This window comes from Ixodes scapularis, unplaced genomic scaffold, assembly GCF_016920785.2.
Source record: "Ixodes scapularis isolate PalLabHiFi unplaced genomic scaffold, ASM1692078v2 PGA_scaffold8__174_contigs__length_109621045, whole genome shotgun sequence".
Classification (NCBI taxonomy): Eukaryota; Metazoa; Arthropoda; class Arachnida; order Ixodida; family Ixodidae; genus Ixodes; species Ixodes scapularis.
Genome location: NW_024609883.1, coordinates 82,073,873 through 82,145,357, shown reverse-complemented (window position 1 = coordinate 82,145,357; position 71,485 = coordinate 82,073,873). Strand labels below are relative to the sequence as shown.

Below are 71,485 nucleotides of genomic sequence, written 5' to 3'. Positions count from 1 at the left end.
GGCCTCTGCTGCCAGCGAATCTGCTCTTTCATTTCCGGGTATACCTACATGTGACGGGATCCATTGAAACCAGATGGTTGTTTCCTGTTTTGCAGCGCGCCTGGTCAAATTTGCGATGGATCTGGCTAGTGGGCACGCTTTTTCCAGACATGTTAGTTGTTGTAAGGCGCCTCGAGAGTCCGAAAAGATGGCGATGTTGGATAGGTTGGTGTGTCGTAGAGTTTGGGTAATTGCTAACCAAATGGCAGCAAGCTCTGCAGTGGTGGAATCAACGCAGATATCAATTCGTCCTTTACCGTGGTGTCCATCTTCAGGCGATACATAGGCTGCAGTGCACGATCTGTCTTTTATACTTCCATCGGTATAAATGTGCGTCATGCCGGAGTAGGTATTTTCTATTGTCTCAACGGCGATGCTCCGCGCTACCACCTCAGAAACGTGCTTGCGTCGGGGGAGGTCGACTATCTCTGTTGAGACGTGGAGTTGACAGTCATCCCGATAAGGGGGAGGTATCGGGCATACATCTGTTGGGTAGCCGATAGTATCGCGGAATGTTTTTACAGCCTTTCCAACCTGAGAGTGGTGTCGTGTCATGAGGCGTTGAAGAAGTTGGTCCGAGGATGGAGCATCTGATAGACGGCTGACATATCTTAATGCTTTCTCCTGTGCTTGGAGCTGCAGTGGAGAATCTCCCGCCTCGGTCAAAGTTGGAGTGTTCTGTGCGGATTTAGGTAGCCCAAGGCAGAAACGGAGGGCCTTCCTGTGAAAGGTTTCTAAATATTTCCATTGCGTTTGATTTATATTTAAGAACGGCAAGGCGTAGAGTATACGACTTGTTATTAGTCCTCGGTAGAGTGTCGTCATTGTCATCTGTCTGGCACCCCAGTTTTTTCCAGATATTCGATGGAGAGCGCCGAGGAGCTTATGGGACTCATTGAGGATACCTTTTACCGCGGGGCGCCAAGTGACGCGGTCGTCAATGATTACGCCTAAGTATCGAACTTGTGGTTCACGTCGAATGACCTTGCCTCCAATTTTAAGTGCAGAGTAGTTTCCTTTCATTCTGCCTTTAGGGCGATAGGTGAGAGCTTGTGTCTTAGATGTAGAGAGTGTCAGACCGGCATGGTGGAGGAAGGAGGCCGTGCGATCTAGAGCTCTTTGTAGCACTGCACGGACGGTAGTGGACAGTCGGGTAGGCCCAGCGCACCATAGCGCTACGTCATCCGCGTATATGGCACAGTGTATGGGATAAGGTCCACCCACAGGAAGAGCAGTCGGTAGTCCAGCCATTACGATGTTAAAAAGCAGAGGACTCAAAACGCTGCCCTGTGGTACCCCCTGGGTGCTGCTTCGTATCGTGCTCAGGCGGCCAGCCAGTCGGACAGCGAATGTTCTGTTGTAAAGAAAAGAAGTAATGAAGCGAAGGGCGCGCCCTTCTATTCCTATGTTCTGTAGCCGTTCTAGTATTACAGAATGTGGCAGAGCATCAAATGCTCGATGGATGTCGAGGAAAACGGTGTGGATGACCTTTCCTTCTGCCTTTGCTTGTTCTAACGACGATACGATGTCGCCGATGGCATCTGTTGTTGACCGGCTTCTTCGGAATCCTGACAGCTGAGAAGGAAAGGCTTGCGCTCGTTCCAGTCGCCAATTTAAACGGCGGTGGACCAGGCGCTCAGTCAGTTTGCATAAGCACGAAGTCAAAGAAATCGGACGGTACGAAGATATGTCAGCTGCAGGCTTGTTAGTTTTTTTGATTGGTACTATTACTGAGTGTCGCCAGGTGTCAGGGACATCCCCAGATTGCCAAATATTGTTTATAAGTTGTAACATTTCGGGTAGGAATGACTCGTCTAGGTTTTTTAGAGCCTGGTTTGTGATGCGGTCATGGCCCGGAGCTCCACGTCGAGGGCATCGGGAGAGGGCATATCGGAGCTCGGACAGGGTAAAGTCATCGTCTATGTTGATTGTTGAATAGGTTGGAAGGGGGGGCCTTTTGGAAGGCGGATTTCCTCGAGGAGGACTTATGGGGCGTGAGAACTCATCTGCAAAGTGTTCAGCCAGTTCTTGGAGTGATGTTTGATTTCCCATTGCAATTGCTGCATAGGGGCATTGGGGGGTCACTGGTTCTAAGAGGCATTGCACAGTGGTCCAAGGCCGCCTTGACCCAGTATCTGTCGATAGACTTTCACTGCGTTGGTCCCATTGTAGTCTTCCCAGCCTTATGGTATATCGACGAAGTGCTGCGTCGATGCGTCGAGATTTTATCCAGTCTTCATCTTTGTGTGTGCGTCGGGCGATTCGCTGTGCTTGTCTGGCATTGGCGCGTATTTGAAGATACGTAAGATCGGGTACGGGCTTGCTTATCGGGAGGGTGATTTTTGTTGTAGCTATATTTAAGGACGTTAGTATAGCTTCTTCTAAGCAAGGGGCCTTTGCGCTTTTCGTCAAATTTGAGAATACTTCTCTGTACCTGTCCCAGTTGGTAACGTTGTGAACCCTGGTTTTTGGTTGGGTGCCATAACGTGGGGTGAGTCGGATTGGTAGGTGGTCGCTCCCCCAGGTGTCTGGTTCGATGTCCCATAGGAAGCTTATTTCTTTTGATACAAAAGTGAGGTCAAGAACACTCGCCTTTTGTAGATTCGCGCGAACGAATGTTGGAGCTCCGGAGTTGAGACAACGCAGTCCAAGGTCTCTGGTGACTTCAAGCAGTGCGGTTCCTCGTTCTGTCGTTGTGTCACTTCCCCAGGCGTAATGATTGGCATTAAAATCTCCGCACCAGACTATAGGCCCTGGGCATCGGTCTCGTATTAATCTCAGCAGGTCTGGGTCCCACGATTGGGCTGGTCGGATGTAGGATGATATAATTACGATTGTTTGATCAGCAATCTGTAATTTGACGGCAACATGTTCGGCAACAGTGGTGTTCAGGTCAGACAGATCTATTTCTCCATGCAGGAAGTGTCGCTTGACTAAAAGGGAAGCCCTTGATTTTCCATCGGGGTGAGCAGTGACGCTGTGGTACTCCACGTAAGGGGAGATTCGCTGGGAACCCTTCTGGGTGTATGTCTCCTGCAGAGCAAGTACGTCTGTTTTAAGTTCAATGAGTCTGCGACGAAGCTCTGGCAGGCGACGGTGGAACGAATTGGTATTCCATTGGATGATAGATGGAAGTTTTTTAAGGCTTTTTGGGGTTTGTGATCGTTTTTTGGGAATCGTTCGAGTATCAAGCGTGGTGTTGGTATTAATATCTGTTAAGGCTCTGGCAGTTGCCTGAGTCTACTTGATCCAAGAGTGGATGAGAGGTAATACGAAGTCAATTAGGGTAATGCCTGCTCGTGCGAGCGGGTGCTCCAGTGTGGCCAGAAAGGTACGTAGTAGCGTCGCAAGGGTGTACACCGCGGATCCAAGTCCTTGAGACTCGGTATTATTGTCGGAGCTTTGGGTACGAGATCGGTTCGTTGTGTCGCTAGCCCTTTGAGCAGAAGTGTTTATCGCCCTGGCAAAGTTGTCCTGGCGTTGCCGCGGTGATGTTTCGGGTCCAACGCTAGTTGATGCGGATGTGGACGCAGCTGGCTGACGTGGAAGAGCAGGAAAGTGATCGTCGTCTAGTGGCGGCATCATAGCATCCTCCACTTTCTCGTTTTGGCTGTTCCTGGAAGATGGATTCAGAGTTCCAGCAGTTTTGTTCTTGTTGTCGGAGAGGACAGCGGACTTCGCTAGTGGGTAGCTGACCTTGTGGGTTTGACGATAGCTCGATACAGCTGCTTCCGTTTTATAAAAGGGACAGCTTCGAGAGGTCGCCTCATGCTTTCTTTTGCAGTTGACGCACCTAGGTTGGTCGGCTTGACAGTCGATGCGGTCGTGAGCGCCGCCACAGCGGCTGCAACGTTGCACATGGGGGCATGCGGTCTGAATGTGCCCGAACCGCCGACATTTGTGGCACTGTCGTGGTTTGTCGGTGTACTGCAGTACTCTGAAGCGTATATGCCCCACTACGACGTGTTCTGGCATGGTCTCGGTTGCAAAGACAAGTTTCACCGTTTCTGAAGCGCCTAGCCTTTTGACTAGGATGACTGGCGTAGTTGCGCTTATAGCCTTTTTGAGGTCGCTTTCTGTGATGTCCTTGTCTACGTCACGAATGATTCCTACGGCCGAGGATCGTGGGTGAGCTTCGTAGGTCTGGACTTTGATCCCTAATAGGATTGTTAAAGTAAGGATCGTTTGCATGGAGCTGTTGTCCCGCATGTCAATTGCAAGGAGGTTCAGTCTGTAGTTCGGTCGAATTTGAATCACTCCATGGGGTGTGATGGAATCTAGCTCTTGAGATAGGGTTAGAGGGTTAAGCTTCGCGATGAGCTTTGTCGGGTCTTGGGGTTTGACGATGACCGTCCGGTTCTCGCGATGGGCATCAATGATGGTGGCTTGACTTGAAGCAGAGCCCCCGGAGAGGTGGCGTCGCTTCCTACAGTTGAGGGTCCAGCCGGAACCCTCTTTTTCTGCGTCATCTATATCGTTGTCATCGAAGCTCTCAGAGCCGGGGGTGGATTCGCTCATGGTTGCGTCGCTCGGAGTACGGGCTTCGTTCAGGGTGACTGCCCAAGAGGTTTTGCGAACGCTCCCAGGGGGGTTGTAGTTTAAATTACCAAAATAATAGTAAAAAATTGGTTTACTTGCAGAGGTAGGGAATCAAGCATCCGTTTAGGTGCGTCGTCGTCGTCGTCTCCCTCCAAAACTTCAGTTTTGACCCGAATCGCGAAATATTGAATCCACGAAAAATAAGTCGTTTACAGTATATAATTCGCTTGGCTTACTCGTTTGTTTCATGGCATGGATGTCTTTTTGGATGAACATTTGAATAATAATAAACGTGACTCTCTACAAACTCAATTTTGCAATGCTGTGTATCCTTGTAGGGACTTTGAAATTGTCTGAAGCACTATGCATAAGCGTTTTCGCGATATTATATAGTTTTAGTGGATCGTACGTAAAGGCTTTGAGGATCGGAAGGTGCATGTGCAAAACGCAATATATTGCGTTCTACGCGTGTGCATTTTCGACCCGCAATCACGCAAGGCTCTTGCGTACGAGCCACCAAAACTCCCTACTGTTGCTTTAAAGCAGGAAGGAAAAGTGATTGCACATGCTTAGTAAGGGACTTCATGCAAATATTTTATTTTTTTAATAAACAATAAGTAAAAATAAAATAACAAATTCGGCTCCAGCCCTTCTCTCTTATAATAAAATATATAACAACAGAATGCTTGAGTTCAGCCCCCCCCCCCCCCCCCCCCCCCCTTAAAATCTACTTCCGGAGTCCCTGCTCACGAAACATCAATGGTCGAGAACCGCTGGACTAGACAGTACGCATTCTGTGAAAGGTGAAGGCTGTCGGTGCATCCTAATGAACTAAATACAGTTCGTTTCGTCAGGTTTGGGACATTCATTCTGTCACGCTTGCGTAAGTTGTTTAGAATATGCGATGTGGTTTTATATCTCGTCTCCTATGTATACCGAAGGCCAATGTTTCGACGGTGGACCGACGCATTAATCTAGCCAGGTTTCCCCAAGCTCAAATACACACACACACAAAAAAAAAAAACGAACAAAAGAATAGAAGATTTTGTTTTCATTCACACCAGATGGAAGAACAGAGAGCAGCGGGTCCACAAGAACGAATTACTTCTACCGAACAGCGGTCATTTGAGCGAATAGATGTTTTAGCGAATCACCGCGGCGCTTGTTAACCCACCCACCCCTTTGCGTTCACGCCGCTTCGCGGAGAAAACATGCAACGGCTCATTACGAATTTACATGTTAACCCACCTGGCCCACCCGTAAACGCCGCTTCGCGGTGACCGACCATTCGATGAAGTGTCTTTCGACAAAAAGTTGGCGCTTTTGCTCTTTCCACGTTAGCACAGAAAACACTGGAGAGGACGAAACAACCAACCATGGCAAGCAGAAAACTTTGTGGGCTTGTCCTGTTATTCCTAACCTGTAAAAGACTATATAGACGCAGACAGAGCAAAATACGACGCAGGGCGAGTATTTTGGATGCTCGTCCACCATGCCTCTCACTGTGCTTTAGCTGCACATGTGCGCTCCAGGTGCACAACACACTCAAGCTTTGTCGAAAATAGGAAGCTTGCGCTGGAGGCGGGACAACCGACACCCCTCAACGCTGTTCTCACCTTGTCGGCGACTATACAAGAAAACGTTTAGCATCCACAATTAGTTCTCCACACAGAACTATTTTGCCGTAAGGATCGAGGGCGACAGTTTATGAATAAGAGAGCAGTGGCAACACCCGCATATATCTCAAGTCGTCTACAGGGGCTTATCATTGACTTCAGTAAGCCTTTGTGCCTACTTTCACAGCTTCATGTTTTAATGTTATGAAGAATCACTAGTGATTGAGAATTCATTGCCCACATCCCTACCTGCTACGATCATCATTCCCCAATTATCCTACTAAAAGTTAACCAGCAACTTCCCTAGTAAAAAAAATCATTTGTATGAGAAATTTCCTGTGTCCAATAAACACATATGAATCATACAAGATATATAAGAACATATAAGAACCATATAAGAATTATATGAGAACTATATAAGAATTATATAAGATATATAAGAACCCATAAGAAACTTATAAGAAACTTCCCACTAGTTTCTTATATGGTGCTTGTATGTTCTCATATATCTTATATAGTTCTTATATGGTTCTTATACGTTTTTATATGTTCTTATATATCTTGTATGATTCATATGTGTTTATTGGACACAGAAATTTCTCATACAAATGAGAATTTTCAAAAGGGTTTGAATCGATGTTGGTCCAGCTGTGCAACAAACAGCATATCATTGCCGGTCGATGATGGTAATGGTCCAAATATGGCACAGTAGGCAAGGCAATAAATAAGAAAAGCTGAGTTTGGACACTTATTTATTATCTGCAACACTTTCAAGCAAATGAGAAAAGCCATGGATATAAATGAAAGTAACAAGGTCGCAGCTGAAAACAGGTTTTTCAAAATGATTTGCACAAGAACTCTAATAGAAAGCATAGGCAGCCAGTGCAAGCATATTCTAAACATATTTCAAGAGGGACTAGCTCATTTCCAGAGCTCACCAAGCTTTATTAAAATGACAGTGAAGGCTATTGGCCATTTGCCTTAATTCAGGACAAGGCAATTAGTTGCTCTAGATGCACCTCTGCTCCGCACACACATACGCTTCAAGTGTCTAGTAAGCAGCACCGTTAAGAAAGCTTGTGCGAACTATCAACACAGGTAAGATGTTGTCCAACCACAGTGGAAGTGTGACTGCTGACACCTGCGAAGCCTATTCCCTGGCTGCTTTTTTCTAAATCATATTTCTACAAATCTCATTACTCTGCTCGGGCCGGCTGACTTGGACAAGTATTGGAACATACCATTTCCACAGCGCCTTATGTATTCGAGTGTGCTGCCTCCGGTTTCCCTTCTCACTAAAGGCTTTGGGACATTGCTCGCACCTGTAAAGTTTCTCGCCCGTATGTGTTTGAATGTGGTGGGTCAAGTTATCCAAGAGTCTTTCGCACTTCCAATGATGCACCGCTGTTGACGCGCACTGTGGTGGCTGCATCCGAAACTACTTACTCTCCGAAGACAACGAATCCCTGCGCTAAAATCTAACACATTTCGGTGACTGCAGTGATTTCAAAATAATTTTTCGTGCAAATTTTTGTACAAATCTTCTTACTTTGCTTGAGTACGTTGACCCAAGCTAGTTATGGACATACCATTTTTACTGTGTCTCGCGTGCCTCGGCCAAAGGATTTGAGACATTGCTCACACTTGTAAGGTCGCTCGCCCGTGTGAATACGATAGTGGCGGGTCAAGTTCGCACGCACACTAAAGGCTTGGGGACATAGCTCGTATTTTTAAGGTTTTTCGCCCGTATGCGTTCAAATGTGCTGGGTCAGATTTCCATGCACCCTAAAGGCTTGGGGACATTTCTCGCATTTGTCAGGTCTCTTACCTGTATGAGTTCGAATGTGGCGGGTCGCGCACTTAAGTACACTAAACACTAAAAACTTGGAGACCGGACATAGCTCACATTTGTAAACCCTGTGTGTGTTCTAATCTGCTGTGTCAGCAATATCGCTCTGAATAAAGTTTTGGGGAGATGATCACATCTGTAAGGTCCCTTTCCCGTGTGCATTTGAATGTGTTAATTCTGCCTCTCACACTGACTAAAGACTTGGGGGCACTTCTGCGGCTTTGAATGTAGTATACTCAGATAACTACTTCGAGAAAACACTTTGGGACATTCTTGGCATCTGTAAGGTTTCTCACTGGTGTGAGTTCACATGAGGGCAGCCAAGGCACTACTACGAGCAAATGATTTGGGGCATTCCTGGAATTTGTAAGGTTTTTCACCTGTGTGGGCTTGGATATGATAGGATAGGCGGCTACTTTAAGAAAATGCTAGCGGACATTCCTTACATTTGAAGGGTTTTTCAACCGCATGGATTCGGATGTGATTTACTAGATGAGCATATTTCTGGTATGCTGCTGGACATCGTTTACACTCGAAAGTTATTTCCGACTTGGGAATTTCAGAATGGTGTCTCAAGCCCTCCACTCTATAAAAGGACTTTGGACAGTGCTGGCACTTGAGCTGTTCATCACCATGGACCGTCAGGTGACTGAGGATTTCACGCTGATCTCCGGTGACGTGGGTGCAGAAACAGCATTTGAAGAGGATGTCCGTCGTGGGTTCCGGTAGGCAGCTGATCCCTGTCAAGCGTGTACCTTTATCACCTACACAAAAAGACATATCCATGCATGTTATTAGACAAAGAAAAGCACTTTGCCCCTTTTCCACTATAGTGACAAAGTCGGTGGGAACACTAAACATGTTGACTGTTATTTTGAAGTGACGTTGCACAGATGAACTTGTCACGCAATTTATGTCTCAGTGTGAAAATTATGCCCCTGCCAAAGCTCATGCTCCAAGGGCAGTGGCATCTATAGTTTGCATCCTTTGTGGTTGCATGCCCCAGCTTAATTTGGACCTGTTCTAAGTCCTCATTTGCCCCGAAGAAGGTGCTTATATTCTTTTTCCTTTCATTTCTTGTAGACTCTCTTACTATCTGTACAAACACACACGCTCAACACTTTCTATAGAACAAGGTTGTAGTGCTAGATTCTCTATATAACGTATACTGGAGGCCAGCACGGGGGTTTAGACTAGACACCAGAGCTTCACCAGCTATAGACTGAGACTCGTATTATTAGGGACAAGAGTTCTAGCCTAACGCTCGTGCATAACTCGAGTACAATCAATTTCCCTGTGATATTTCAGATTATAGAAGTGTACAGAGAACTGTTGGAGCCAGAAATAGATCACATTATGTATTAGAAACCAACCATCATAACACAAATACAAGGCACACTTTGACACAGTAACCGGTAGTTTGGGCAAATTTCTGGGCATCGAACCACCTGACATGTTTTTTTGCCAAGATGTTCAATTTTAGTAACATTTGGAACCACGGCTTTCTTTTCTTTTTTTTGGCGGAAAACGAAAATGTGTTCAGGGAATGAATGCGTTATAGTTGTTCACAAAGTAATCATGAAAATTTCCTAGTATGCATGTAAATGGCCAATGCCATTATCCAAGGATAAAATAAGCTCCAATACATTGAATGGAATGTTGTGAAACACCCGCATCTGAACACAGCAACACTGCTCCAATACATTGAGTGGAATGCTGTGAAACACCTGCATCTGAACAGAGCAGCACTAATGAAAATAAACTCTGTCAAAAGCTTGTTATCCCAGGCACGTACATACACCAAGCAGCAGGACAGGTGTGTGATGGTCCAAAGGTAGCCATATCACATCATCGGCGATAGACTTATTGTTAAATTACCCAAGCATCAAAGAAAATGCAGGAATTGGTGTTCAATGTGCCAAACGTGCACGCCTTTCCCGTATAAAAGAATCCAAGTAAATAACCAAAATAAAGCGTTGACGAACGCGCGCGCAAGATGACATTTGTTTTAGGCATTTGCTTTAGAAACGTTACTACTGCTGAGGCCAGAACGCGCGGCGCTTGGAACACCAATCCCTGCATTCTCCTTGATGCTTTTGTAATTTAGCAATGGGGCTATTGGCTATATTAATGTAGATTTTGATTTATAATACTGCAGGCAGGATGCAACCCAAACGGAAGTAGATTTAATCACTACATAAAAATGAAAGCCGTTTACAACTCCCTGTAACGCCGAATTAGAGCGCAGCTCTTGAGGAGGGGGGGGGGGGAGGGAACTGAGGGTCAAGTGTTCTCGGGGGGAGGGGTCATGTGACCTCGGGGGGAAGTCATGTGACCTTGGGGGGCTACGTGACCTGGGGTGAGGGGTCACGTGACCCCCCTCCCCGCAGTCACCGAAGGTACCTGAGGTCCTCCCGAAGGAACCTGAGGTCCTCCGAGGTCCTCCCGAAGGAACCCGAGGTTCTTCCGAGGTCCTCCCGAGGGAACCCGAGGTCCTTTGGGAAGACCTCGGGTTCCTTCGGGAAAATTTACCCATAATGCACCGCGCGGTTACGCCGACGGCGACGCCACTCAAGCCGGAAACGGGCGCCTAAGAGCTGCGCTTAAAATAAAATACCAAAGAGCACAAAAAAATGAGGGCACGAAAAAAAGGAGGGGGGGAAGGGGAGAGGGGGAGAGAAAGGGGAGGGAGAAGGATTGTTGACTGTGTTCCGGATCAACACAACCAAGCAGTACAGAAATATTTTCTTCCGTGAAAATTAAATGGTTTATCTATTTCAAAGGCGTTTGAATTTGGGATTTTACAGTTTTCCCCTATTTTGATAAGATCGGCTCGGGGGGACTAATTTCCGGGGTTTATGGGCATTTGCGGAAAACCGGAAAGCCTGATATAACTGAGATAAAAAAAAAAATATAGTCAAACGTTTTTTTAACGAGAAGAACCCATGGATTCCAAGGTTGTGAGCCCGACACTCTACCACTGTACGCACGGGAGACAAAACTGAAAGATAATTACTTTGCTCGCCAAGGCCCGGAAGCGTGTGAGACTGTAGGCAGCTGTGTGACTATTCATAACCATAGTGCTTGATTTTACGACATGGAATAGATTAAAAAGATCTGTGGGGGAAATAATGTCATGAAAAAATATAAAAAATGCTTCATACCTTGGTCCTACAGATAAAGTTGGTATACCCAGAAGGTGTATCCGCAGCATCATTCGGGGTTTGTGACTGACTAGAGTCACTAAGTATGGACATTGCAGTACTTTTTTTTTTTTTTGGTCAGCATGTTATTTTATTCCAAACTTTGTCCTATTCTATGCGACGGTGGGCATGTCTTAGATTATAAACTGTTTGAACGCCGAACGCTAGCGTCCAACATTTGGCGCTCAAACATTTACACAAAGTCAGCTAGCTTCACATCTACCCACTGATTGGCGCAGTGGTAGGATGTCGAGCTCACTATAATGGGGTCGTAGGTTGAAGCGCGATGAGAATATATTTTTTTATTCGTCTCAATTTACCACTCTTTTGTGCAGGATTGTGCCCTGAAGTATGCGTGACACATTTCGTAACGATTGTCGTGGCACTCCGTCACACTCTCTTCAAGGATCCCAAGAAGAGGGAGAGAGAAAAAGAAAGACCCGAGTTTATAGTTAACCACAAACCCCGCAAAAATGACATGGCAGAGCACATTACGACATAATAAAAGCGCTCTACCATCCACAAGAGCACATTTCTTCCCGAGTTTATCTCTATGGCCAAGGAAAAGTTAACCACAAAAGTGGCAGTCAGCCGCAATGCACTTGTCCCTTTCTTAGCGGGTCAGGTGATTCTGGCGCGACCAGCTGCGCGCGGCGCTGTGGCGTGATCCAACGAAAGTGACTATTCTAGTTAGGACTTGTTCGCAGGTGGCACCACTCGCCCTCTGTTACCAGCCTTTTTGAGCAACAGTAATATGTCTAGTATGCTTTTTTTTGTTTGTTTGTGCGACGTCATTGTTTTGTATGTAAAAAAGAAACGTTGGTCCGGGCCAACGTTACTAGATTAAGATTGGGTGGTTCTCAATTGAACCCCTTCGCATTTCTACCTTCTCGTTTTCACCTTCTCATTTCAACCCAGCGCAAAAAAAGTTTCGCTTTTCTCCCTTTCTCACTTAAACCGTTCTCAAAACAAACCTCGGGGTTTGGTCCATTCTCAAAATGACTTTTCTCATTTTAACCCTTCTTCATCCAAACTTTCTCAAAACATACTTTCTGGTTTTGACCATTCTCAAAAAGACTTTTCTCATTTTAACCGTGTACATTATCAGGCTAGGCAAAAGCAATAATTTCAGCATACTCGCGGAAAACCGAAATTAAGGAAGCAATGACATTATGAAGTCCAGGCACCTGAAGCTTTATTACGCCTTGGAATGCTTCTTGGAGAATGACATCTAGAGAGTGCATGCCAATCCACTGCATGACGGACGACAAATAGGGAAGTATACAATGATCGTAGACGTACGACCACTCCGACACCGGTTGTAAATAATTCAATATCCTCACAGGGCATGCCAGATGAGCATAATTTGCATCCGATGATTCCCGACTGAAATGAAGAAAAAAAGTTGTGCCTGGTAACAAAGCCCTCAAGCCACGTGCGCGCAACATTGCACCCGCACATTAAAAAAACAAAACAAAAAAACGCAGGGCCAGTATGTTAATGGCAGGATCTTTCTTTGTGACTTTCTGAGGAGGGCGAGGGCATTTTTCGGTGTTTTGTTGCTGCGGTCATCTTAAATAGTTTAACCAATTATAGGTAATTTCCTGCGTTGATAATGCTCGTGGGAACAAAGCTTCACCGAGCATGTGATCGCATTCAGGAGCGATGACTGATTATGCGGCAGAAAAATGTTTTCTACTATACGTCTCGTGAGGAGCCGTTCAGCAGCCTAACGATTGGCCATACGGTTTCAATGACACAATGCTTTGCGAGTCGCTTCAAACGTGACGGTATGGACAAAAGATTTCTGTGACCATATTTCGAGCGCAATGGATCCTATGCAAAAGGGTGAAAACGATCCATGCGGTGGTGGGCACAGGACCGTTGGCCGCTCCCTGCTGGTGATGCTCTTGACTCTTGAGTGGTGGCGGCAACGCTTTGTCAGCGACGAGGTGCACAGTAGAGCGAGAGACACGCCGCAGCCGCTGCTTTGTGATGTTGCCTAAGCGATCGCCAGTTAGCCTTGGTGTGGAACATGACATTAAGTTTTCGCATCGGTGCACACGGGCACGGGTAGACCACGAAAATGGATTGACGAACATGTTTGAATTGTAATAATATATACAATGGCGACTCTGGCGGGATCTTTGTTTGTTTTTGAGCTTGTTTTGTTTCAGATCTGGTTAATTTTTTATCAAATAATAATTGCTATGGAGTAGCCGGCACTGTTATGAACAGTATCAACATCTCCATTATTTTTACTCATTTATTAACACAGAAAAAGAGACTGGTTGAAATTCCAAGAGCACTCTAAAAAGATGACACACACATTGTCAAACTATATGTTTAAACGATACGGGTTGAAACGCCAAGTACACATGTTTTGAGACGGGGTTTCATCAAACAATAAGGATTTAAAAGAGATCGGGTTCAACCGAGAAGGGCATAAATAAGGAAAGGTTAAAGCTCAAAGAGCGTTAGGCGACTGGTTTGAAATACGATGTTCAAATGAGAACTGGCTCAAATGAGGCGGGTCCTATTGAGAAAGGGTCGGGATCTCGGCCATGAGGGGGGGTACCCCCCTCATTCCCGTTACAGTGTTGAAGGGGAGTAATGACAAATGCTGCGCGCCCTCCGTGAAGCCTCCGAAGCGGATGCCGCTGTGTGCATGGCGCTGGTGTTTTCCCGAGCAACAGGATAGATTTGCAGGAATTAATGAGCATTTGTGGTAGGAAAGGAGAACAATTAGGTTTAGAATTCAGTAGCGAAAAATCAGCAGTCATGATTTTTAACGAGGATGAAGTTGAGGGGCTGAAGATAGAGAATATTACAGTTGAGAGAGCTAGTAAATACAAGTATACCTAGGAGTATGGATATGTGGTGGTGCAGAATATCTCAGTGAGCATGAAAAGTATATAATAGGTAAGGGCAACAGAAATGCAGCTGTAATGAAAAGTAGAGCATTTTGGAATTACAACAGGTATGAGGTGGTGAGAGAGATTCGGAAAGGGGTCATGGTGCCTGGCTTGACTTTTGGAAACGCAGTGCTATGCATGAAATCCGAAGTGCATGCGAGACTAGAAATAAAACAGCTCGGAGTAGGTAGGCTCGCTTTGGGGGCACATTGCAAAACGCCAAACCAGGGAGTACAAGGAGACATAAGATGGGCGTCATTTGAGGGCAGGGAAGCTGTGAGTAAGACAGAATTTGAGAATCGGTTGAGGCGAATGGATGGGGAGCAATGGACACGAAGGATTCAGCTATTTATACATGAGGAGTGTAGACACAAAGTGGAGACAGCGCACTAGGAAATTAAGAGGAAAGTTTTTAGGCTATAGTGGAGATACGGAAGAGCAGGTCTCAGTGAAGAAGAAAGTTGAGGCCACAGAAAGAGACCGGTGGCTAGAGGGAATGCGGACAAAGACGGCTCTGGAGAGCTATGGATTAAACAAGACAGTTATTGTCAAAGAAAGCATTTATGACAATTCTAGGGGAAGCCCATTGTTGTTTGAGGCAAGGACGGGTGTTTTAAAAAATAGTCCGCTATATTTTCAAATGTTCGCACTGAAAAGCTGGCTTTTGACTTTCTAGCCTCTTTGTTTTGGCCAACTAAACGATATACGATTAGTAAAGTCCCAATTTAAAATCATTCATTCCAACCGAAAACACAAGAATACTGAAAACATTTTTTTTTATTAACCGTTTGCCTATCAGTGTTCTTCCCAGGGGTATTTATTTTGTATTTCAAGTAAACAAGGATCAAACAATAAATATCTGTACCAGACAGCCATACAAAACACACATACCCACACATTTAGTGATAAAAAGTCACCATGTTTCTAGCTGAAGAGATTTCATTAACGTAAGTTTGATTCAAATAAAAAAAAATCCGATTTATTTGATGAAAAATATATCCTGATCTTTTTCCACAAATACTTACAAATACTAAATCACTGACCAAGAAAAAAAAAATATATATATTACTAAGAAATGAACGCCGCTAAGAACACGACCAAATAAATGGGGGGGGGGGGGGGGGGGGGGGAGTTCCGACAGTTTCACAACTCTGCATTGCATGCACCAAAAAAAAAAGAAGTTTGAAACTATGCACATATTGAGCTGCATACGACTTTATGTATCGTATAAAACCGAACGAAGTGAGAAAACAACGTTACATCAGGCTAACACCATGACGATACACACACACAGAATAAAGAAGCTCACATGGAAGCATTTAGGGAAATAATACAATTACTCGCAGAGCACGGAAGGGCATGGCATAATTACAAAAGTAGAATCTGCTGAAGGTACTGAAAGTAACAGATACTTCTGATGACAAAACTGGGCGAAAAAGCTATGCGGATCGACTGATTGAGCTTCAGCTATTTTGCCGCTTCATGCCTCAGTACTCTGGCACGATTCAGTGACCTATACTTCGTTTCAGCTTCGGTCCAGACGCAGCCAAAGCTACAAGCGCGAGCTCCGGACTTTCAGCATCCCTGCCAAGCACGCGCGCTCATGCAGTGCAAGCACTGTTCTGGACCACATGCTCGCGCTTGTAGCATCGGCTGCGCCTGGACCGAAGCTGAAACGAAGTATAACAAAGAAATGCAGCCTAGTGGCAACATAAAACGCCATCACTTTAGCAGGTAATGCTCTGGAGTGATCAGCAGATCTAATCTTTTGGACAAGCGGCGTCCGCCGAGAGCCCCCGACGGCTGGAGAAAGCAACCGATGCATCCATTTTCTCCTCCAGCTGCCGACTGCAGCGCCACAGGCAGCCGTCCGCTTTTTCGGCACAGCGCCTCTATGAAATATATTACAGTTACCGTAGCAGCCATTGCACACAGCCATCCTGGCCATCCCCCAAGAACGGTGGCGCGTGGAACGACAGGAGGCGAGCTGTGATGCTGCTCATGCAAGCAGCGTCTATGGGCAGTTTGACCTAATCTAGTAACGATGGTTTTGGTCGCGCGATGACGCAATATTGTTTGTGACTTGACATCGACATGAGTGGACGTGTTGTCGGCTCTGCAGCGGTAAGCCTGCAATATGTCTACCGCTCGACGGTCACCTCGTGGGCTTGCGTCTGCCCTGCCGGCAGAAGAATAAACGTTGGCCCGGATGTCCAGGCCCAATGCTCCACATGCACGAACGGCTAAATAGTGCTGCCGAGCGGCCGCTTGTTCTTATTTTTTTTTTCTAGCATGTCGTATTTACATTATTATTGAAGATATATAGTATATATGTTTTTTAACAACATGTGGTACACTTTTCAAGATGTGACCACCCCGATTCAAAAGAGTGTACCACAGTCTGTCGCATATACTCTACTAAATCCAAAATGTCTGTCCAGAAAGGCCCTTTTGAATTTAGCCGTTTGCTCCTTTAAAGTTCTCCAATTTACCGGCATGGTACTTGCGACGTTTTGCTGCATTGTGCGCTTGGCGACGTTCGTCATCTTGCATAGCTCGCCGCTTGCGCTCGGCATCTCGTGCGCGATCTTCGGTGGTGTTTGCCGCCCGCCGCCGCCGATTACATTGTCGTCTCTGTTCCCTCCGCCGCTCGTCATAAGCACGTTGTTCGTCGGGAGTCCTACCTATACGTGGCCTTCCCATAGCAACTGCAGAACACAATGGAAGGCTCTGTTCGGCAGTTGCTGCTTTTATATATGAAAAGCAGTGACGTCACCCGACTCGAGCGGGAGAAGGCCCATTGTTCAAGGATGTAACCCCATTATCACACGTTTCGACGTCTTTCCTTATCAAAATGCACATCGAGGTGACGGGGCGTATATGCATTTCCATAGAATGGCGCGCTTTTACATGCAATTTCTGGCTTCTGTTTTTGCACACGGGTACCAAAAAATGCATGGAACCATACAGCTTCACTGTAAAATCGCCATATAACAAGGAAAAAGTGATAGAAAAAAAGTGAAAGCCGTTTACAACTCCCTCTAACACCGAATTAGAGCGCAGCTCTTGAGGAGGAGCGAAGGGTACTGGGGGGGGTGAAGTGACCTGGGGGGGTCACATGACCTTGGGGGGGGGGGGTCACGTGACGATGCCGATGATGTCATCAGTGACGTCACTGATGATCAGTGACGATGACGATGCGGACTCCGATGACGTCATCAGTAACGTCACAGATGACGTCATCTGTGATGATGACGATGACGATGCGGATGCCCCCCCCGAAGTCACGTGACACCCCCAGGTCACGTGACCACCCCCAGGGTCACGTGACCCCCGCCGAGGTCACGTGACCTCCCCGATGACGTCATCGTCACAGATGACGTCACCGGCATTAGCATCGTCATCGTAATCATCACTGATGACGTCATCTGTGATGATGACGATGACGATGCGGATGCCCCCCGAAGTCACGTGACCCCCCCAGGTCACGTGACCACCCCCAGGGTCACGTGACCCCCGCCGAGGTCACGTGACCTCCCCGGTGACGTCATCGTCACTGATGACGTCACCGGCATCCGCATCGTCACTGATGACGTCATCAGTGACGTCACTGATGACCTCACCGGCATCCGCATCGTCATCATCACTGATGACGTCATCAGTGACGTCACTGATGACGTCACCGGCATCCGCATCGTCACTGATGACGTCATCAGTGACGTCACTGATGACCTCACCGGCATCCGGATCGTCATCGTCACTGATGACGTCATCAGTGATGATGACGATGACGATGCGGATCCGATGACGTCATCGGGGAGGTCACGTGACGTCGGCGGGGTCACGTGACCCTGGGGGTCACGTGACCTGGGGGTGTCACGTGACTTCGGGGGTTCACGTGACTTTGAGTGTCACGTGACCTTGGGGGTCACGTGACCCTGGGGGAGGGGTCACGTGACCTTGGGGGTCACGTGACCTTGGGGGCCACGTGACCTTGGGATGACCTTGGTTACGCCGACGGCGACGCCGCTCAAGCCGAAAACGGGCCCCTAAGAACTGCGCTCTAAAAAAAAACAAAAAAAACCGAGCTTATAGTCAATTACAAACCCCGCAGAGTGCCATAGAAGAACAGATTACGATATAAACGCGCTCAACCATCCACAGGAGCACATTCCTTCTTCAGTTTATCTGTATGACCAAGAAAAATCAACCGCAAAAGTGGCAAACAGCCGCAATGCATTTGGGTATGTCCCTTCTCGGCGGGTCAGGTGATGCTGGCGCGAACCAGCTGCGCGCGTAGGAAGCAAGCGCTCTGGCGTGATCCAACGAAGGACTTGTTCGCAGATGGCACCACTCGCCCTCTGTTTCCAGCCTTTTTGAGCAACAGTAACGTGTTTATACACCTTTTTCGTTTAGCCTCGCGTTCCGAAAAAAAAAAAAAAAGCAAGAGAACGACTGACGGTTGCAATTAAAATGTTAACACGTTCTACTGTCGAGGCGAGAAGAAAGCGATGTTTTCACACATACCGCAAGCTCCAGAATTGAAGATGGCGGCGCCCACGTAGGAAAGGTGTATACTCCGACGAAGTGGAAGGCTCCTCCCAGCCCTTTCCACTTCAGCGGAGCCAACCAACAGCGAACGGTGGAGAGGAGGTCGCCTCCTCACCACCGTTCGCTCCGCTGAACCCCATAATGTCATTCGATCGAAATTACATTACTTTTGCCATGTGGCTGGGGCATGAAGCAAGAATTGACTCTCTGCACGCGATAACATTGCTTACATGATCGTAAGTGACATTTGTCTAGCCGTGTCCGCGTTGACTACGTCTACCTGATTTTTAACTGTGATCTGTTTTCCTGTGTCCCATCACAGCGTGTCTCGCCATTTTGTCAAAGTATTTCTGCGTAAAATATGCACTCCTACAGCAATAACTGCGTGACTCAATGTTTTCTCTTATACGCCTACCTCGTACCATTTCATAGCGATTATTTAGCGGTGTAATATTTTGTCCGTGTAATAAAATATTTTCGAGACCCGTTGCTATGTGCAGCAGTCATTTTAGCTAATAAGACCCGCGTATGGGACTAAAAGCACGTTACGACGGTCGATCCACGCGCGTTTCCTTCGCTTCGAAGCGCGCCCCCGATGGCCTTCCTTCGCGACGTCACGAGCAGAGCGCTCAAGGAGGTGTTGACCTGTCACCGGAACGGGAGAGGAGGACACTGGAGGGCGAGGGGAGAAAAGGGAGAGCACTAGGAACGTTAGAGAAGAGAGGAGGTTTCTCTCTGCCCCAGCCTTTCTAGTGCTTGCTCTTTCTCCCCTCGCCTAGCAGAGCCTTCGCTTGTAGTGCACGCGACTAGTGGTGCGACGTCATCGGTTCGTGTGAGGAAAGAAATGTTGGTCCGGGTCAACGTTACGTTTGTAAACATTAGCAGCGCGGAACAAAAATAGTGAAAAACACTAGCCGAAACCCAAGCTTTATTCAACGTTACTAGGACAACTTAGTTGGGAAATTGCCATACAGTCCGTTTTACTGAAAGAGGGCGAGAGAAAAACGGGGAAAGGGCTACCGGAGCTTTCCCCCTTGCTGGTGCGTCAGAAAGAGAGGGAGTCCCGGATGAAAGGCTTCGCCGGTGTTGGGGGCATGCGTTGCCCGAACATCGTTCGCGCTTTCTTCTCTGTATTTAACTCCCAAACCTAATTCGAGCCACGGGTTCCGATGGCGACAGTCCCCCGGTCATCGGGACACCATTGCACGAATAACGACAGAAAGCGTGACTGACTGCCATGTCTTTAAACTCCATCGCTTTCGATGGAGTTTCAAGAGATTAAAACCTTGCGAGCGTACCCCGATCTTCGGCGGCGCTGGGTTGCGTCCGTAAACCGAAAAAAAACTTCTCCAACGCCATCCTCTCGACTGTGCTCTGAATCTTTTGTGACTGTAGCGCGCACCGAACGCTGTACCGCCGATGAACATGGGGTACGCTCGCAAGGTGCGAGCGAGTTTTCTCGTGATAATCGCTATTTCTGCTTGTAACTTTGTGTAATTGAATTCATGTTAATATTGATATTTTGAAGTGGTGAAACTGACTCGATTTTATCATCTACAACACTTAGTTGAAGGCTCATTTCCGCCGCCGGGTGTCGCTGGGAATCGTCGAAAAGTTAGTTCTGTCAGTTTTCCGGAATTGCAATCTATATACTGCGCGATATCAGAAAGCCGTGAACTATAGGTGCCTACATGTTTCCGTTGCGTAGGCACCCTACCGTGAACCTATGTTGACCGTCACGACGCCGACTAGATTCTTCTTATTTTCAAAATTAGTACATAATGTAGCTGGAAAGAAACCTTCAATTTCTGTTGCTGAAAGTTGAAACATGCTCATGCATCGATTTCGAATCGTTGAATCATTGATCTACTCGGTTCGGCAGTAGGCCCATCTCGACTTTGCTGTTTTTAGTTCTCGACAAAAGACACACTCGTCGACAGGATCCTCAAATAAAACGTTTAAAACATCTTCGAGTTGGAGTGAGCCGCTATCGATCGTTCCCTGCAATATTCTTATTTTGCGCGTCCTTGTTCACATTATATTTCATCGTTGTGGACGACGCCAAAAACATTTCCGCCAGACCCGGCGGCGGAAATGAGAAAATCGATTCAGCTTCACCACTTCAAAATATCAATATTAAGATCAATTCAGTTACAAAATGTTAGCTGAAACAGCAATTATCACGAAACAGCAATGATCGGCGGTACAACGTTCGGTGCGCGCTCCCGCGCTCCATTGGCCCCGTAAGTAACTACGTCACAACATGGCCTCTGGGTCCAAACAAACTGTTGCTAGGGGCGTTGCTATGGGCTAATGCATGGAGGCTCCACATGAGGCTAGATTTTTGCTTACAAGTAAATAATTTTTTGTAAGCGGCCCTTGATATCTGTTTATGGAGATGCTATTGTCGTCTCAGCGTCGTATTGCAACGGTGAAAGCCATTTCTGAAGTATTACACTCCGCTTTGCTTTGGTAGCAGACGACACGATAGATTTGCTGGCCTCTGTGTTGCAGCGGGCGTCTTCATTGAATTGCGTCGGTAAACGAGCGACAAAAACAAGTGCAGCGCCATGGCCGTAGAGGCCTCTGCAATGTGCGTTTTTTTCTGTGAAGAACTCAGCTTAGTTCAGAGGGGTAAAAATGCCGTAAAATCAAACCACGTCATATAGATCAGTTACGACGACGACCTGAAGTGTATTGCCGGCGTAGTGCAGGCCAGCATGAGAAACAAAACCTACGCCGTCGAGGTAAGTTGTTTATTATTATTGAGGTTGTCAGGTTATTAAAGAATTGCATGTCTATCGCGATTTCGCAGTATTTTGCTTTTTTCCCCCTTGGTATACATAAAATTCCGTGGACGTGCTCTTTTGCCGAAGATCTCCATCGAACCCGCGATGCGAGTACAACCTGTAATAAACTCACCTTATGTTTTTTATTCAGTACTTTCGCGCTTTGGGGTCATGCGGAAATCTGAAGAAACCGCAAAAATCTTTCTTCACGCAATGGTTACAACCAGGTACGAAACACCCTCCAATAGCGCGAGTCCACAAAAAAAAAAATTCGGGATCTGAACCGATCGCCTGAAGTGCTTTTCTCAGGGGTGCAATGCGATCTTTTAGCAGACGATCATCTCGATCGACGCCCGGACTTTTGATAAACCATATTTTGCATCGCACCCCACCATAAATTCTTATAAGTGTCTGAAACTCATTATAGTTGAAACAAATGCAATATCAGAATATCGTCTTTTTTCACACGATTTAAACGACGGTGTCGGCTTGGCCGCCCGGCGTGTGGCAGACGGCATATACTTCTTGCATTCGTCGTCTGCTGCAGGCATCTCTTGAGGACCGGAAGTTGCAGTCGTAAATATTTCAGAAACAAACGATTACCGGCACACTTCTGTCGAAACATATATGACATTCAAGCTGTCTATATCTGTGAGTTTTAAAAGTTTAAATCCTACTCCAGATTTTTGATTGGTCGGGTTTTCGTAGCGAAACCTAGCCACATGTATTTGTCCATAACAACGACCCTAGCAACGGTTTGTTTGGACCCATGACGTCACCCTTACGGAGTCAATTCACAAAATGTTCCGAGCACAGTCGAGAGGATGGTATTGAGGAAAAGTATTTTCGGTTTGCGGACCATGGCCTTCGAGATCCCGAAGCGTGCCTTCGCGCGCGCGCTTCGGGATCTTGGAGGCTATGTTGCGGACGCAGCCCACTGCCGCCGGAAGATTCCGCGCAAGCTACATAGGTTCTCGAACAGTATTCGACACTTTTTGTCGTTATTCTTGCAACTGTCGCCATCCAAGCCCGCGGCTTTAATTAAGTTTGGAGTTTAAAACAGAGAAGAAAGCGCGAACGAAGTTCGGGCAACGCATACACCTAGCACGGGTGAAGCCTCTCCATCCGGGAATTTCACTCTTTCTAACGCACCAGCAAGGGGGAAAGTGCCGGTAGCCCTTTCCCCTCTCCTCTTTCGCTCTGGCACCGATCCGCACTCGAGAACCGGACTAATGCTAATGACGAATGGCGATCGCAACACTGCCATTTGTTCCGCAGCGTCCACTTGGGGAACTCCATGGCGTCCACCAAAATTGTATTTTGGCTTTAATCGGCTCCCTTCTCCCAAACTTACGCGACGCGAATTAGGACCGAAGTTAGTACGCGCTACCTGAAATCACTGGTGAGACATGAGTGTATAAAAACAATATTAATTGTGCCGCAATACCTTGTAAACTAAAGATCTTAGAAAACATCACGCGCCCCTGTCGTTCTGTACTAATCTCCAACAAAAGTTCACACCAAAAGAGCTTTTTCCATTTGTTTTTAAGCAAAAAAACATGCTTTCTAAACGCTCATATTGACCAGAGTAAGAACAATTGAGCTGCTGCCATCTTGGCGCAATCGAGCCACAGCCGTGGCCGGCAGTGAACGCGACGTAGTTGTGACGCGGACCCTACTCTCGTCAAGCTTCAGCCTGTTTGCAGTTTGGAACGGGTCGGGGGTCTACTAACGAAACGTCATGCGCAGGCCTTCTTCTAGGTGGTGTTGCGCTATCTCGCAGTGCCTTTTCACAGTTCATGTTTTGACTGGTCGCTAAAGGGCGGCGCTGTTATCGTATTTAGCTCGGTGTCAGTGGACGCGAGCGGTCCGGGTTTTAAGGGTAAGTTTCCCAACTGAGTGTTTAAAGGCACACTGACACCCCCCAAAATTTTTTTAGGGGCGAAGCTCCTTAGGGTTTAGCCTTGTCCGTCCGGCGTCCGTGCTCACATCGATTGCCATCCCATCTGTCTTCCTAGAGGGCAACTCCGCTCAATTCCAGAAAAATTGGGATTACTTGTGATTCCACTTCCCAAAGCACTAATGAACAACTTGACGTCTTTAGATTTGCGAAATGTGAAATATTTTTTGTGTAATCGTATTTTCAACATTAACAGCAACCGAAACCGAAACTTTGAATGCGACAGGCAACATTGGTCTCGTGTCGTCAGAGGCATGACCAGGGTGTAAGATAGACAGGTGGTGAAACGAGAGCCTAATGAGCGACCGGATTGTGTCCCCCTCGGTTTTCTCTTTTTCTGTGGCGCCATCTATGTGGAGCACCGCGAACTCTCACTCCAGGTGGGCGAACGCTGGCGACCGGTTAAACTGACGGAGAAGGTTTCTCGTGGATTTTCAATGGAGGGCTGCCGTGCTCTCAGTTTATTTTGCGCACTCTCCCATAAAGTTACATGCAAATTCAATTCCAATTTTTTTCTTCTCGCCGCAGCGCCATCTGTCGCAAATCGGGGATACCCGCAAGCCACCCGCAAGCAGACGAGTACACAATCCGGTCACGGCGCTGCGGTAGGTTTCAATGGGCCGTTTCCCCACCTGTCTATCTTACACCCTGGGCATGACAAACGTCATGACGAACCACGTGGTTCGAGCCGTCACCTGAATCTCCCTACGATCGCGGACGGGCAAGCGGGCGAACGGGGAGCAAGCGCCAGTGTCGTCTGCTCCGCACTTTCCGCCAACCTAGCTCTCTACAGCATCCAACGACGTCTTCACCACTAGGGCCCGAAGCTTGCGCTTCTTTACAGAAAAGACAAGTTTTCTCAAGCGTATGTTTCGTAAACATTTCAGAAGCTGAAATAGAGTAAACAATACATGTATATGTACTATGTACGAGCGTGCCACTGCCAATGCCCGCTGGAACAAAAGAACTGTAGTAAAATCAACAGTGTGGTGCATTCGTTTGTTCTCACGAAGTTGATGCATTAGAGCTTAGTTACAACCATCACACATCCCACGAAGCTTTGCTGTGCGAGGTGACGTGCCACATAATCACCTTTCCGTGTCTTCGGTCACCAGCTCGCCCGTGCCCTAACTCTCCTTTCAGTTATCGTTTATGTGCCGTCGAAGGTTTGGCGTCACCAGACATTTCGTCAAGAAGGGTTTCCAGCGCTGGTGAAAGCTGTGTACTCGCGCTCTAATTTTTCCGATATGCCACAAAACGCTGTCCCGGAACATAGGTCAGCTTTGGCGGGTTAGAATCTCGACCGAGATACTCGTAATTTTACGCTTGCTTATTACCGAGAAGGCGCCGTGTAACCGAGATATCGGTTGCACGTCAAAAGACTGCGAAGTGGTCCAAATTAATAATCAGACCTCCGTGGGGATGTGCTATGTACCCCTCGTTGGGTTGGCACGTAAACCCCCAAATTTGCGTATCTTTTCCCGAAAATGGCGAAGTGGCGAAGTTTTCTCGCCGCTTGTTTCTACAGGCGCTAGACATTAGGGAATTGTAGTAGACCGTTCCCGCAGCCCGCTAAGCACCCGGATAGCGCTCCGTAATCTGCCACAAGACGGTGTGCGTTAAACCGTTTGACTATGCAGAGAAGGTTGGCGGCGCGCATGCGCAGCTGCGGCGTTTTCTTCGGGGATACCGTAGCAAAGGAGAAAAACGGTCTACTACAATTCCCTATTTACTCGTACACACGGAAACGCCCGGCGCGTAGTGCGACCAAGGCGGTGTGCGTTAAACCGGTTTGACCGCGCATATTTCCAAATTTAGTAGCCTGCTTGTGCACGTTTATAGAGCTGTACGACAGACTACACGTTTGTTGTCAATAGCAAAAGTGCCCGCGAAAGTGATCAATGCTGCGATAATTACGCTTCAGCTCACATTTTTTTGGTTTCACAGCGTAGCTAATATTTGCACGCACGTTTTTTTTTTTGTTTTTTTTTTTTTTGTTCTTTGTTAGAGGGTGACAGCAAATTAGTGACATGAGCATACGCCATCACATGTAGCCACCTAAGCAAATGTCAAGGACCAAAAAAGAGTGTGCAATTATTGTTTCATTTCTTATTGATACCGTAGCTCGGTAATAGAACAATCACATACACACAATTCCCACAAAACCAGCACAACAAAGTAATACACATGTGTAATTTACACAACTCAATTAAAATAACTCCTACTAAGCATTCTTGTTTACAACACTTTGCAAGAGCTAATGCAACAGTGAGAGAAAAATAAATGTAACTGATCATACACAATGAAATGTTTAATTGATCCAAATGCTTTATTTTCAGAATCTATGTCCGACGACGACAGCCTTCCGCTTGGAGCAGACTTGGGAGGCCTGCAGCAAGGAGCTATAGACCCTTTCAGGCAACATTTCATAGGCGCCGCCATCTTGGCGTCACGTGACCCTGCCGCCATAGCCGCCCTTCAGTTTCTCGCCGTTCCTTTTTTTACATATGTCGCAATAGTGTTGACTGCCCTTTATTAGCGACAAAAACATAAGAATGGGATGAACTTACATGGTCATTGAAGCCTCATAATCTTGTACCGTCGACCCATTCGCTGTCCGATTCCATTCCACAAATAAGAAAATACAAGAGCTATGTCAAAATATAAATATCAAATGATTAAATGAAAGTTCTAAATAGCGAAAAGACCCAAAGAAAGTGCAAGATTTCAACGCGGAACGTAAATGAACACGAAAACGAAGCTCCGGTAGTGGCCTGCGCAGCACACAACGCGGAGCAACGGCGAGGAACTGAAGGTCGGCTATGGCGGCCCGGAAAGCGCGCGAAGGGCGCGCCGACTGGTGGCAGCTCGAGTAACTGACTCGCTGAAAGCGTGATCCGTACAACTTTGATCCCCCATAGCCAGCGAGGGAACGACGCGATAGCCAGCAACAGGAAAGCCAGGAGTCCCAAGTCCAGTACGAACTAGACATTATGCAGATAAGAACTATTTGTGCATTTTCTGGGGTGACCAGAACTATAGAAAGTACAAACATAGCACCAAGGGAGTCCAGGCAGGCAGGAAGAACGTGAAGACCTAACCTCTCAGGTAGACCTCAGAACGGCGTGCTGATACTTCATTAGGAGACCTACCTTCTTCAGGGCTAGGTCTCCTGAAGAAGGTAGGGCTTTTAGTGAAACGTTGGCACACCGCTCTCACATCTGCCTGAAGCTCCCTTTCCACATAAGTATAGAAGATCATTTTTCAACTGAAATGTATCCTCTTTCAGGTGCACATGTGGAAATTGCCCCCAGGAGGTCGGGCAATGTTGCAGGGACATGCCAAAACTCACACAAAAAAACTTGGGAAGGTCTGTCACAGAAAACAAACTTTTTCTGCTCGTATGTCTGGATGTGCGACTGCTGAGCATAGCGTACGACCAGCTGAAATTTTTTCGCCCAACATATTTGGAGCCAGCAGCTCGGGATCGGAACAAGTAAGACCAGAACTTTTATAGCATATCAAATATAAATGCACCACACTGTAAGACAGCCTGTAAATCCCGCTTAGTGTGTTGGCGACTCCAACAAAATCTATCGACGCTGCGTAGCGGCACCGCCGAGAAGCTCAAGAGAGGAGGTCATTTTGATTCTGTCTTCTGCTATCGCAGCTTGGTTCTCGTAGGCAGCATAGAAACAAACACTGTTTCCAGTGATTTATTTATGTTTCTGCCGTGTCATTCCTACGCATTGACTAGAAGGTTTCTACTGTCGAAAAATCATTTTGCTTTCTTATGTAACACAGATGTTACGCTGCAGTGCAAGAAATTTATGGTGGTCCGCGTGCTAAACGATGAAAACGACCTCCTTTTGACCACCATTTTGCCTGACCAGCATACCCCCTAGACTTAGCTGGAGTCGCGAATATTGCAAACGTTAGTTGTGCTCATGGTACCTTGGATCAAAGAAGGCACATAGCCAGGTGTTTGTTTTGGGGGAGGGGGGAATATTGAATTACCTAAATTGTTGTGACTACGTGTAGGTTGAGCCGAAGAAGACAATGAATAAGAATGAACGAACCGAGCTCGGAATGGGAACAGCTTGCCTTCTGTTAAACTTGCATAGACAGTCCCTATACATAACAATTGTCACAATCGACAGTTTCAACTCGATTATAAAGGCTGATCCACCCGTCTTTCCTACCATACCCAGGAGAGCCTGCGATTTCATGGAGGAATGGTACGCCAGTACACGATCCCTTCCAATGGGTCGACAATAGATAATGGCAGAACTGCCATTCTATTTAGCTCACTTCAAGTTGAGGGTCAGCGGACCTACTGCAAACTGCCGGAAGATTCTGCCTTGTCCACTGCTACCACTCATCTAAGTGCAAGTACTGCAGGAGCTACCTCAGAATCGCGTAGACCTGCATCGCCCATTTCCAGAGCCTATGATGCAGTGGCAAGAGAGTTGCAAAAATTCTTCACAGTAAAACATTGGAAAGATTTATTTTTCGTTGCACACATGGATGACCGGCCAAAACAGTACAAGAGTGTGTCACGTTCTCCGGGGCCTTGCGACAAACTGCAGGTTTGGGACAATAACATATGAAATAATCTGGAATCAACTTGCCAATAAGACAATTCATGCCGAAGTCCGAAACCGCCCACTACTAATGCTTGAGCTACCACTCGAATCAGCTCTTGCCATCACCTCAAAAGTTCAGCAGGCGATGAAGGAGGCCAAAGTTTTTACCAAAGATGCGGGACTCAGTTTTCAAGTGGCAAAGATTCAAGCCCAAAAGAAACCAATAGTTAGGGGCAAAACACCCAATCAAAGGTGGTCCAGCATGTACTGCAGATCCGGTTCAATGCACCACATGGCAGACTACCCTAAATGTCCTGCAAGGAATCAAGCATGCAGAAAATGCAAGATTGGACATTTTGCCTTTGTTTGCAAGCAAACAGTTTTGACAGGATCACAAGTACCAAGCAGAGAACAAACTGAAGTATACCAACTCAGATACCAGCAAACTGTACCACATGCAGGATACTTGCGTTCCTTCTTATCAAACTCCTAGTAGACACAAGACCCTCGGTTTCAATCCTTCTGGAAAGCGTCTACAGAAGATGCTTCCATTCTTGTAAGTTGCAACCTACAAGTACTGCATTCATTGGCTACTCCATAAAAAAACATTGCTATTCCAAACATTTTGGAAAAAGTCAGCTCACCAGTACAGTTGGCGCAAAGAAATGGCGATTGCACATTCCACGTTGTCCGAACAAGACAGCCGTAATGGGACTAGAAATGCTTTACGAGAATTGGAAATTCAACTGGACTTTTCATCTCCTGCGGAGGACAGGTGCATGGGCGTATCAACCGGGGGGGCAAGGGGGGCGCTTGCCCCCCCACTTCTCAGAGTGGGGGGGCAAGGTATGTGTTTTGCCCCCCCCCCTGAAATAGCGGAGGTCCTTTCTGAGAAAAATGTAACAGTAACTAGGAAAAGTGGGAAGGCTGTTTTTTTTCGTCGGTCCCGTACTCAGGGACACATTTCTTGCCATATTAAAAGAACCAAACAGAGCACACACATGTTTGATCGCTCCTGTACTCCATTCACTATTAAGCACGAGATCGCAGCTTCGAGACGTGTACGCCCAGTTCACGCTTTTTGCCTCCGCTGCGCTGTACGGGTAAACGGGGTATAGCAACGTTGGATATGATCGGCGCCAGGCACGTATCCAGGGGGTGGCGGGGGGAAGGGGGGGGGGCATGGGGCCTGCCCTTCGCCCCCCCCCCCCCCCCCGCCGAAATTTTCCATTTTGATGGGGCCTCCTCTCTCCCTCCCCATCATACAGCATTTTGCCATGGCCGCCCCCCCCCCCCCCCCCCCCCCCGAAACAAAATCCTGGCTACGTGCCTGATGCACCATTACTATGTAGTGTGTAAAAGCTTGTCTTCACCTCAGTGCTTAGAAAAACGTTGGTAGATAGAAACTACCTCCCTAATAGAAACAAAGTTCCGTGTCCGCCGGCCCCGAGGGGCGGGGGGGGGGGGGGGGGGGGCGGGGGGGTAGCAGAGTGCCTGGTTTGCCCCCCCACTCAAAAACAAGTTGGTACGCCACTGGACAGGTGACTATCGTTTCGGCAAACAACCTTCCAGAGGCCGTCAAAGGTTTCCTCCAGCTGTTCTCAGGTACGGGCCACACCATCGGATATGTTCACAAGGTGAAGACGAAGCGTCCATCAGTCTGGTGCAACAGAATCTATGAAGGATAACTTTTGCAGTGCGTGACAAAGTTCCTGTCGAGCCGGCAAAGTTGGAGCACTCCTGGGTGATCGAGCGCATTAATGCATCACAGACCACTTCCGCAAATCAAACACTTCTGTTGTTCTCAATTCACGTCCTCTTCTGTGTCTAAATGAGCTCCTTCACCAGCTTTCTGGCACCCACGTCTTCAACCAGCGGGACCTCTCGTCAGCGTACCACTAGCTGAACCTGATAGAGGAGAGCGGGGACCTCATTGCGTTTGTGACTCATGAAAGTCTCTTCCTGTTCACAGTATGTTTTGGGCTCGCGTCCACTGCTCCGGCTTTTCAAAAGATGAAGAACTGTATTCTTTGGGACACAACAGGCACCATTGTCAATCTGGATAATGTGCTCAACTTTGGGTGCACAACTGAAGAGCATGATGCCCGCCTAAGACAAGGCTTACCCCGCCTACAAGATGCAGGTTGGAAACCGAACAAAAACAAATGCATTTTTCAGTGCAGCAACTTCAATTTCTTGGACATAAGTTGACACCTCAGGGAATTCAATCTTTTCCACGCCTGGAAAAGATTGAATGCCAAAGCAAACATTATGGTGTCAAAACTAAACCGAAGCAAAAACGGGATTAAAGCAATTATTGTTGACCAAACCAGAACTCGACCAGATGTGCATGGCGGTTCCCCGTTAATTGAAAAACTGTTTAACACGCACAGTAACAGTGTGCATGACATGACTTGTGATGCAGTGCAGTTTTCACAATTGATGAGCAAAAATATATATCCGTCACTCTCACCCTTCCAAGTTTATTTTGACGCAATAAAAACATTAGGTCCCCACCTTTCTGCCATGCTACTGCAAAATAGCCCAGGCTCAACGAAAGATGAGGGAAATGCATGAATGGCCACAGTCGAAGGTAGTGTTATGAACTGGTTGGAACCAGTTCATGCTTGGTAGCGGCAGTAATCAAACTAATATTTAGCAGGCATGCTGGAACCGAGACCGAACCAGAACAAAACACAAAATCGGCGGTTCAACACCATGGTTATGATATAACGGTGGTTCTGTGTTTTCAAATAAAGCCAATAAAATCCGAAAACCATTTGCCCGTAAAACTTTTGTCAATTCGAATTTATCCGAAAAAAAATTTAGATTTTGAAGGTCTCACCGACCGGGGAAAAGAAAAAAGCGCGCAATAAAGATCAGGTTGGATCAGTGCGAAGGGTCGTCGGTCCTGAGAAAGACGGGTGTCAGTTTTTTTCAGAGAACGAGGCAATGTATTTCTAGGTCACGGCAGAAATAAGGCTGTACGTCTGGTGCTAGCAGGTGTTCCAGTCTCAAGTTCAGACCATAGTCACCATGGACAGCATAGTTCCATCAGTGGGTACGGGCAAAGTTACTTGAATGGGGGTGCGTGAAGCTGAAGTTCCTATACACAAACTCAACTATGTGACGTCACGGCGCGGTGGTGGCGCGTCGGTCGCACTTCCGGTCTGGGACTGTGGGCAGAAGCCCCCATGCCATACGTGTATTCCTACGTTGTTTTGAAAGCAACCAGACAAAAACCTGCCTTCTCGTCAAAACACCACGACTGGGGCCGTACCAAAAGTGTCAAGAAAGGTTTGAAGGCGAGTTTTCACGCGCTCGGTTCGTCCGAGAATCTGGATATGTGCCTTGAAAAGAGAAAAGCAGACGCCGTCGGATGCTTGGGCGGGAAGCACTTTCGGTTGAATTCACGGATACATGTGGTAATCAGATTTATTTGTTTTGTTCCAACATGGACGCCAGAAAACCGTCAAGTTGTGCGGACCACCTGCGGACTACGTTCAGTGCGTCTTCAAGTTCAAACGGCCACCTGATCGTTCTAACTGTCGTCTGCTCTTTCAAATGTTTCTGCTTGTCGTCTGCTCTCTTAGACGACGCTGGCCCGTAGACCAAATGTTGGCCCGGTACTTGCGATAAGAAGTAAGTGCAGGCCTCAAAAAACTTAAATTTGAAGGCTGGTAAGCAGGCTCGATGTAAACAGTAGATGCAAGGAGATGTTGGTCATTGTTACCAGAGACCATCATTGACTTGTTATGCCTAATTCACCTGGTCCGATTCTGCTTGCGATTTTCAGTATCGACGTCGACCATCTCAGCTACAGTTCATGCTTTTGCAGCCCGAGCGGCGTCGTGACTATAAATTGCGAGCGAAATCTCATCATGCGAATCAGGTTTTAGCGTAAATACTGCGGCGTCCACACGGACTGAATTGCCACATGCCACATTATTCACGCGAAGTTTTGCGGTGCAACGAGCTTCGGTAATTTCGCTGACGCCGCTCAAGATAGTCAGACATTGCCAGGAAGACGTAGAATCAACAATTCGCACGCGAAAAAGGGCAGGGCAACTCACACCGACGCCGACAACATTGCATTTCAATAGTTTGTTTATGGGCGACGGCAAGCTTCTTGCCCACACCCCCATCGCGCATGCACGGCGCCGGTGGCGTACGCTAGGGGTGTTCCGGTTTGTTTGTAAACACGAGTTGGTGTATACTACTACCGTAATATCCCGAGTCATCGCCCACCCCCCTACCGCCTGAAATTCATTAAAAAAGTGGGGTGGGCCATGTCTCGGTGGGTGAGCACAAACACTTGAAAAAAAGCGGAAAAAACCGCTTATTTTTCTCTGCGTATCTAGCACTGATGCACAAGAGATACATCAAACTCAAAACTCGATTTAGTTTCATTGTTTTATAGAAAAAAATGCTCACGAAACAATATTTTACTATAGCGAAGTCCGTTGCTTGCATACGCGCTAGAAACACCGCCGATCTGCATATAGCGTGAACGTTTGTTCCGTGAAAGAATGTCACCACTATGTTCTCCTAGTTAGTGACCAGGCGCAACGAGCGAGCGAGCGGACCAAAGAAGCGACCAAGAGCAATCCTGGGAAAGCCGGCGGTCGCGTTGGCAAATACTTTGGCGTCGGGCCAAGTCGGGCGCCTTGTCAATCGCAAGCTCTTGCGCAACTTTCTTGTTTGGTGCGTACATACGTGCGTCCGTGGACGGCGGGCTATCAATGCACGGTTGGGACGCTCTGCAAACGTCTGTGTAGGGCGTTCCAGCAAAGCTTTATTTACGTGATGGCTTTGCCTAAAATATTGCACAACCGCGGTTGCGACGGGCGGGAAGAAGGAGCGGGTTCGCGGTGTCCTTCCTTCGGCGGAGACAGACTGACCTAACACTCCGCGGTTACATTAACAAACTCTTATTTTGTTATCTCCATCGTTTTCTTTTCGCACGGATACACGACCACTTTGGGGTCGCTCACGGAGGAAATGCGTAAACAAAAAGAAGTGTCTTTCCCTCCTTCGTTTTACTTTGTCACGGACGTCCTCCAACTGTAAGGTCCGCGGCCGCGTCATTCGGGTAGGATGAGTGTTCGCGGATCGCAGAGTCCGCGCTGGGGTATTTGAAGGGGTGGGCGATGACTCGGTGTTTTTTCGGAAATCGATATTGGCCCAAAAAATGGGGTGGGTGATGGCTCGGGGATGGGCGATGACTCGGGATATTACGGTATGTTGTTCAGCCTGCGCTTTCACGGCACATTTCTGTGGCACCTGCAACAGCGAGGCGACATTTACTTTCATGCGTATACAAACATGTGCACTTGTATTTATTACAGCAAGCTTGTAGTAAATACAAGCACACTTGCTTGTTTTGAAAAGCATAGATGAGCTCATTGTAAATATTTTACACTATTAAAATTTGTTTTGATAGAAGAATGAAGTCCAAATAACACTTTCCAAATTTGACGAAAAATAAACTCGGGGAAACACGGACATAATGCATCTATGTTATGTATACTATTAAAACTCTTGTCACAATTGTATTACATAGATGGCACTATATTCTTAAGCCACCACAGCTACTCACCGGAGGATGTTGGTAGTGCCGGATTTTCAGTCGAGGTCTGACAAAGCTCCTCGAAGGCTTGCACAGCTTTGTCCACAGACAGTGTCGGTGTACCTGGCACACCAAAATCATTACATTTCAGATATAGACTCGAATAACATTGCACCAAGAGAGAGAGAGAGACTGATAAAGGTATTCTGTCATTACACGATACGGTGAACCAAGTCACTACATACCTCTCGTTACCACACACATACAGATGTGGCAGATGGACGACTCCAAGTGCGGTCCAAAATGGCCATCAATTGCAGTAGTTGCTGGCACGGTGTCGCATGAAGCGGCGGTGCTGCTGTTGCACCCTGGCCCAGAAGCGGAAGCCTGGTTCCCGCTCTGTAAAAGCAGTGCGTCAGTTACTACAACCGGTATACACAAGCTCAACTCTGCGACGTCACGGCGCGGTGGTGGCGTGTCGGGCGGACTTCCGGTCTGGGGCTGTGGGCAGAAGTCCCCATGCCAGACGTGTATTCCTGCATTATTTTGAAAGAAACTAGACACAAACATGCCTTCTCACCAAAATGCCGTGACTGGGACCGTACCAAAGGTGTTGAGAAAGGTTTGAAGGTCAGTTTTCACACGCTCGATTCGCCCGAGAATCTGGATATGTGCTGTGAAAAGGGAAAAGCAGACGCCGTCGGACAACGATTGCTTGGGCGGTAGGCACTTAGGGTTGAATTCATGGATACTTCTGGTCATCAGATTGATTTGCTTTGTTCCAACATGAACGCCAGAAAACCATGAAGTTGTGCGGACCACCTGCAAACCACGCTCAGTGCGTTTTCAAGTTCAAACGGCCGCCTGATCGTTCGAACTGTCGCCTGCTCTTTCAAACGTTTCAAGCGTCGGTGTCAATTCCCCTGCCCTTTTTCGCGTTCGAATTGTTGATCCTATGTCTTCCTGGCAATCTCCGACTACTTGAGCGGAATCAGCGAAATTAGCGAGGCTCGTTACACCGCAAAATTTCGCGTAGTGGTGGTCCGCACAACTTGACGGTTCTTCGGCGTTATGTTGGAACAAAACAAATAAAGCTGATGACTACAAGTATCCGTGATTTCAACCCAAAGCGCTTCTTGTTCAAACAATCATAGTCCGACGGCGTCTGGTTTTTCCTTTTCACGACACATATCCGCGTTCTCGGACGAACCGAGCACGTGAAAACTGACCTTTTTGGTACATCCTCAGCTGCGGCATTTTGACTAGAAGGCAGATTTTTGTCCGGTTCCTTTCAATGCAGGAATACATGTCTCGCATGGGGTCTCCCGCCCACAGCCCATACCGGAAGTGCGCCCGACGCGCCACCACAGTGCCGTGACATAACAAAGTTGAGTTTGCGTACATATAGGCTGGTTTCACATGACATACTTTCTGCTCAAACCCGCGGTAGAATTCTTAGTTTGTGGGCCTAAAGGCCGGTTCACACTCTTGCGACCTCCTAAACCTGGGTTCCTTAAAACTTCTTAAACCGGAGAACACACTGGCGCCATCTATTGGGAAGCAGTGTAAACTCGGCGGTCCGGCATATTTTTTTTATTTCTCGCGCATTATCCTTTCTTTTTTGACTCGAAAAACTTTTGTCAATGTTATAAACGAGCCTTTCTATGGGTGTTACGCACATTTGACCTCGGAAATCCCGCAAAACCTTCGCTCTTGTGAAATGCAGTTCCAGGGTCACCGCATAGATGGCGCCACAATGCCAGTGTGTTCCGTCATTTTAAAAACATTTAAGAAGTTTTAAGAGACCCCGTCTCTCTCAGTCGTACTCGGTCGCAAGAGTGTGAACGGCCCTTTGCCCTTTGCTTTCCTGCGGGTGGAGGCAATGTTTTCCAGCTTGCGCAATTTTTTTTTTTTTTTTTTTTTTTGTGATTGGTTGCGTTAGTCAAAGAAGTCGGCAATGCAAAGGAGCGTTGGCTGGTACTCAATTTTCATACATATTGATATTTATTTGGAGTTTACAGGATCTGTTACTTGAGGAATTGGCTCACTAGTGGCCAAAATGGCCCCAGTGAGCCTTGATGGACAGAAAAGCGTAGTGAACTAAGGTATATGATGCCTAAGAGCGTCTTCGATGGTGCTTCTTGAGGTCTGCCGTCGGTAGAGATGCTCATTAGGTTTTGTGGGATTTACCAACACCGCAAAACTTTGCTCATAAACAAGCGCCTCCACGTAACGAATAGGGCAAATGGTGGATGCAGCCCGCCGGCCCCCCCCCCCCTCCCTGCACTCCAAAGTGCAATCAAAGGAAGTGAAATTTTGTTTTTTGACACCACCCTATATCAAACAATGCGAGACGCGGTTGATGATTCACTTTTTGGTTGCGGGCCAAGGACACGCACGTTCAGTATTAGTAAACATCTTTCGTTACTCATACACGCTCATGCATAAGATATGGCTAATTTGCACCAATGAAAACAAAAATACGTACTTGGCTAAGGCATGCTGTTTTGGCTTGGTTCTGACCAACAGGTTCTTCTCGAGCCACTGGTACATCCAGCGATGACTCATATGTTGGTGCTTCTGAGTCGTCATCCCATGTAGTGACCATTGGCAAGCTACTGTCCTTCGACAGTGTGCTGCTGCTACAGTGGTCACCGCTCTGTGAAACCAATCAGTCAATATTTATCGTCTTTGATTTGTTCATAACACACCCTATAGCCTAGTTTAAGCGTAAGGGCCATGCAAAAGTTATAAAATAATGAATGAATAAACTTTATTGTAGGGATGGGTTCCAGCATCCCAGGTGAAGGCCAAAGTCCGGAGCCTCAAAAATGGCGGCCACCAATTTGGCACGGTCCACCTGCTATTGCTGGCCGGTGGCTGCGTCATCGGTCTGCCGCTCCTCCCAGGAGGTGGGGGAGGGGTTGGGAAGAGGCGAGACAGATGGAATGTTCTGGCATAACCAGACCATGTGGAGAAGTGTGGGAAAAGAGTTGATGTCATAGAACGCCCTGTCTGCGAGTAAGAGAAGGCTGAGGAGGAGGATTATGTTGTTCGGTTGGTCAGATGATGGCAAAGACTTCCCCAAGTTCCCGGTGAGAGAGTTCTCGGGCGAGTACACAAGCACACTCATCACCAGGGACGGCTGCATGCCCAAGCACCCAGCCCAGGCACCCAGACTAACCGGAAAGTGTGGGAGGTGGAGGATAGGAAGGAGTCGAGTAGGGACGCAGTGGATAGATGCAGGGTGTTGAAAAGGAAGTGCCGACAGGCCGTCTGGGAGTCAGCCAGAATGTTGGTGGGGTGGAAGAGGAGAGAGTAGAGGTGGAAAGAATTGCCCTGTGCTAAAATAACGATGTGCAACAAGTCTCAACATAAATACCAATTGGATGCCTATATTAGAAGGGGAATATCTTGGTCGCCAAACAAACGAAAAGTTTTCTAGTCTAACTTGCAATGATGATCGGATATATTGTTCAGATTACTGGTTTTGAAAACACCTTATTTGCTCTTAAATGTACTGCTTTCTGGTAACAGCATAGATTATTGAAATATATTAATATTATAGTACATAACGGCGGTGTTCAGAGTTACGATTCCGAATTTCAGGTTCGGTCCAGTCCTGGGTAAAGTTCGTACAGCCGTTTGAGCGTTTGCAAGAGCACGCCAGCCCGCGCGCGGACACGCGCACTCACTTCCACTGATATATAGCACAAAACGCTCGCGTGCGTTCACGTGCGATGTGCTCGTGAGTGTCGCCTCAACAGGCTTGCGATCGCACATGCTCGCCCGCACGAACAGAAACAAAAGCATCAGCCAGCGCGACGTGAGCGAGGAATATACGTACCCCGGTTCGACGACGCTTCACGCATGATTCGTCTGCTGTTTGGGGAGGCGAGGATCGAGGAACGAGGATCGATGGCACGGCGTTTGGCTCCAGACGCGCGTACTTGGTTGAAAAACCAGCGTCGCATAACAAGCGCAGATCTCGCTGGTAGCATTCCGGCAAAAAGTGGTCAGAACAGATCATTGTCCTGCTCTTTGGCGACCACGGCTTCTCGGAGTTCCAACGGCGCACGATGTCTGTCCAAACAATGAGACGCGCACTGTCGCGAGGGAACTTGTGAAAAACAACTCCCGCGCTGGTCAACTGATAGTTCAAGCAGGCAGCAACACAACATCGTGAGCCTATGGCCCTTTCGCCAGGCATCGCAGCTAGGCTTCGGGGATGCTGCCCGCGCTCGAACCGCTACAAAACCACAAAACGCCGTCCTCCTACTGCAACAGAGGCGAAACGAGGAAACGAGTGCGTCTGCTCCCAGCTTGGCGCATGCAACGCCGGGAGGAGCCACTTCCATTCACGACGTCATCGTTCAATTTCGCCCGGAGAAGTGAAAACAACCAAAACATAGAACTGACGTAGTCATGCCTCTGATGTAGGGGCTCACTGTTGGCTGCGCCAAAATCAATCCGTGGTATTGACAACGCTGTTGATTGCTTTTCACGTCGCGCGAGCAGATTTCGGCGACTTGGCTCGTTTGGAAGTTTGCTGGCCAGATTAATAAATATTTTGACGGAATTACATCGCGATACTTGGCATGTGGTCTTTGCTGAAGAGGGCTGCATAGTTTTTTTCAATATCAAAAACGAAATGGAGTTGCCCTTTAAAAAAAAAGAAAACAATGTTTGCGCAGTCGACAGGATTCGAACCTGTGCGGGGAGACCCCAATGGATTTCTAGTCCATCGCCTTAACCACTCGGCCACGACTGCGGGACGAGTAGGGGGCTCGCGAGCCCGCTTCAGACGGGGCAACTTTTCCAGCAATTTTGAGGTTGCTGGCGGGTTGTTCCCTAGCTTTCCCTTGAACGACGCGAATTGCTGATGCTGACGCGAATTGCTGCAGCCAATCAGGGACGCGATATTTTCACGTGACACTCCCATGAACAAAATCAGTATCATCAGCATCACCAGAGCTTCGCCTCAATCAACATCATTCACCACGTGAAGATGCGGTCATTTTTATTTTTTTTTATTTTTTTTTTTTTCATTTTTTGCCAGGCGATTGATTATGGTGTCAGAATACTACCCAACTAATATTTTGCTGTAGAGTCAAGTATTTTTTTTAATAAAGCCAAAAAACGCAACTGCTCGAAACCGAAACCGAAATCCCCGCACCGTACGGAGAAGTGGAGAGGAGAGAAAGAATGGCAAGAAGCTTGCGAAAAAAATTCGACGAGGTAAATCTTTTTTTATCTGAGTTAAATCAATGTTTTGACATAATCTGTTTTAGTGAGACGTGGTTTACATCTGATGAGTGTGTCCAGCTGCCTGGTTACGACTGTGTCTGCGTGCCGCTCAAGAAATGTGGTGTTGCCATATATATTCGCTCAGAGCTATCATACAAAATAGTTCGTGAATACAAAATTATAAACGACAACGTTGAGTGTATTTCGATTCAATGCTGTGATATTTTGTTTGCTCTCTTGACCGTCCTCCGTCTCGATCCGTAAATGACTTTCTGCATTTCTCAGAAACGCTGCTTGAACACAGCATAGAACTGAGGTTGCAGGTGGTTCTCGTTGGTGATCTTAAAGAGATGAAATCCTACTTTGCATTGATGATCAAGGCAAGCTGAGATATGCGAGGGAGGAAGAAACTTTTCTTTTAGGATAGAGTTGTAATAAATTTCGTGAAAAAGGCAGATGAGAAAGTTTGCGACGCAAAGACAGAAGAGGCAAAGGCAAGTTAGTTTCCATAAACGAGACACTTGCGGTGTGGTGATAATTACAAAAGATCAATCGTGCGCCGCGATTTTGTATGGCCTCAATGTTGGACAAAAGTGTTGAGTGACCGGGACCCCAGATTGCTGCAGCGTATTCCAATTTTGAATGTACCAGTGTTTTAAATAAAAGTAATTTTAATGACACGGGGGCTAATTCCAAATTTAGTTTTAAGTAACCAAGCATAGAGTTGGTGTTAGCAGAGATGTGATCAATGTGAATGTTCCATGACATGTTAGGGTAATAGAAACACCAAGATATTTGTAGGAGTGGAGGTCTGAGCTGCCATTTCTCACGCGTCCACTCAACATGCTGTTGAACTGAAACATGCAAAACACTCTGGAATAAATTTTATGGCAAGGTAATCACTGAAATAAGTCCTCAGCGCAGTACAGTATGTCAAAATGGGAACCTTCTAAGTGTTCCTGGACATCTGCCAGTGAAATTACATCGCTCGGCCAAAAGAATAAGCGAAAACGAGTCTGGTCAAACATTTATTATCTGCGAGACTATCTTGGTTGTACCCATGTGAAACAAGAGTGTATAACAAAGAAGCCAGCCGGGATAGAAATATTTTTACACATGTTTGACCATACCTCAAGAAAACACACGTCAAACTATGCAAGCTTGAAATGCAAGAAAAAGCATGCTCGTTTGTAATCGGATGCTGCCGCCTCTGACTGCCACTGGAGTGGTCTACGACTTGACGAGGTATTGTCCTGCACAGACTTGATGCAATGATCATTATGCGATACGATGAACGGCTTACGTTCCAACACCCCTAGATAAACCCGATAGTGCACTGACCCGCTGAAGGAAGTGCATAAATCGGTTCCTTAGTGTATTGCGCTAAACTTGCTACAGAGCTGCCAGTAGCCTAATGTATTTTGTGTATCCTCCCTCCTAAAAAAAAAACAACAAAAAAACCTTTTTTTATCAAGTAAAAAAAAAACAACACAGGAATTATGTTTTCAGCTTATGGCACACTAGAACACAGATTGAAGATTCCAAAATATGCATTCGGAAGGCCTGTTGCACGTCAGTGTCCTCCTGCAGATGTCCCTGGTTCCGTCATCCTTGCATGTCGACAAGCGACTGCTGAGGCAAGGCTGGTTAGAAATTGTCAAGGAGCACCGTTGGCCCTTCGGGCTAGAGTTTCATTCCAAGCAAGGGCTTCGCAACAACGCTTGCACTTGTAACGTCCTGCACCTGTAGGGGCCCAAACGCGAACAGTGCGGGCCTCACTTCCAGAACTTCGCGACGCAGCCCACACTTTCAAGGTTTTTTATTTGTGTGCGTACAAACGTGGTCGACCAAATTTGTAAGCTGTACGAAGGCTTGGGGGCAGAGCTTGCACCTGTGAGGTTTCTGACCCCCGTGCGTTTGACGATGGAGGGCCAGACTGTCATGCACAGCAAAGGTTTTGGGGCACAGATCGCACCTGTAAGATTTTTCGTCGCTCGTCTGTGCTAAAACGCGATTGGTTACGCCGCTGTTCTGCGTGAAGGCTTCGGGAGACTGCTGGTGCTCGTCCTTGCACGCTTGAATCGAGCCGGAGGACTTCAACGACCTGTCTCTCGCCCGCTTTTGAATGTGGTGGCGCAAAATGGACGTGGAGCCAAACGAAGTGGGACGGTACTGGCACTCGGACGGTTGTTCATCGTCGTGGGAAACCAGGTGGCTCACGATCCCGCGCCGGTCGGTGGTGACGTGGGCGCAGAAACAGCACCGGAACAGGACGTCTTCGGTGACCTTCAAAAGGAAGCTGGTCGATCCCAACGGCGTGTTTCCATCACCTATGAAAGAACGAAAAAAGCCCTTGCGTGCGTCCGGAGATGCGTGAAAAGCTCAACCAAGGTAGCAACTCGGTTTAAAAAATGAGTAGTAGTCATAACGGGGAGTCCAAGTAGGTCGTTCCGATGACTCCATAACGATACCCGACACTTCACCGACGCCTTTGCGCATGCACCATATTGCTGTCGGAGGTATCAGAATGGTAGACTAAAACTCCAATGTTTTGCACAATATTGAAGTTGATCTTAAAGTGGACACTCAAGTCTCCAAAAACCCCTTTTGTGCCTGCGTACGTAATACACGTAAATCACACAATAAAGTTTTCCTAAAAACTTTTTGAGCACAATATATTTACGTTGCAAGACACCTTTTGAGTTAAGAGCAATTCCGAAACGCGTGACTGTGTTCCCAATTTTTTAACTTTTTTTTTTTTTTATATTAAAGTATATTTGGACAAAAACATACCCTCAGACTTGATTAATAAAAACCCAATCGAAAATTAAAAACAGCGCGGAAAGACGAGGACTAGACAAAGAAGTGACACGGACGTAGCGCTACGTCCGTGTCACTTCTTTGTCTGGTCCTCGTCTTTCCGCGCTGTTTTTAATTCCGATGTACCAACTCGCCCAAGCCTCAACTTTAGCATCAATCGAAAGATGTTTACAATTCTTTGTAATGCCGAATTATAGCGCAGCTCTTGAGGAGGAGGAGGAGGAGGGGAGGGTACAGAAAGAAGGGTATTTTCGGCTCCTCCATCCTCCCTTGTGACGTCACTCGTGAAGGTCACTGTGAAAGTCGTGACCTTCACTCGTTACCTTCGTGACGTCGCTCGTGACCCTCATGACGTCCCACGTGACGTCCCTTGTGACGTCATTATGGGGAATGTCCCATAATGCAAAGCGTGGTTACGGCGACGCCGCTCAAGCCAGAAACGGGCGCCTAAGAGCTGCACTCAAAATAATTCTGCAGCTGCACTTTGAAATAGCAGTACTAACTGTTCCACAATAAATCTTGCAAACAAATGTTGCTAAAAAAAATAAAAAAGTACTTTGAAATAGCCTAATTTATGGATGTAGTCGTCGGGAAGCGTAAAGGCTTCAGCTGCCCTCCTTCCATGAAATGTATAAGGCCACTTCTTTCACTGTTATAAAAATCCAACCCATCCTCTAAGGAACACTAGTATGATCCAAACTGCAAATCCAAACAGTTGCTTTTGTCGTGGCCCAAAAGGTTGTTGGCCCGTTGTCCTAAACAAACCTTAATGAGATAAACAAGAAGCTCCCATTTGCCAATTAAAAAAAAAAAAAAAAAAATCCTAAATCGGCTTTTTTTTTTTTTTTTTTTTTCTGAAGACTATCGAACCTGTTCTTTAAGAAAATTTATAAAATACCGTTCTTCTTGCTTTTCATTGTGCTGTTGTGACATCGAAATTCCAAGTTTTTCGAATAAATCCAAATCGATAAAATTTTTTACTGCCAAGTGTTTTTTGGATTGATATGAAAACACAGAATCCTAATCGTAACGTATTCAAGCACATGAAGCTTTTTAGTCGGTGTTCCTTTAGTTTAGTAGTCTCATTACTTGCTGCCCTTTTGGTTTCGGTTCCCAGAAACATGCAAACATATTGATTGTTTCATTGGTATAAACCATCTCATGTCTGTTTAAGAACTTTTTCTTACATAAATGCTAAAGATCATTTCGTTTGCAGGTGGCTCAGCTTCACAGTTATGCTGAACTGGGCGAAAGTGCTCCCGCCAGCTTCAGTCGGCAATTAATTGCACATATAAGTCTCGTCCAATGAATTTTTGCCTTCAGAGCAATTCTTGCATTAGCCGCCAGGGGAATAAATCAGCAGAAATATCTGCACAATATCGGCACAGAATTGCAGATCCTGTTCCTTCAACACCTTGAGTTTCAAATAAAGCACCATTCTTAGGTACCAATCTGTGTTGTCGAACTCTAAAGCGCATGTTCGTCTGCTCAATATTGTGTTTCATAATTCTGATGGTGATAAATTAGAATGCTGAATCTTTCAATAGCTTCAATACCTTGGCAATTCCGATGGTAACAACAAGGAACATGGCAATGCAGAATTATGCGTCATCCCTGGTTCTGCTCTGAATGGGGAAGCTTTCCAAAAAAATGCAATGTGTGAGAACATAAAAAAATACTGGAGGTGTAGCTAAGTGAAGCCTTCACCACCAATTTTAAGCATACAAATGACCCCCCTCCCATTTTAAAGTCACAAAATAAAACAAGTTTTTTAGTTCTAACTTGGTCAACTCCACAAGACGACACTCACTTAGTTAAACCAGTGACTGAATGAATTGAGATTATTCAGAGCCATGGAGATGAAGAGCAAACGAGAATGCATAGACAATTGTCCCAATGCTTCTCTGTAATGCTGGCAAGCATCTTCCAGCATGCAGTGAAACTGACAAGTGATGATTTGGAGCAGCTCTTGTAGCTAAGAAAACGGGTTTCGAAGCAGAGATTCCCACTTTTGGAGAAAACAATTCTGAGCTTTCATGTCAGCAAATTTTATACAATCTTTCAAAGTTAACCTGTGGACGAAAACTGCAGTTGTTGGAGTGTTAGGAGACTATTTGAAGAGTCATTCCTACAGGGTACCTGGCCACTACAAATATTTGTTTACTGAACATCATACAGCGGTAATTTTCCAGATGTCTCAATTAACCGATGGCGCCTTCGGTCAGAGTTTGACGTAAAAAAATGTTTTTGGCTACTTTGTAGGGTTTGTATCGTGCTGCCCTCGCTCGTATTCCACCTGCTACTGTTCAGAGTAGCTAAGCAGAGCACATAGCTACTCTAACCAATCACATTGGATAGCACTAGCTGTTTATCGCAATCGATGCGAGCATTATTCAGACGTTAGGAGTGTGCACATAATAAATTTGGGGTTTGAGGCAAATTCAAAGTGAATAGTTGTTTTGGCTGAATATTTTTTAATTGAATATTGAATAGTTGCTGCGCCTTTCTCTATGCCTTTCACTACTGTTACACCATGCTTAAACGAAAATTCAGTTGAACTTGTGAAAGCTGTTCCCAAGCTTCTAATTGCCCACTTATGCGCTCTGTTAAATTCAATCTAGCTATATTTATAGACTGTGGCCTCAGAAAGTCCAATACCTACATTGGAATGGCAAGTAAACGACAGATTTTTCATACAATTAAACCTGTAAAGAAGCCCAGCCATACCTAATTGAAGGGTTTCATAAATCTTCTTGCTATATACAAACTTAAATTTTAAATTAAAAAAAGAAAAAAACACATTAATAATGAACACAAATTGTTAAAACATCGCTAACATACTCTTGCATAATAGCCAGCTAAATTTTGAAGACTTTACCGCAATGTAAAATAAAAAATCATGTCTAATTTCTTTTTTTTTAATACAATAGGTTTGCGCATGCAGCAGTCCTCTTTGAAAGTGTGTTTTTCACCTAAAAGCACAGCTCGGCTGCGGCGAAGCGAGTCGCGCGATTCCGGTGTCAGCTCTGCGGGTATTGCTTCTCTGCCGTGCACCGCTGCTTGAGAAGAAGCGCACTCAAGGGGGCTAACCCCACCGCAATCAACACTTCAAAAAGTATGAATATCACAGTTCATTTTGAAGAGAATATCAAATAGCGTTTTATTTCTACAAATAGCATTTTATTTCTAACTACTATATTTAAAAATTCGAATATTCGCACAACCCTACTCTTCGCACATAATACTTAACCATCTGAAAAAAATTTTTAATTCTTTGTGGCATTGTTAACAATGCCATGTGCCAGACACTTTCAGTTTCCTCTTCGAGAATAGCTCCCCTTTGGCGCAGACATGGCACAAATTGTACACAAATACAGCCTTTGGAGCAGCATGTAGCACGCTGTTCCTTTTGGTGCAGTTTGGCACAAATGGCTCAGCAGTTCCATTACTGTCATGCAAACTCACCATGTACTGCTGCTGACTGTAAAAACTCTTGTTCACCTGCATAAACAAAAAAAAAAAGAAAAAAAAAAGAAGATTACTTTATAGTAGTAGTAAGCGAATGAATGTTTCGATGTAGCAGTTGGTTACACCCCATCACATAGCCTGCCGTCGGCTGAAGCGGCTGCATTACCAGTGTTGCACTGACGAGTTCTCCCACAGCAAAAAACGGCTTTCACGCTAAACAAGCAGCAAAAACGATCCTTCAAATGTTTAAATGTAGTCGCGGTTTTTCTCTCGTTCAAAAATACTGCAAATTTCCACTCTGTTCATTGCGGTAGGTCTTGAACTGGGGCACGAAACGGTACACCACTGCCTTGGCACTTCTGCCTCAACACCAATGCGCTCGGTTAGTACTACTAGTACTAGGTATCTTAAAGACATCTAGTGCGAAGGACAAGGACAAGTAGAAGACTAGACAGGACAAGTGCTTCTACTTATCCTCGTCTTTCGCACTGTCACTGAGATGCTTATCCAACTAGGCCATCAACTCGCTTTCATCGCTTCTATACGTCATTTTTTCAAAATTGTTGATGCATATTTTTTACTGTTCGGATTTCTTTCCTTCGTTGGAACATTCTTTCTGCCCGGGCTTGCCGAACGATGTGACCGCAAAGTTGTGACTGTCACCTCGTCGGGCATGCCTCCACCATTTGCAATGGCCTCCCAGACAACTCTGCTACCCGTCACTCGTACGAATGCAACCGATTCCAACAACGTTACTAGTACTACGCACGGTGCCACACTCGACGAGCTGCGCCCAGAGTGGCGGCGCCCCGTCGCCTGATCCCCTCGTGGACGCTGCCATTTTGGCGCTCGGCGCAAGGCCGACACGACCGGCGATTGTTGTCCTTCAAAAACGCAACTTCCCAAGATTTTTTCTTTTTTTACACGGCGTTGGAAAGTTTGGTTGATGTCGCCTTTCTCTGTCTCAGACTGTTTAGATGCTTCCGGAGGATGGGAGAGCAATGCCTGCGATTTCGGGGGGAAAGCTAGATGACTGACAACAATGATTTTGAACGTCAATACTCCGAAGCAACGCTCGCTCGGGCCTGTTCCCGAGACTCGTGGCACCGACCGCTGGGACCATGACGTCCGACGGCACGACGCCCCGGCTTTTGCGACGTCGTTCGTCGCCACTTTGGGACGGCTTTAGATGCGTGGGAGGAATGGGAGGCTAAATGCGCCTGTTTAATGCGTGCTTCAGGCACCACACAAATACTCCTGCTATGTTCAGATGCCTAACCAGAAATATTACCCCACAAAATAAACCCGGTGCGCAAAACTAGTTTTGCCTCACAGCCAAACGATGCGAGGAGCGAGCCGCGAAACCTGCACCATCAATCCTACCGGCTGTCGCAAGTGACGACAACGATGATGGCTGGAGAGACGCTCCCCATAGTTCACATACACTGCTAGAAAATTGTGCGAGACAGATGGCATCGAGACAAAAACGGAAACGAACGCGTAGCTGTTGAACATTTGCTGGTCCCTCGTCAAAAACTGCTCAATGGCATTAAAGGTATGTCTGACGTAAGAGTACTTGGAAAAAAAAGTCGGTGTTCCAATCCACGCTGTGAATGAAGGTCGTTGGCCAGCGAAGCTGTGGTATCACCTGCAACGATTGCCCACTGCACTAAAGACCCTTTTCATGGCAAACGCCACCAGGCGGTGCTCCAGTTTCTGACGTCCCAGAGAACTTCCTGTTTAGAAAAAGAATGAACAAAGCCCACCCTAACACTGCTGCTTGAAATGTCAATGAAATGTTTAACCACCGATTCTCCAGGTGAATGGCAAAAAAAATGAAGCGCGAGATCTGCTAAAAATTTTCGGATATTCTTGTAAACTAACTTGCCTCCTCCAAGACATTAAGATGTCCAGCCGAGGGCTCTCGTTAAATCTCCAACTTTGATGTAAGTATAGCATTTATGCTTTCTAGCCCTGGTGACATAAGCAAGCTTGACAGGCTTGCAAAGGTGGAACAACCGAAGTCGCTTGGGACGCAAGCGGCAGTTCATGTTTATAAACAGCATGTGTACTGCAGTGTACTAAAACTTTATATATATAAAAGGCTAGCGACGTCACTTTCCATGTCGCAAGCTGCTGTCGCCGCAGTACCTTGTGCAACAACCGAGAAACATATGTGTTGAGCGCTACGTGCTTTGCATTGTTATCAGGAATGCCTTATCATCAATAATGTGGTTCGGATGCTTGTTTTAAGCTTGTTCTTTACTGAAATGAATGTTGTGCTGTATGTTGCATGCGTGATATGCACTTTTCGCTTCAATCGCTGAAGGATTTTTTTTTTTTTTGTGAGGACGATGACACAATGAATTGTGCAGTCGTATGCAATTCTTATAGCTTCGCTGTAAAAATTGCAAACGACTGCACATAGTACGCTGCAATTGACGGTGGTAACTGCTGCGCTGTGGAAAGGCACGTTGAAAGATATTTGCCTTTAGACAGTGTGCTGAACAATGTTTGCAACGAATTCCAAGGACGGAACCTGGGCGGCAGCAGTGGGGAGACGAGGGGAGCGCGTCACCACAGCGCGACCACATGGGTATTTTACAATGGCGGCTGCCAGAGGAGGTGGGGGGGACAAGGAAGAGCATTACCGGAGGGAATGTGAATGTAGAGGGGAGGATCGCGAGGCAGAAAGTACTCTCCCCGTGATTACGTGGGTTTTTTGGAACAGCGGCGGCCTATAGAGGGGGGGCGGGAACGACAGAGAGCCTTGCCGTTGGCGTGTATGCGTGAGGAAGGACGGGGAGAGGGAGAACAGTGCTGCCGCTGTAGAGTGGGGTTTTGCATTCGTACGCAAGCATTTTTGGCTGGGAATGGGCACTAACAGCTACCGCCGTAAATCTGGCAAACTCAGTCAAAATGATCTAGGCTAGGAAGCCTCTATTTTTTATTCGTGAAAGCTTCAAAAATGTTTTGAAAGTGTCGAACTTTGAGATCTGAGACCATTTTGAGAATTCAAGCTTCTCAAACTGGAACCGGACAAAATGTCAAAATCTTCTTATCTTTCTAAATTTCAATTACAGGACGATCTTAGATTGCCAAACTCAAAATATTGAACAAACTCAAAAGTTATGAACATTGCATATTTGCAAGTCGGTGAGGTTAAGATGTTTCAAAACCTTATAAACTGGAATTTTACTATGAGACTGTGAAGGTCCGTTCACACACTTGCGACCCCTTAGAACCGAGCACCTTAAAACCTGTTAAAGTCTCTTACAACGGGAAAGCATACTGACACGCTGGAGCCATCTATGCAGTGACCCTGGAACTGCATTTCACTAGAGAAAAGGTTTGGCGGAATTTGCGAGGTCAAATCTACATACTACTTATGAGAAATGTTTGTTTATAACATTGACAAAAGTTTTTCAAGCCAAAAAGAAAATAATGACACGCGGAAGAAATTGAAAATATACGGGACGGCCCAGTGTTCCACTTCTACCCGATGGGTGCTGCCAGTGTGTCCTCTCGTCATAAGAGATTTTAAAAGGTTTCAAGGCACTCGACCCTAAAGGCTCGTTAACGCTCTTGCAACCGAGTAAGACCGAAAGAGACAGAACCGGTCTTTAAGCCTCTTGCGACGTCTTAGGACTGGGTGCGCTGCTGCGGAGCTGGTTCTAAAGGCTCGTTCACACTCTTGCAACCGAGTACGACCGAGAGAGACCAGACCGGTTTTTAAGCCTCTTGCGATCTCTTAGGACCAGCTCCGCTGTAGCGCATCCGGTCCTAAGATGTCGCAAAAGGCTTAAAAACCGGTCTGGTCTCTCTCGGTCTTACTGGGTCGCAAGAGTGTGAACGGGACTTAAGACGTCGTAAGAGGATTAAAAACCGGTCTTGTTTCTCTCGGTCGTATTCGGTTGCAAGAGTGTGAACGAGCCTTAAGGGGTCACAAGTGTGTGAACGGGCCAAAACCCTGTCACTAAATCTGAAAGAGACATTAACACATGCCATATCCTGTTCACACTTTTCGAACTGATTTTATGACAGCCGGCTATGCATACCTTCGTTTTTGGGTAAACTGACGGCAACTCCAGGTTGCTCATGGGCAGCTAAGGTCAGGTCTGCAATGTAAAAAGAATAGCACAAAGAGACAAAACAGAACCGATCAATGTAGAAGAAATCTTTGCCATCAGTTTCGAAACCTAACTGTGGATGATCAAACATGCACATTCGTTTTGAATCTCTTTTTTTTTGTATAAAAAATAAATGACCACATCTTTTTATGGTGGCTGACCTGAGGGAACACCCAAGATCGATGGTACATGATCCAGGTCTGCGAACGACTGTGCTGGATTTCCTAAAAACAAAAAGTGGGATTAACGTCGCACGAGGCTCTTTAAGGCGGCACATAAACAGGACGTCCGTGGATTAATGAGTGCAGAGGGTGAAGAGCAGATGTGTCAGTTCCAAGAAACGCATTAATTAATTGAAGGGGAAATGCAGGGAAGATATGTTGCATTCGGATAAAACACGGACAATGCATTTCAGCTGGGTGAAACCGGCCTGAAAAGTTAGGTTAGCGTACGCTTGGCACTTGGCTATATTCTTCTGTTATAATCAATCATTTGAGGAATTTCCCTGGTAGAAAGGTTTCATGTGCGAATAATACAGTCCAAGCTCCGATTGTAAGTTAAGCCAGCCATTCTCAAACTTTTGGCCGTCATGAACCCCCTTATCCGCTCGAAGGCCAATCGGGGACCCCCCCCGCATTATGCAGCAGAGGTCTCGTGCGATGGCATAGGAAGGCCTTTCTTCTTAGAGCGGTTCTTTGATTTGGCGTGGACCCCGTGAACGCTCTCGACAAACCCTGGAATTCACAGACCACAGTTTGAGAACTGCCAAGTTAAGCCTACTGTTCAACCTCTTATTGGTGCACTGCATGAGGTGCAAACCACTTTCATGATGCAAGAGAACAAAAACAGCAATTTTAACGGCTGCAATGCAATAGTAAGGAAACAACATCTCATGATTCGAACCCACCACCTGACCTTCTCAGTGTCACGCAGGGCTATACTCTGTTCACTGCTAAAGTGACAGGACGGTGGAAGCTACATGTTTGTTAGACCGGCCAGCCGTCTACGTCGCACTGCACGATCACGCCATCTCTGCATGTGCAAAGAGCGTAGACAGGCACTCTCTACATGTGAATACGTAAATAGCCGGCATCCAATCAGGGGCGCAACATCTTGCCGTGACCACAAAATATTGCACCCTCGATTGGCTGCTGCCCCTTAAAACGTCTTCTAAAGGATCTTGCCAAAAAAACTGTGTCGCGTACGTGGCGTTTTTGAGGATTCGGGATTCGTCTTCGGGGGGAAGAACCTTGGAATTTTATCTTCGTACTTCTTCCTTCCACTAGTGTTGAAGTGGGCCCCACAGATTTTGCTACTGGCCCTTGGCTCCCACCATGGTTGCCCCTCTGGTAGAGCTAGATTGATTTCCGTTATCCATCTCTTCCTCAGCTCGATGTCGGCCGGGAACTTGTGCCAAGAGAGCTCCTCGTTCTTCTTCCTCCTGTCGTTGTTTCGGCACCCTTGCACGCAGCAAGTTTGTCTGGAATGTCCCTGCCATGTACGCTTCCTTCCTGCGCAGACGCCAGCCGTCAAAGAAGCTCAGAACTGTTTTGGAATTGCAGTGTTCTTTGATTCTGAACTTCATCAAGCAGAATGCTTTTAAAACTAATTTACAAGAGCAAAAACCTAAACAGCAAGAAAAGACAAGAGACAAGCTGAAAAAGCACACACACACATTTTTCTTTTCTTTTTCTCCTTTACTTTAGTCATGTTAAACTAACTAGCCTAACTCCATGTTTTGTCATGAAAACAACATACCGTATTTACGTATTTACTCGCACAATGAACGCACTCGCGTAATGAACGCACCCCCCAAGTCGGCTCTCAAAATTTCGACTTTTTTTTTTTCACTCGCGTAATAAACGCACCCTCAACTGGACGTAAAAATTTTGACCCCCTCCCCCCACGCGCGCGAAATGAACGCACTTTTCTATCCTGGTGCAGCGACGTCGCGAATGCATGGGCAGGGTGGGCAAACAAAACGCCTTGCAAAAGGCGTTAAAAAATTCCCAAAGATCCAACGGAAGCAAAAAAAAAAAACATAAAGAGGAGCTTTTTTTTTTTTTTTTTTTTTTTTGCACAGCGCAGGCTTTGCGTTCGCGCGCCGCCGCGCGCAAGGAGGTAAGAAAGAGAAGCGCTCTAAGCGAACGAAACAGCTTGCAAAAGGCGGCAAAAGAAAAAAAAAACACGGAACTAAGAGAAAACAAAAACAAATAGAAGCTTTTTCTTTTTTTTCTTTTTTTTTGCACAGCGCAGTTTGGTTGCGGGGGGGGGGGGTCGCGCGCCGCGCGCAAGGAGGTAAGGAAGAGAAGCTGAGAAGCCCTCTAGCAAACGAAACAGCCTGCAAAAAACGGCAAAAAAAAAAAAAAAAAAAACGGAATTGAGAAAACAACAAAAGAAAAAGAGGAACTTTTTTTTCTTAGTTTTTTTTTTTTTTTGTACAGCGCAGTTTGGTTACGGGGGTCGTGCGTCGCGCGCAAGGAGATAAGAAAGATAAGCGGAGAGCCCACGCCTAAGCAACGCCTAAGCAAACAAAACAGCTTGCGAAAAACGTCATTTTTTTTTTTTTTTTCACAGCTTAGTTTGGTTACGGGGTCGGGCGCCGCGCGCAAAGAGATAAGAAGTTACTTCGATTTTCAGAATAAAATGTCTGTTCATTATGCGAGTAAATACGGACGCAAAAATTTTACTTCGCCTAATGAACGCCCCCCCCCCCCCCCCCCCCCCCGAACTTTGCATCGATTTTTCGGGAAAAAAAGTGCGTTCATTCTGCGAGTAGATACGGTAGCACAACCAGGTGTCTTTACAAAAAACACTTGATCCCTAGACATGCATCGAACCCTGGACCTCACGTTCCGCAATTTAATGCTTTGCCCTTGTGCCAGTGAAGTGTCAAGACTCGGATGCGTGCCCTAAATAAAAAATCATGCAAGCTTTATGGGAAGCCATGTGACATAGTCATGGTGTTACATTGCCGTGGTGTCACGCGACACCATGGCAATGTAACACAACACCAACCACATGACCCGTAGTCACCACAAGAAAAATGGTTGTTTCCATGCTCACAATTTCTTTTCATTGAATAATTGCCCCAGGTGACCACAATATAATTTCATAGTTTAACGAATATTAGGCCTAAATAAATGGGGTTCAAAGAGAAATTTCCTTTTTCTGTTTTATCCTTTGAGCCAGGTAACGTCCTGTTCTCAAAGTTTGTGCATTCTATCGCTACCGCTAGCTTCACATTCACACAGTTAGAGGTTTCCACGATGCATAGTTATAGTATATGCGGGCCAAGAAGCGGGGTTTCATTTCTTGATTTGACCGTGTTTCAGCGATAAATATATTTATAAAAAACATTCTGAACTCTGTGACTCTTATCTATTCTGTGAACCTTTAATTTTTTAAAGTAATTCTTTAGGTCTGAACTTTGAGTTTTGAGGTTTAAAAAATTAAAACTTCTCAAACTTGAACTTGAAAAACGAAATGTCAAAATCTTTTAATTTTTACATTCTTAACCTCAAAGACATTCTTGAGTGCTGAGCTTAAAGCTAAAAAAAACTCTACAACTATGAACATAGAAAATGTGCACATCAGTGAAGTTTGAACACTTCAAAGCCTTATAAACTGGAACCCCAGATTTTAGTATGAAACTGTAACACAGAAACTAAATCCACAAATTACCATATGCTACATCCAGCTTGTACTTTTTCAAAGCAATTTGTGCAAACAATCCATCCATACCTTCCTCTTTCGGTACACTGACGACGACCAGAGGTTGCTGAATGGCGGCTGTAATTAGGTCTGCAAAGTGAAAGAGCACAAAGGAACATAACTAAATCAATCAAAATATAATGTGAAAGGATATTTTGCAAGATAAAAATTACAGGCAATTAATTACCTGTAAATAAAAACACAGGTAAAGCATTGACTGTCGACTGCCATTTTCATTTCACTCTAAAATACAATTAAGTAAAAGAAGAAACAACTGAAAAGCAGACCCTAGGTATGGTGGGCTAGAAGGGGAAGACAGTTATGCGGTTAAGAGCGGTCCCACAATTCAAGCCTACAGAGCGCAGCGTGATCTGTATGCATGCGGCACTGCCACCTTGTGCTTTAGAGCTAGACGAGGCTAAGATAAATGGGCGGATATCGAGCTTGATTTCGATCTGTACGGGCATTGTTCAAGCGTAAATGGGAACACAACCCTTTATATTTCACTTTACATATCTTGCCTGCTCCGTTTCATTCAGAAACCAGTTTCCAACAAGTTAACAAGTCTTTACAGTTGTGGCACTGCTGTTAGCTTACAGATTGTACCACAGACCTTTTCTGAAATTGTGAACGACGTGAGGGCTTCTGCGAAAACACTTTGTACCCGACTAGCCGCTGCCCCTTCAAACCACAGAGTAGAGCCACTGGTAGAGCTACGAAGCCTGGAAGGCGTCTCCGATCGGTGCACTTATCACGTTCTAAAATGTAATCCAGGCATCGTAGTCTCACCGACAACTGCGCTACGTACGTGATGCTCTCGGGGCTTCGGCGTCCGGCCTTGGGGGGAAGAACCTTGGGATCTTGTCTTCGTACCTCCTCCTTCCGCTGGCGTTGAAGTGGTCCCCGCAGATTTTGTTGCTGGGTTTTGGTTCCCACCAAAACGGGCCCGGCATGGCTCGGTTGATCTGCGTCACCCACTGCTTCTTCAGCTCGACGTCGGCCGGGAAATTGTGCCAAGAGACCTCCTTGTTCCTTGTGTCATTCTTCGAGCATCCCGGAATGCAGCAGGTTTGCCCCGAACGTCCCGGACGCCTCTTTGCTGCGCGGATACGTACCAACGCGCCGTCATCAAAGAAACCCGGAATTGCTTGGAATTACAGTGCCTCTGTGTCCTTCAATTCTAAAAAAAAATATAGAAGCGGCTAATGACGAGGACAGGGTAAAAGACAGTATTCCAAGCTATGAAACTTTTATTTTTGATTCCCGAAAACGTGAAAAGGATTTCAACTCCAAAAACTTAAAAAGGACAATGGCGCACGAGGCCGGAGCTGCTGTCTGTCAGTCTTCTTTCACTCTGTCCCCGTCGTTGTACTTTTGAGAACAAACCAACTTATCCCAATCGTCAACATTATTTAATTTGATTCCGAAAATATTTTTAAAGACTGAATGTGCCACGTGGCTTGCCCCTAGTCACTTGCTGCGACGCACGCTTGTAATCTTGAGGATGTGCAGTCGCCCAATTTTTTAATAATATCACGCGAGCGTCGACCGCCGAGACGGGCAGTGCCGTGCTGCAAAGAAATGCAGCGTCACGGGAGAGATTAAACGCATGTGCACAAAGCCCTTTCTGGGGAGCGTTGTCCACTAGGGTATTCCGCTGATCGCACACAGCCCCTGCTATCGCTAAGAGTGTGTCACGTGGCCTTCCTGTTGGGCACAACTGCACGTGGAAGCACAACGCCACGTGGCAGGGTGACAGTGCTGGATTGGTTCTGATGGCTTGTAGCATTAGCTATGGTATATAGTTTAATGCATCGTTGCATTCAGCTTGTCGCGTCATCGTATTTTTCTTTTTTTGGTGCTGACAAAGTAAGTGCAAACTAAAAATAAAAGAATAAAAAAAAAAAAGCTATATTAAACGAGATGACGCACAATTTCTTTCACGTCTGAGCAGTATCACGATATCACGCAAGCAAGCAAGCAAGCGCTCTTCAGATCTTAGCTTAAAGGCGGTCAGCTATACCAGCAGATAAGGAACAGGGGCTGTGTGCGGTCAACGGAATAGCCTAGCAGACGACGCTCGCACCGGAGAGAGCTTTGTGCGCACACGCCTAATCTCTCTCGTGACGCCGCATTTCTCCGCAGCATAGCGCTGGCCGTCCCGGCGGTGGACGCTTGCGTGATATTATTAAAAAATTGGGCGACTGTACATCATGCTTCGTTCATTGCAACCCTGTACGATTGTTTGAGTAACAACTGCACAAAATATGTAGTTGCTTAGAGACTTTGTTGTTCTGTCCGTTTTTTTATTTTCCTACGTCTGTGGGTTACTATGGATGGGTATGTAGTTGCTTTTTTGCTAAAATTGTTTTTTTTTAATGTTCTTCCTGCTTTAATTTTTTTCTTTCTCCGGTGTTGTATAGTTGTTGTTACCTGCTGAGCAATGTAGATGGGTAACAGGGCACCGTCAGGCACAGCAAACCTGTTTTTTATCTTATTGCCCTAAACCTTGTACATGAACAAAACAAAAAAAAAACAGGTAGAAGACCATTACACGAGTTGTGTGTAGGTACTGGGCTTAAAGTCACATCCAATTGGTGAGAATGCGAGTTCCAGCCGAACGCTGACACAGCACTCGCGTCCAATCTGTGCCCCTACTAACCTCCGATAGATGACGGACTAGCAGGAAGTAAACTCAAAAGCACGCTCACATGCCCGAATAACCGCCGCTTTTTTGTGCCAGAAGCGTTTGTTACCCAGGACCTATCATAATTAAGAAGGTAAATGCCGCAAAGGTTCTCATTTGTTTTCTAAGGGGAACCACGCCTGGATTTCTGCTTTTAGAGGGAACAAACCTCCGCAACCGTGAACGGTGCCGTGTTTCTGGCATTCGAATCTTTTAACTTTTATGCCTCGTATTCTCCCCTGCCTCTTTAAAGCCTTCCTTTAAACACCCTATCCCTCTCTCCCAGCACAAAGTAGCCAACTGTGACAGTTAACCAGTCAACTCCGGACAACTTTATCAGGCGGCTCGAAAAAGACTCGTGGCGTCACATAAATTATGTTCGACTTCAGTTATATACTACTCTGTCTTCTTGTTTATCTTTTCCTTCTCGCATGACGCTCTGCTATCTCGGAGTTTTCGTAACACGAGAACCCCCTACCTTATGCTTCATTCAATTTACCTAGGAAAAAAAAAAATACCAAAAAACTTGGGCATCGATTTGAAGAAGACCCCTGCAGTGCCGTTAGGCAAACGACGCCTTTACGTTAGTTTTCACTCACTTTGACCACTTTTCGATGAACGGGCGGGGAGATCACACAAGTCACACTAATAAAGTGAGCGCACTGCACTGTTAGAAGTGCAGTTACATTGATTGTGCATTATTTGGAAAAGTAGTGACATGTCACTCTCCACTGCCTCTTCACCCTCTCTTTCGACAATGTCTCCCCCTTCATCCCTACCGTCTGCCGTATTGTTTGCTCCAAGACGCAACCACTGTAGGCGTTTGCTGCTGCCGTATTTGAGTCGCATTTGCAAAGGCAATCACTGACAAGCAGGCTGTAGCCGTTATACCAATATGTAAGTCCTCTCTGCTCTCAGGTGCATTTAAAGTCAACCGCACACTGTGGTGCATTTAAAGTCCTGTTTAGAGCAAATGGGAAGGTAAAACTAGGAGCACCCTTTGCGATGCAGGCCGATGACGAACAACTTCATGCCTAATCGCGACAACATTGAATATTTGACAACAAGGTCGTTGATTAGACTAAAGTCTTCTGAAGATGACGAAATTCTGTTGCTGTCACAATTTTCGCAGTTCTTAATGACAAAATAATTTGTTTCCTTAGGCCCTGGCCTGTGTTTATCGTCAGCTTCTCTATCTCGTGCGCCTTACTGACTCTGGACAGGCGTAAAGGTGGTATCTGATTCTGTTATGAAGAATATTGACCTGCATGAGAAATAGTTCATGAACCTGTCAGTGAAATGTGAGCAAACAGCAATCCATTATTTGCATTGTTGGTCCAGTATATGGACAGGTGTCTTTGTCACGATTTTCATTAAATTTTATTACATGGACAGTACCGACATAGTTTTCCCTTAAACTTGGTTAGCAAATACTGTAACTTTTTTGTCACAAGTGAATATATTGTGGCTTTATGCCGCAAACCAACTGAGGCTATCCGACAACGCAGACTCTTTGGGGGCGAAGCTTTACATTGCGGAAGGACCACCCAGGGTTTGCACCTTTTGTTTCCTGCCTATAGACCAAAACAGGACCTCCACGCCATAAAGAATTCCAATCTTTTGCCATCGCTTTTTAGATTAAAAAAAAAAATGTTTACGGACATGCAACGAGGAAATCTAGAGAAGCATCTCGAGTCTAAAATTAGACTTTCAGGTTATCGTTAATACAGTGATGTGATTGGCCTAAGCCATTTTGGCGCACGTTCCGGAGCAACCAAAACTGTGTTTTGGAGCAGCAAATGTGGCCTTTGGAGCAACCAAAACAGTGTTTTGGAGCAGCAAAAGCGGCTTTTGGAGCAGCCAAGACAGCGTTTCGGAGCAGCAAAAGTGGATTTTGGAGCAGATATTCTTAGGAAAATAAAAATATTTGTTTTAAGTGCTGTACAAAAGAAGGGCACTTTGTGTTGTGTTGTGTTCTGATGTGACGTGTTGTGATGCAACTCGCTGCTTCTGTTTTTACTGCTCAGACATCCCACAAGTGTACAATGCTGTAGCCACCGTTTTACTGGTTCCAGACGTGCCAGATTTTCGTCAAAAGTAAGCAAACTTAAAACAACGAATCGCAAGCGTCCCAGCTGGTGCCTGAGTCACGTAATCATGTTCGCATGCATGTGACGCAAACTTCGGCAGGCTTGCTATTGGGCATACTTCGTCGGGCGAGCGCAGACAACGGCTGTCCGATCGAAACCGAAACCATGCCCCTCAGTTCCGTCGCTAACTTATCCCCAAAATTGTACACAAAATGCAACTTTTGAGCATGCAACAAAAACAGTCCAGTGGCGCGTGCTTGCCAGGCCGGAAAACAAGGTACAAGCTAAGCACACAAAAAATAAAGAACCTGAGCGCATCGATGCAAGACATTGCAAGCCAGCCTCAAAACATTCTTGGAGCGCTTTGTGAAACGACTGAACTCGAGACAAACACAAGCGCGCTATGCGGGTTCAGCATGCAGACATTGCCTTCTTTGCTTTAGCTCACTTCCCTTCACCAACTTCCTTTCACGGCAGATTTTTCACATAGTGAGGTCCCTCTCGAAAGAAGGCCCACCGAGAGGAATCTAGATAATCACTACTTTGACAGAGCAATCTTTGAATTAAAGATGGATTTTTGTAGAAACGTATAATTTAAACAACAGGAATGTTGATGAACATGCGGCGGTCCTTACGTTACAGTTTAGAAAGTACCATATCTGCAGTAATGTGGGGACGGCAACATTCAACGTCGCGCGACCACGGTGACTGAAAGGCAGTGACCAAATATAGTTTTCCCATGGCCGTTGCTTCAGCTAGCAAAGTGACTCCTTCCATGCAAAAACAGGGTTTCGTTTCACAGCACGACGGCATGGCTGGTACCCGGCACGCTGTCGTCGGAGTGTCTGCACACATCCGCGTCTATCGCTTAAAATATAAAAAAAAAGAGACGAGAGACGAGACCCACAAGACAAGAGCGCGAAACGCGAGACGCCGGAAAAACCATGCAAGACCGAGTGGACAATTGATGCACGGTACTTTGTGTCAGGCGGCCGCTTGTGCCACATAACACACGCCTCAATTACAGTACTCGGTTTAGTTTCGGTTCTGAAAGGCGACCTAAATTGCTCCTTTGGTGCAGGCTTGGCGCAGATTAGCCATATCTTGGCAAAATGTAGCAGGATGTAGCAGGGTTAGCCCCTTGGCGCAGTTTGGCGCAATTGGTGCAGCAATCACATCACTGTTAATATGCCACCCCAGCCAACAAGTGGCAATTTCACAGGCTCAACAGTCAGCATGAAATAGTGGAAATGTTCTTAAATTCAGAATAAATCTCGTTGACTCACTATTGGCTTGATTTATGCTTAGCGACTTGCTACAAGTTGAAAGCTGCCCGTGAGCGCGGAAGTCTGGATTTACAAAAGACGTGGGTTTAATAGTAAATTGAAGCATTAGTGAACATTCCAATGTTTGGAATAAGTCACGGTCACTCACCAGTGGCTTGGTTTACAGTCGGTGGCTCGCCAGAAGCCGGGGACAGTGCATTAGCACGTGACCCTACATTTGCAGAAGACACAGGCTTAATAATAGGCACAAGTAATTGATAACAGTTCTCAAGCTTGGAGTAACCAACAATCACTCACCGATAACTTTGTTTACAGTCGGTGACTTGCCACACATCGGGGACAGTGCATTAGCATGCGAACCTGCACTTGCAGAAGACAAGGGCTTAATGATCGGCACAAGCATTTGATAACAATACAAAAGCTTGAAGTAAGCTGCAGTCACTCACTGATGAGTTGGTATACAATTGGCAACTTGCCACGCATCGGGGACAATGGATTGGCCTGTAAGCCTGTATGTACAGAAAACAAGGGTAAATAGTAAGTTGAAGCATTCATGGTCGGGTTTGTACTACATATGCTAAAAAGTATTAAATACCGAGAGCAAGTCTTTCAAGAAGCGCCTTTGGCACATCAGAACGCAGGGAGGGGCACGCCAATCAAAGGACAACAAAGAGAATGCGCTTTCCAGGCAAGCACGCGCCTTCATTCGTTGAGGTCGGAAGGAAACACGAGCATGTGTGCGCATCCAGAGGGTCAAAAAAAGCACAAGGTGGGCAAAGAACAGAGGGATTTGCACGCCGCACAGAACTTTACTGTGAAATATCTGAAATTACACACAGAAAGATATTTACTTACAGAAACAAATTTCGATTAAAAAAGAAGGGGCACAACAACTCGGCAACATAAAAGTTACATGCCACGTTTCATCATGCATCGTACAAGTGCGATGTACGATACATTGAATTCATCGGATGGGTGGATGGACAGATACGGCTGAACCAAGGAAACGGGTGGTGGCTTGCGCCACCTGGCAATCGAATAGCCATGGTCATCAATTGAGCTTTCATTTTTTGCTAAATCTAGCGCCACCATGACCTTTGGAGCAGCGTGGCACAATTCTGGTCGATTTTAAGCTTTTGGCACCGCCAAATGTGAAAATTGGGAATGTATCAAAATGGCGCAATTGGCGCAGCTATCCCACCCCTGCTTGATCTTTAGTGGGCGACTGGTCACACGTCGAAGAAAGAGCATAAGCATGCAAGCCTGAATTTACAGAAGTCACGAGCTTAATAGTCGGCCCAAGCAATTGATAACAGTTCCCAAGTTTGTTCACTCACCAATGACATGCTTTCCAGTTGGTGGCCGGCCGCGCCTAGGTGACTGTGTGTCACTGTGCGAGCCTGCATTTGACAAAGGACATGGAGCATTTAACAGTCCCGAAATTGGGAGCAATCTGCAGTCACTCACCAACGGCTGAATTTTCAGTGGGCGACTGGCCACATGTCAGGGGGGGTGCTTCCACATGCGAACCTGCATTTGCAGAAGACACAACTTAAATGGTAAGCAGAAACCGTCGTGGAAAGTTTACGAGTTTGTCGTGAACTGCAGACACTCACTGGTAGCCGCTATGTTCATAGTTGGCAACTGGCCGCTCGTCACGGACTTGCGCGTCTTGTGAAACTACATTTACAAAAACAGGAATCAATAGCTTGTACAAAACTTAGATAAAGCACAATGAGCCTTGATAAAGGAAATGGAATGGTTAGTTTCTCAGGTCTGGAACAATATTTCATACACAGATATGAAATTTTTTTTAATGTACATACTATGATCAGCTTTTTCCCTTTTGAAGGTTGGCTTTACTCCCATCAGGGCTGGTTGGTGGCTGAAGATAGCTGAGACAGCATTCTGCTTGAGCCTCTTTAACCCAGTGTTCCTCAACACCAGAGCCTCAAACTGGTCAGCAGTGAAGCGGTCCTGTTGATTGAAAGCATTTTAAGTATGTCGCAACATGAATGTAAGCAATATGAAATAATTATGTCTTAACACCAGAAAGCAGGCGCATCTAAAGAACCTCGAAAATGAATACACACGGACATGGACCCTGGCAGGCTTCATGTCCGTTGGAACCCATTTTATTGATATATATTTTTTTTTAAGAAAAAGAAGAAGAACGGCACTGACAATAGTTTAACACAACAAAGCTCCTCCATGCTCGCGGCGCAGCGCAAGAGCCACAGCTCTGTAGTTTGTGTGTAAGAGAGTTCCTTTCTCGACAATGCACGCACACCACTAGTGACCCCGTAGGTGTGATGCCACTGCTCCAAAACAAACTGTTGCTAGGGGCGTTGCTATGAATGGATATATGGGACCGGATTTTGCTTGGAAAGAACCATTGTTCAAAAATCGGATCCCGAGTTTACACGTCTAAAGAAAATAGATATAGGAGGCCTAGATTTTACACTCATGACAGAAGTATGCCGAGGATCGGCTGTTTCTAAAATATTTGCGACGGCAACTTCCGGCTCATCTTAAGATGCCTGCTGCAGACGACGAACGCGTCCGGAATGACCGAGGCATGCCGTCTGCAATAGCTTAAATCGTCCGCATATTGCTACGATTTTGGTCTCGTATTTATTGGGGACATAGCAGGTCTAAGAAAACTTGTCAGTTATAGACGCTTTACACACGCGCCAGATTGAGCCGCCATAGCCGCCCTTCTCTTGTCTTACCGAGATGCCGAGCCACTGAAGCGGGCGTTGACGGGTCTTCACAAGGGCCTATGCTGGGCACAAGAACACAGTAGCTTCTAAAATGGCAATAACCTGTCCTGCTGTGGTAATGATGAAGTGAAGCGAACGGAATAAGAGGGAACAAAAACTGAAGGTCAGTTATGGCGGCGTCCATGCACAGCTGCTGTAAAGCGTCTATATAAAAATGAATTGTATTTGCATGCTATAAGGATACCGTCTGACGAAGACCATCACACGTTTAGAGATCTGCTAATACCACGAGAGGAGCATCTGTTTAGTACATCATATCGAAGCGACGTCAGGCCCTCTTTTTATTTTACAGGAGCCATTATTTCTAATCTAACATAACGGTTCGAGACCCCAAACTTTGTTTTTTTTCCGGCTCACAATGCGGGTGTGTGTTTTGTGCCTGGCTTGTAAACATCACACCAAGAAAGAATTCTGCTGATTCTTCCGTTTTCAGTACGGCCCTAAATAGCGAAAGAGCTGGATAACAACATCAGGCAGCCTATATATCTGCTACGGACAGCTCCTTTGATCACACAAATGTGCACTGAAGCAACTGTGCCGTCAGAACTCCTTGAAATCTGTCCTGGCCTCGTCGGTTGGCCTGCACTTCGATGTCGATACACTCTAAGTCGTCGTCATATGTGATTCGGCTTTACAGTGTTTTCATTTTTCTCAGATATTGCAGAAGCCTCCAAAAGCGGGCATTTGTGCGCTCACGCACCTCAAGCATCGTTCAAAGCTTTGCACATGCACTCTTCGCTTCCTAAATATCACAGAAAGTTGACCCCAAGAATAAAAGTTTTGTCACTCGTCACCAACTTAATTTAACTAAAGTCTCCAATACAGAAAGGTGGCGCAAACCATTGCCTGAAAAGGAAAAAAGAAATTCCTGCCCGCCCCCCATGCCCTTTCCCTCTAAAAACTTATCTTTCCCCTCCCTTCAATTGGATCAGGCACAACAAATGACTGTCAACTTCCCATGATCACGAGCAATTTGGTGGTCTACCTTAAACCGGCGCCATTTTCGTGCAAGGTATGGTGTAACTCCCTTCCGGCCGCAGGTTGTTTTTTTTGTTTTACGACGTTGGTGGCAATGCGATGCCATCTTGCTGCATCGTAGATTGTATGAACAACACGGTGAAAAGGAAGAAGCTTTTTACCGTGCCGACGGGAAAGCAAAATTTTCAATGACAAGGACACCAGATCGGTCGCAAAAGTTTTGACTATTTGATGGATGGTGAAACGTACAAGGTGCATAAATAGCAGATGTCAGATATTACTCCATGCACATGTGCACAGTTGCAGGTAGTATTCAATGTTTATAAAACATATACAAAGTAAACCAAGCTGCTGGTTAAGCAAATCGGTTGGTAATGCTAAACATTACCAAAAAGTTCTGGGTTTGCACTTTTCGTGCTAGGTGCATTGTGCTAGACGCAACCGCGTAGTTAAGGTTTTCTTTTCTTTCGCAAGCGTTCACGAATCACGAAAGGAAAGGAAATCTGAAAGTCATGTGCCTGCACCTATGCCTTTACTGAACACAACTCCTGAGATAGAGTATAGAAAGTTTTAGTAGAGCGTACGCCAAGAATTGCGGGCATTGTGAGCGCGTGCTCCATCCGTGCTCAAAGTGACGGCACGAGCTCCCGCCAGCGAAGCATTCCTTTTGCGATGATCCACCAGAACTACATTTACGTGCAGGAAGGTGCTTTCTATCATGCGCCTGCTCTCAGCACTTGCTGCAGTAAACGCAATATATTTTTGCAGTGCATGTTGATGTTCCAAAATGCTTGGGACTGCATTGGCATCTTTGAAAATCGTCAGCATTCAGCGGAATTGGAAAAAGCTTGTCTTCACAGCTGAGCGACTCACATTATTACATTTTCCGATAAGGTGCACAAATGCTAGTTTCTTCATGTTAAATAAATGAAACTGTCTTCATGAATAAAAAAAAAAGTTTAGTCTGTTGTATGCAATAGCAAATAAGTATGGCCTGGCACGCAAGAGCGTGCCTTGTGGGCCTTGCACGAAAATGGCAGCGGGGGGGCATGGCACGGGAGGGCGAGGATTACCCACGATGGAAAGGCGGAAAACGTGGAGATGGGGAATTGCACTACCTCTCAGTATATAGGGACCTTAAATGTAACCAGTCACGTATTCCCCCAGAAGAACCACTGAACCCACGAAGCTACTGTGTCGTCTGCTAGAGAGGCATAACCGGTTGTGAAGCTTTATTACGGGCTTTTATAATTGACTTGTGACACTGAGACGATAGAAAATGTCTTCAATATTAGATATTGATAAGACAAAATGCTCATAAAAAATTATTAACTTTCTTTATCAGGCAAACTTTAACCTCACGTTGAGCCCCGATGTATTCGTTCCTAGCAACGGTTAGTTTGGAACGCAGCGCCATGTTGTGACGTTATCACTTGTGGGATCAATCAACACCGCATAGACTGACGGCCTCTCCGCTCTTCCTATTACGTCACGCTATGGGCCCGGCCGCCTGATCTCCATTTTTCAGTTATTCGGCAATTGCAGCAGAGACTATGGCGTAGTGTTTCGTCGAATTTGTTTTTTCAGTTTGAAGTGATTTTTGGCTGAGCCAAGGATGATCCGTACGTGACAGTGTATGTGGAAGAAACATGCAACAAACGTGGGCCCCTAAATACCTGCACGGAAAGGAATTTGAGATCAGAATAACTAGGAAACGGTGCTAATTACTGTTAAATAATTTTTTGTGCGATGGTATTTCTATGTGCCTTTTATGAATGACTATTTTCCCGCATAAACAGGTGCTAAAATAATTAAAAAGGTGCGGTTGTCTGTAGCTCTATGAACACAACTAACGAGGAGTAAAGCGCGAAACACATGTACGACGAAACCGTCCGATCCGACGTCCGACCAGGCAATACGACGGTCAAAGGCGAGGGTTTTCAATGCTCTCCGATGCTACGAAAACCCTTGCCCCCAAGGTCATTCCGGCAGTCCGCACGTCGGATCGGAAGGTTTCATTGTACATGTGTTTCGTGCTTTAATCTGCTGGTTTGGAGCTTCAACAGCACTACAGTATTCGTGTCGACGCATTCGAGTTGTTGTTTGTTTATTACTAGTTTCCAAGGATTCTAGTCAGAGCCTTCGAACAGACTGGCATTTTGCTTTCTAACCCTTTCGAAATACAGGTTCAAGCAATAATTGCTGAATGAGCATGATAACTTTCACACTAATTGATTGGTTATGTATGATTTTTTGTGTCAATGGCCAACCTCCCAGCTCTTGACTGTATGTTCAATGGTGCTGATGAATTCGTTGCAGTGGCTCTGTTATGCAAGAACTGGTTAGCCTAATTCAATCGAAATCTTTAATTAGAGTTGCAATGAAATGCACATGCAATCTGCATTAAATCATAAATGTAAATCTTATTGCATTCATTACAAGAGAAACATGCTATAGTCGGTATTGATGCCAGAAACTGAATGTAAACATGCTGAATTTAGTGGCAAAATAAATTAAAACAAATGTTACTGAGCTTTTGTCCCTCTTTGGTAGTGTCCTTCATGTGATGCCCTCAAAGCACACAGCCACAGACATGTTGATGTGAACTGTGACTGAATGCTTCAAATACGGGGTGCCTCCTTCGTCTCTATGCAGAGGAACATGACGCATGGGATGTTTCCTGTCTTTGTCTAGAAGTTTCAAACTGGTGTCATGAGCAGCTTTCGTTGTGAGGTCTCCAAAAGAAGGAACCAAATTATTTTTTGCTTCTTCTTCGTGTGCGCAATCCACTTATAACGGCATCACATGTAATGATGTATCGCTTATAACGATCAGTTTCTAGGACTTCTAGACTAGAAACGATCAGTTTTTAGACCAGATACAACAATAATTGGTCATAACAAATGAATTTTCTGGTTTTATCATTGTCGTTATAAGTGGAATGCACCATATATGAGATTGCTCTGTGGCCCCTTTACGTGCAGTGTCTTCTGCCCTTGCCCGTTTTGCTTCAGGAGCCTCAATGGTGGAGGAGCTCGATGCTGAAAAATAGCTCAGGCAGTTTGGGAATCTTGTTGGAACAGCGTCCTGCGTGAGCTTAGTCTTCATACGGTTGACTTCCAGGGTTCTTCCTGTGGATTCATCATGATGGGTCAGTGTTGTGATGAAGCAGCTGCTTGCAAAGTGCTCTTCACATACCTGCAAAAGGAAACAAACGGAACATATATCCTTTTCCACAAAAAGGGCCATGATTTTGGGTGGCATAAAATGTTACCAGTCCATTTTTAAACCATTCATTATTGAGGTTTATTTGCTTCAAGTTATAGTAGAGCATTGTTTATTGAATTAGTGTTACTAGATATTCTCTTTATCGACTACTATCAGTGTCACGGGCATTTCATGAAACATTTAGCCAGGTGCCCATTGGGGGATTTGCAACTGAGCTTGCGATCCTAACTCGTAGAGTTTTACTTAATAGCACACACTTGTTCACCGGTTCCTTAACTTGTGGTCTAGTGTTATAGAATCCTGCTGAGCATGAGAGGTCACTAAAGCAAAGACGATGACGAACCCCCGCAAAACATGCAACGACCTGGACGTTCTAAGCTCTGTGTACATATTAAATACCTTACTAACACTTGATGCTATATAAATGCTCGTGTGGCGGAGTATAAACTTAATTCCATTGGTATTATTACCCAACAATAATGCAGCTTTTTTTGCTCATGTTCGGTGTCTGAACTTGAATGTCAGCCATCTTGTTCACGCCGAACGGGAGCTCTTTGTATGGCCTCAACGGCGTGCAATGTTCCAGAACGCGGAAAACTGGAAGAAAGTTGGCGGTACCGATTGCAATCTCGAGATGCCTGCTCGAGCTGCTGTGCCAGAAACACAACGCGTTCGAGACTAGGTTGTCCAGCCCCCAAAGACTCTTGGATTACCCGATCTTGTACTTTCGATGAGGTTAACCCAGCCAAAAAGACTTCTGCAATGCGGGTTTCAAGGGTCTCTCTAAAATCACAGAAAACTGAGTTGCCTGAGTGCACCAGGTAGTTGAGAACGCTCTCTCCCGGGGACTGGATGCGGGTGAGAAATTAGCTATGGCAGCAAAATGCTTATCAAGTGCTGCTACGAGCTTGTCAAATTCAGAAACGGCCGCACTCTTGGCGGGGGCTGTTGAAGGATATGTTTAAACTTTGTTGGCATTCCAAGCCAAGCAAGGACCACAGTAGTGTACGCTTGCACTTTGGAGAGCTTTTATCGGCCTCTATGAACACAAGATAATTGAAAAGCAATGTTTTCCAACTTAGCTAAGGCTGCGAAGGGGCACCTGGCGTGGGAAGAAATAATGGTGGCGTCGGGAAGGAAGCCGTTGCCACCCATTACCGTTGCAAGACAATGTTTCAAACAGTGACAAAAATGTTAAAATTTCACCCCAAATGAAAACGAGAACAGTTCCCTGAGTCATGGAAAAGAGGTGGACGTTTCCGTGCTGTGCGCACTACATGCGTAAAAAGAAAAGAATGATTCGAACGGTCGAACGGTGTTCAAAAAACAAACAAAGGATGGCCTTGTGCCTTACCCTAGTGACGTTCAAAATGGAACGCTGAGTGCCGCTACGCGTCGACAGTATTGACATGTACTAGATTCAAAAATATTCCAAAAGGATCTCACCTTTCGAACGCTACAATATTACCTATCACACAAAGGAGAAAACTATACATGCTGCCACCACTCATTTCCATCACCGAGTCTGATTCAAACCTCACGAGGGTGCAAATAGAAAAACGAAAAAAGAATACCTCATCGCCAAAATGCAGTGGTTGTGGATGGCCACTATGGAAGGGGTGTAAAGAGACATGAAAGCTACGGGAAAGACAGTGCTTCGGAAGGCCTGTGAAGACATTGGAAGGCTTACATTGCGTGGCGCTTGGGACGCGAAACCCAAGCGGGCACACCAGGTAAAGGAAGACACGTAAGACCAGCTCAGAGCTTTGAACAAGACTTGTTCTATTTACAATATCTACATGCATCCAGAGACGGCGTATGCCACTGTCAGGCACGTGGCGCCATCTCGTTGCAACCACACACACTAACGCAGCGCCATCTGATGTAGAGATGGCATACTACAATACTTCACCACTGCTCGTAGCATTCCTTAAAATTATGATTATTTGTCAGGATAATGTGGCACGACAGCACAACTTACCCTGGAGTGCTTGGTTGGCACGAAATCTTTGCGAGGAATTGATCTCAGCCACTTGGCTTTGAAAGATTCATCTGACGGAAACGAAAACACTCGAACCTTGGGCCCGTTGTCGTAATTACCGCGACACCCTGGTACACAGCACCGACCCATTATCCCGTCACGTAAACGATCTAATCTTATTGCGGGCGAACAGCGAGGGGCGAACAGGCTAGAACTTGCCCGGTGGCTCGGCTTCGTCCAGCCTATTTTTTTTTTATAGTCGAGATGACTGGAGAAGCCGGACACATCTGTTGACGTCACGCGATGTGGAGAGGAAGTATTGGAGAAGCCGGACACATCGCTTGACGTCACGCGATGTCTAGGTCAACGTTGGTCTAGGCGGTGTTGGGTCCCCAATTCGATGCGCACTAACGGAAATAGACCCCTCATATCGACTTTGTGGCGAATGCACAACCGTCGCAACGTTTTAGCCGGAATAGTCTATCCGTTCTATCGTCCTGGATCGGCCTAGATCGAGGTGAGCATTCGAACGTATCAACCAAAACGTCCGGCAGTCTTCAAACTTCCCGTGCAAAAGGAGCAGAAACGCAGGACGCAGCTTTGCCAGCTGCATTGATTTTATTGAGATGCGTTTGCATATCAACACAATCGATACAGGCCTCTCGATGATTTTAGTTATGTAATGTTGTCTTACCTCGCAGTCTGACGTCCGGTGCGAAGTTCGGTCTTCCTATCCGCTGCAAACAGACATGTCTTCACACTTTTTTTTCTCTTACGCATGGAATTGTAAAGTATTTTTTTCCATCTTTAGGCTGATTCTTGCTACCAAGCGCGCAGCAACCAGTCGCCAGTTGTCGTAGGCGCTACAATGAACGGCAACAAATCGACGAAAGCGGACGACAGCGACAGTGGGACATAAGCAACGGCGGACGGAAGTGAAGATCCTAAACCGGAAGTTGAAATTATCACGTGATACTTGATGGCCGGCATGGCTGACATTGGCGGCATTTTCAAGTACCGCAACGAGATTGATCCATCGTTATCTCCAGCTTTTGCTCCAGCTACAACTGTTACAACTATACCATATACTTGGGGACATTTCTTGGCAATGAAGCCAAAGCTATGGGTTGTTCCCGTGCGCCCGCGCACATTGAGCGCCGACAGCTGTGCTCGCGTAGCTTGAGTGCGATCACAGCTGTGCCCGAAGTCTTCGCTTCGGTAATGCCAGCCAGCTATGCACCCAAAAAGTTGCGCGGACGATCACGCGACGTGATTCGAATGGACAACGTCAGCTGGTGCGACATTTCGATAACATTGCATCGTGAATAACTGGAAATTCCGGTGATATTGCGTCGCGCGGTGTCTCGCGTAAACTGCAACCGATCACACAACAGCTAGTACCAAACGTTCTCGCGGACGCGCTACACGCGTCCGTGAAGGCACTGAAATAAATACACGCGTCCGCGAGTATTTATTTCAGTAACTTCAGGGCCCATAGGGCATTACAGATGAGAAGGGCATACAAAATCACACACAAAAAACAATAAGAATGCAAACAAAGTAAGTAATTTGTTAGGAAATAACTAATCCAGCATGTTAGCAAAGGTGGTACGACTACCGGAGGTGCTGGATTCGGTTCCCATCGGTTAACATACTTGGTATGCTTGGCTTGGTATGTATGTATGCTTATGTTTGACAATGAGGTATGCAGACTTTAAAGGGATCCCTAGTAGCACGAGATGTTGCAGGAACGTTACTGCAACGTGGCTAATGTTGTGCAACGTTATGCAACGTGTAACAATGTAACGACAATATTACTAAAACCATATTGCAAAAACATTATTTCGAAACATCAACACAATGTTACACAAGTGAGATGCAACGTTACACTACTTTTACGTATGCTACTGAAATGTTGCTGCAGAAATGTTAGGGCAATATAATCCAGAAACAAAGAGCCTATGTTTCAAAGGTAACATTAAGGAGATGCATCTGTGATAACTTATAAAATGTTACAAAAACATCCCGCAACTTGAGAGGACAACACGCCTTTCTGTCTGCAGAAACATATCTCGCCTGTATTTATTTCATAAGATCCACCACCGCAATGACATCCCCCTTTGTCACACCTCCACCTATTGTCAGTCATTCCCGCCTATGTCATCACTAGGCAAGAATCATCCCCCCTACTTATCGCTGGCATAGCTGATTGCACCGAATTTAAAGATGCAGTGTGATAATGAATTCGGGGTCTTGTTAACAATATTTTGATTTAGTTTTTAATGTGTTTGTTTGCAATTAGATATTTCTGTCCACTCCACTCTGTAATGTCTCAATGCCCTAAGGAAATAAACCGCTACAATATTTCTTCGTCCGCACCCGGCGTGAAGCCCACAAGGGTTAATTTTGGCTCGAAAAAAGTGTTTTTCTTATACAGTCCCCACTCGGTGTATAGTTCACAGGGGCAAATTCAAACTGAATATCTGTTTCCTTAGACGGTCCACATTATGGGGAGAGGTCCTTTTGAGCCCGCTTGTCGTGGTGAATCACAGAGCTCATGAGGATTAAGCTTGACAAACAAAGATTGCCTGGAGGCACTTAAGCTAACAGCCTGTCAACCCCAAGACATCAAAGGCCTGGACGACACACTGACAGTATGACCTGTTTCTCACTTCAGCAAAGCAAAACATATTGTAAATATTGTATTGTAAAATATCTAAAACGAAAGACACAAAATGTATTGTATCCTCTGCACCTGCAGATAGTCTGCAGAGTGAAATATTAACTTTTAGGCATGTATAGTCTGCAGACTATGGTCTGGGAACTATTGTACTTTTGTGTGTAAAGGGCTCCATTGAATGGATGTAGCAGTTTGGTTTTACTGAAGTAATTTCTGAATTAACTAATGAATATTTAATTAAAATGGACGGAGCATGGCCTCCCAGTAATCAGAAATAGTAAACGGAATGCACAGTCTCCCCAATTGCCACTTCAGTTTTGGTAGAGCTACACCTGCATGCAGCACGAGCAAGCTCAAAAGCTTTCGAATGGCCCCAGTGAGCAAGCGCCCACGAAGCAGGATGCATGCACCACGTGCCCTTTCGCTCACTCATGTCCAAAGGGCCGTCTCACGCTGCAAAGCTGCGGTCTAGTGGCTGTAGCCTTCGCTGCACCTTATTTAAGGGTCAATGCAGTGTATAGTTGTGCAGGAATGTTTGTCACCATTGTTTTTGTTTCTGTAATTGTAACTGCGATTGTAATTTATTTGCACACGGATTTGACGTGTATGCGACGACGTGCAAGGCTAGACAAGAAGGTGACAACCCTTATGCATATGCGCCTACTAGCAGGCCGCCCCCTACAGTGCAGGAGACAGGAGAAAGGGGACTCAGTAGGGTAAAACAAAACAAGCACACACAGCAACAAGAAAAATAATGGTGCAAGTCACTGGTCGTCAC

At 46.0% G+C, this 71,485-nt stretch overlaps 3 protein-coding genes and 1 non-coding gene across 4 annotated transcripts; all 4 read right to left on the bottom strand.

The window, feature by feature from the left end:
- Window positions 1-8,066: 8,066 nt before the first annotated feature.
- On the bottom strand, window positions 8,067-16,877 carry LOC121833446 (zinc finger protein 569-like). Its single transcript, XM_042286752.1, has 2 exons — window positions 16,654-16,877; window positions 8,067-8,807 (listed from the first exon to the last, which is right to left on the bottom strand). Exons 1-2 carry the CDS (start codon window positions 16,862-16,864, stop codon window positions 8,461-8,463), a joined length of 558 nt encoding a protein of 185 aa, XP_042142686.1. The 5' UTR covers window positions 16,865-16,877; the 3' UTR covers window positions 8,067-8,460.
- Window positions 16,878-33,295: 16,418 nt separating this feature from the next.
- LOC120836332 lies at window positions 33,296-37,948 on the bottom strand. The gene is made up of 5 exons (XM_042287042.1): window positions 37,464-37,948; window positions 36,105-36,275; window positions 33,862-34,015; window positions 33,647-33,739; window positions 33,296-33,330 (listed from the first exon to the last, which is right to left on the bottom strand). Exons 1-5 carry the CDS (start codon window positions 37,824-37,826, stop codon window positions 33,296-33,298), a joined length of 816 nt encoding a protein of 271 aa, XP_042142976.1. The 5' UTR covers window positions 37,827-37,948.
- A 357-nt stretch (window positions 37,949-38,305) lies between these two features.
- Window positions 38,306-38,387, bottom strand: Trnas-aga. The gene has a single exon. It is a non-coding gene; the product is annotated as a tRNA-Ser (tRNA).
- A 2,282-nt stretch (window positions 38,388-40,669) lies between these two features.
- Window positions 40,670-59,560, bottom strand: LOC120836255 (zinc finger protein 184-like). Its single transcript, XM_040220706.3, has 10 exons — window positions 59,504-59,560; window positions 59,355-59,417; window positions 59,206-59,268; window positions 53,804-54,094; window positions 53,026-53,085; window positions 50,487-50,792; window positions 49,443-49,505; window positions 49,210-49,269; window positions 45,149-45,184; window positions 40,670-41,193 (listed from the first exon to the last, which is right to left on the bottom strand). Exons 1-10 carry the CDS (start codon window positions 59,538-59,540, stop codon window positions 40,673-40,675), a joined length of 1,500 nt encoding a protein of 499 aa, XP_040076640.1. The 5' UTR covers window positions 59,541-59,560; the 3' UTR covers window positions 40,670-40,672.
- Window positions 59,561-71,485: the final 11,925 nt, after the last annotated feature.

Coding starts and splice junctions, on each gene's coding strand:
- LOC121833446 (XM_042286752.1), bottom strand. CDS start 16,864: ATGGGAAGGCCACGTATAGGTAGGACTCCCGACGAACAACGTGCTTAT. Junction 8,808..16,653: donor ACGTCGCAAGTACCATGCCG/GTAAATTGGAGA, acceptor CTTTTTGTGTAG/GTGATAAAGGTACACGCTTG.
- LOC120836332 (XM_042287042.1), bottom strand. CDS start 37,826: ATGCCTGGCGAAAGGGCCATAGGCTCACGATGTTGTGTTGCTGCCTGC. Junction 36,276..37,463: donor TGAAGCGTCGTCGAACCGGG/GTACGTATATTC, acceptor TTGGTTTCACAG/AGCGGTGACCACTGTAGCAG. Junction 34,016..36,104: donor AAACAGCATGCCTTAGCCAA/GTACGTATTTTT, acceptor CTGCTTTTACAG/AGCGGGAACCAGGCTTCCGC.
- LOC120836255 (XM_040220706.3), bottom strand. CDS start 59,540: ATGCGTGGCAAGTTGCCAATTGTATACCAACTCATCA. Junction 49,270..49,442: donor GATCTTGGGTGTTCCCTCAG/GTCAGCCACCAT, acceptor TTTACATTGCAG/ACCTGACCTTAGCTGCCCAT. Junction 45,185..49,209: donor CAGTTTACCCAAAAACGAAG/GTATGCATAGCC, acceptor TTGTTTATGCAG/GTGAACAAGAGTTTTTACAG.